General features: G+C 47.2%; 2 protein-coding genes across 2 annotated transcripts; one reads left to right on the forward strand and one right to left on the reverse strand.

The window, feature by feature from the left end:
• The first annotated feature begins 2,235 nt into the window (after positions 1-2,235).
• TOR3A (torsin family 3 member A) lies at positions 2,236-10,052 on the forward strand. The gene is made up of 6 exons (XM_071564967.1): positions 2,236-2,605; positions 3,597-3,710; positions 4,346-4,611; positions 5,223-5,398; positions 7,397-7,521; positions 7,969-10,052. Exons 1-6 carry the CDS (start codon positions 2,287-2,289, stop codon positions 8,217-8,219), a joined length of 1,251 nt encoding a protein of 416 aa, XP_071421068.1. The 5' UTR covers positions 2,236-2,286; the 3' UTR covers positions 8,220-10,052.
• A 137-nt stretch (positions 10,053-10,189) lies between these two features.
• ABL2 (ABL proto-oncogene 2, non-receptor tyrosine kinase) lies at positions 10,190-59,125 on the reverse strand. Its single transcript, XM_071564892.1, has 11 exons — positions 58,851-59,125; positions 26,188-26,358; positions 25,088-25,383; positions 24,217-24,489; positions 23,401-23,485; positions 21,356-21,533; positions 20,599-20,783; positions 20,163-20,315; positions 18,627-18,716; positions 17,269-17,442; positions 10,190-16,719 (listed from the first exon to the last, which is right to left on the reverse strand). The coding sequence occupies exons 1-11, from the start codon at positions 59,026-59,028 to the stop codon at positions 15,020-15,022; spliced, it is 3,483 nt and encodes a 1,160-aa protein (XP_071420993.1). The 5' UTR covers positions 59,029-59,125; the 3' UTR covers positions 10,190-15,019.
• Between the last annotated feature and the right edge of the window lie 11,567 nt (positions 59,126-70,692).

The following is a 70,692-nucleotide window of genomic DNA, read 5'->3' on the forward strand; positions in this document are numbered from 1 at the left end:
CTGAAGATTAGGAGATACCACAGTGAGGGTTTCAGCAGAGGAATCAAAAATCCCAGGTTCCTCCAAACCCCTCCTTCCCAAGGCAGGTATGAGCGAGTTCTCCTCAGCATAGCACACCAGGATCTCTTCCAGACTCCTGCACCATCCCTTCTAATCATTGGGATAATTTCTTGCCTGAGGCCCCACAAAGGGAATTGAATTATTCAAGGAGTGTAATTCCTGCCCCCATAACACTTCAGCACCTTGTTAACCTGCAGGGCCAGGTCAAACAGGGAATGGTTAGGATCATGCAGGAATGGTTTAAAGATCATCTTGCCCAACCCCCTACCAAGGGCAGGGACACCTTCCACTATCCCAGGTGGCTCCAAGCCTTGTCCAACCTGGCCTTAGACACTCCCAGGGATGGGGCAGCCACAGCTTCTCTGGGCAGCCTGTGCCAGGGCCTATTAAACAACTGGTTTTATTGTCCCTTCTGGCTCTTATGATGTGCTGGACTTAGGCCACTCTGGCATCCCAGGAATGGGATGGCAGAGTTTGAATGTTACAGCTGTGATTTTTTAATAAATGTACCTAAATCCTTCAGGTGCTTCAGCTAGTTTTCAGGAAGGCTGACAGCAGTTCAATTTGCTGTGGCTGCAGTGAGTTCAATTTTTAATTGTTTTTTTTATGTGGTGCACTGGGTTTAATTCTGTTTAAATTATTGCAGCTGGTGTTCATATTTTAGCCTATTTTGGAAGCTGGAGGGAGCAATTTTGTTGATCCCAGGGTTTTTAATGCTACTGTGTAGTATTTGCAGCCACCTGTAGATGGTGATGCACTCCACTCCATGCCTGGGCTGCATCCTCCTTCCCATCTGCAGACACCAGGGAATTACCAGCCTGGATGAATCGCATTTATCCTTCCTGTTTTTATTTTTCTGAGCATGTGGGATAACTTGAAATCCTTTCCATTGACAAAGCATCTTGGCCATGTCTTGGGTAGTGTAAGTTGTGGGTGGACTTGTCCTGCTGCTCAGTAATTGTGGAGGCCTCAGTTTATTTATGGTAAACTGGCTGTGGGTACAGCTTAAGGTAAAATGTAAGTTATGTGGGAGTTATTCACTTCTTATCTTCCTCCCACAGCCGAGTGTGTTACTGTACACATTTCCAAAATGAAGGCCAGGGATTGCATGGGATTCCAGGATCTCCTGCCAAAGCATGGGCAGCCAGCCCTGAGGACTGGACTTGCTACTGCCATGTACTGGAGAGGCTTTACAACTGGTAGGAGGAAACTGGATGTTGGTGATGAGCTTTAGTGGTGGCCATGAGTTGTATCTGGGTTCTGTGTGATTTTGTCACGGTTCTGTGCTGATCTGGGTGGGTTTGTTTTCCTGGCTGTTTGACTGGAGCCCACCCTGCCTGTGTTTGGACATCCCGTGTGTCGAGATGTACTTCTCAGGGTCAGTGAGGAATGACACCCAGTGTCACACACCAGCCTGTCCCAGAGCTCTGATCTAATTCCTGAACTGAGCTGGGAGCCCAGCAGGAGCATCCCCAGCCTGGATAGCCCAGTGCCGCAGCCTGTGCTGCAGGGCTGACTTGCCCACAGCGTCCTACTCCCTTGGTCTGTGCCCTTTGGAAGTGGCTCTAATGAACAGCTTTGTCTCTTCCCTGTGTGGCAGCAAAACTTCAGGCGAGCTCCTGGGCTACTTACAAAGCAGATTATTTGCCTTCCCCAAACACTTGTTGCTGGTGCTGCAGCCGAGTTGGACCCGATGAGCCTTGTGGGTCCCTCCCAACTCAGAATATTCTGTGAAATGAGGACCAGTTGTTCTGTGAACTCAGGCTGGTGGCAGTGTCTGGCACCCTCCCTCGGCATCTCTCCAGAACCCGTCCCCGGGGCCGGGCGGGTTCGGGATATCCCCCGGGTTCGAGTTATTTCGCGGGCCGGGGGTTCGGCCTGTCCCCCCGGGGCCGGGTTCGGGCTATCCCCAGGCCGGATGTCGCCGGGCGGGTTCGGGCTGTCCCCGGTCCGCTCCGTGCCGGGCTGTGCCCCCGAGCTGGGTGTCCCCGGGCCGGGCTCGGGCTGTCCCCCCGGGCGGGTGTCCCCGGGCCGGTCCGTGCCGGGCTGTCCCCAGGCCGGGTATCCCGGTCCGGCCCATGCCGGGTGTCCCGCCCCGCCCGCAGCGCCGCCCATCCATCCATCCATCCATCGCGGGCGGGCGGAAAGTGAGGTCAGGGCTCGGGGCCGGCCGGAGCCGCGGGCAGAGCCGGGGCAGGGCGCGCTCCCTTCGCTGGTACCCGAGCCATGGGCATGGGCCAGGGCGAACCCCCGGCGCGGCTGGGGCTGGGCTGCTGCCTGCTGGGGCTGCTGGCGCTGCTGGCACTGCGGGGCGGCTCGGGCAGCCCGGGCTCGCCGCCCCCGCCGCGGGCAGTGCGGCACCGACCCACGGGGCAGGGGCAGGGGCAGCCGAGCAGCGCCGGGCATGGCGGGTACGAGGCCGTGAAGAAGCACCTGGGGGCTGTAGGCGCTCTCTCCAAGCAGTACTGGCAGTACCTGGCATGCAAGGTGTGGCAGGAGGGTTGCGAGGAGAAGGAGGAACAAAGAGAGCCCGGTCCCAGCCCAGGTAAGCGCCTTCCTCTGTTCTCTCCTTCTCGCATGCCCCGGAACGAGCACCAGCTCCAAACGCCCTGGTGCCTCCAGAACAGCTCCCGGGGTGCAGTCCTGCCCTTCCCGAGGGGCCCTGCCCTGGGTGTCCCCCCTTTGCATGGCCAGTGGGATCCTGTCCTGGATCCAAAATAGCGTGGCCAGCAGGCCCAGGGCAGTGACCCTTCCCCTGGACTCTGCCTTGGGGAGGCCACACCTTGAGTGTTGTGTTCAGTTCTGGGCCCCTCAGTTCAGGCAAGAGATTGAGGGGCTGGAGCGGGGCCAGAGAAGAGCAACGAGGCTGGAGAAGGGACTGGAGCACAAGTGCTGTGGGGAGAGGCTGAGGGAGCTGGGGGTGTTTAGCCTGGAGAAGAGGAGGCTCAGAGGTGACCTCAGCACTGTCTGGAACTGCCTGAAGGGAAGTTCTGGCCAGGTGGGGGTTGGTCTCTTCTCCCAGGCACTCAGCAATAGGACAAGGGGGCACGATGGGCTCAAGCTCTGCCAGGGGAAATTGAAGTTGGAGAGCAGAAAAAACTTCTTTCCAGAGAGTGCTCAGGCATTGGAATGGGCTGCCCAGAGAGGGGGTGGATTCCCCATCCCTAGAGGGTTTTCAACTGAGCTTGGCCGTGGCCCTGAGTGCCATGATCTGGTAAAGGGACTGGAGCTGGACCAAGGGTTGGACTTGATGATCTCAGAGGCCTTTTCCAGCCCAATCCATTCTATGATTCTATGTCCCGGGGTGCCACAGTCATGTCTGTCAAGGAGGGCACTGTGCCAGTACCTGTTTGGCTCTCATTGCCAGCTTGAACCAGGTCCTGCCTGTTCTGAGCTGATTGTCCCTCCCCAAGCCAGGGATGAGTCCCTGCACCTGGGAGAGGATGCCTTTAATGAGGCTCAGCTGAGTGTCTACTCAAAATGCGAAAAAGGCACGTGCTGGAACATCTCTGCTCAGCCTCTGCTGCCTTTTCCAGGTTGGAGCTTACCTCTGGTGGGCCAGGATTATCTGGAGATCCTCTCTGCCTGGTACTGCAGCTTTGGCAAGTGCTGCGAGACAGGAGACTGCAGGATAGTTAACAACATCACAGGTAGGGGCTGTGCTGGTTTTATTGTTTCTTTGTTTTGTTCCTTTTTTGAAAAATAAGTGTATTTTAGCAAGTGATGTGAGAAAGGGCATTTCTGAGCAGGGTGCTGAGCTTTGGGAGGGTGAGGAGCTCAGCTGAGTCCTGTGTCCCATTATTAATTTGTAGTTCTGAGACCAGAGAGAGTTTTTCCCTTACTCTGCAGTGTTTATCTGCTCCAGTTTGCCATAACTCTGAGGCACGTGCAGTGGCATCCAAACTGGCCTGGGGCCCTGCCCCAGGGGTGACACCCAGACCTGTGTGTAAACCATGAGTGAGTGTCATGGCGTTTTGCTGTCCCTGAGACTCCTGCTATTCAAATCCTCTGCTGGGAGCTTGGAAGGGCCTTTGGGCATCAGTGCTCTCTGCAGCTGCCAAACACCTCTGCCTCTTCCTGAAGGAAAAAAGGAGTCAGTGGAAGATTTGTGTCTTTTTGGGGCCAGAGGCTGATGCAGGCAGGGCACAGGCAGCCTGTGGCTTTAGTGCCCCTTCAGACTCCTCTTGGCCAGGCAGCCCTGCCACGTTTTGTCCCTTTAATTCCACCTGCAGCAGCAGCAGCTGTGCTGGCAATTTAAGGCTGAGCTCCTGCTCTCTCTCTGCAGGGCTAGAGACAAACCTCAGGGAGCAGCTCCACGGGCAACACTTGGCCAGAGAAGTGGTTTTTCGGGCAGTGCAAGGCTTCCTGCAGAGCCCACAGCCCGAGAAGGCTCTGGTCCTCTCCTTCCATGGCTGGTCTGGCACAGGGAAGAACTTTGTGGCTCGGATGGTGGCCAGTCACCTGTTCCGGGATGGGCTGAAGAGCGACTGCGTCAGGGTGTTCATCTCCCTCCTGCACTTCCCTCACCACAAGTACCTGGACTCCTACAAGGTGAGAGCCAACAACACAGTGTGCCCGTGGGGATGGTCTGATGTGCTGGGCTGGACTGGGATGGGGTTCATTTCCTTCAGAGCAGCCTGTACAGTGCTGTGAAGCTTGGGGTTGTGAGTGGAAGTGTTGATACACACTGGTGTTCTGGGTACTGCTGAGCAGTGTTTGCACAGCCTTCAGGGCTTTCCCCTTCTCCCACCCTGCCCCTGAACTCGGTAGGCTGGGGGTGCACAAGAAGTTGGGAAGGGGCACAGCAGACAGGTGACCAAAGGGATATTCCATGTGATTTACTGTTGTGCTTAGCAACAAAAACTGGAGACTGGGGAAGTTTGAGGCAGGAAGCCATTGCTCAGAGATGGGCTGGTCATCAGCCTGTCTGTGGCAGGCAGGGGTGGCTGCCTTTGCACTACTTCAGTTCTTTCTTGCCTCTTTCCTTCGCTTACTAAATATCTTGCCTCACTCATTTTCCTGCCTTTGCTCTCCCTGTTCTCTGCCCTGTCCCTGGTGGGAGAGAACCAGTGAGCAGCTGTTTTTTAGCTGCCAGCCAGGGTTATCCCACAGCACCCAGGCCCAGTCCCAGGGCTTCTGACAGCCCTCCCACTGCCCCACAGGCCCAGCTGCAGAGGCAGATCAGCGAGACCCAGCAGCTCTGCAGGCAGTCCCTGTTCATCTTCGATGAGGCGGAGAAGCTGCATTCCAGCCTCCTGGATGCCATCAGGCCCTTCATGGCTCACCACGGCAAGAAGGGCCAGGCAGATGACCAGAGATCCATCTTCCTCTTCCTCAGGTGATTTCTGGGCTCCTGAAGGGGTGGGGAGTAACCAAGTGATGGAATGTGTCCACTGTGAGGGGCTCAGGCTGCAGGGGAGGGGACAGATGTCTTGTTCCCCCAAGTGGTGGCTGCCTCTATGGCCAGTTTTACCTGTTCATGCTGGGCAATCGCCCCTGGGAGAAGGGAGTTTGTAGGAGGAGCTGGGACCCAGCTGAGCTGGGACACCTTAGCCAGTGTCTGGGCTTTGAGACAAGGAGGCAGAGGCAGAGTTAACATGGTGTCACCCTGCCCAGCTGAGCAGGAGATGTCACACTCCAGGGAGCAGGGCTGGGGCTGCAGGTCTTGGTGGGAAGTTCCTGTGCTCTCCTGGGAGGTGAGGAGTTCCCACTGTCTGGCTATGGCTGCAGGTTGAGGTGCTGTGAGGGCTGATCCTGGCATCAGCACATCCAGAGGGAGAAAGGACTCAGGCACGTGCATACCCCAGTGCTGTCCCTTACCCAAGAATAGGTGGGATGCAGCTGGAGGGAGAGGTGGGACATCCCAAAGCCAAGATGTGAGGTAGGCAAAAGTAGCCCATTGAGTAATGCCATGGAGAGACTGGCATCTTGGGCCCTCTTCAATTTAGGCATTGCAACCCCTGGCAGGAGCTGTTCCCACTGGCTGGAGGTGGGCAGAGCATTTCGTTCTCCACCTGCCACCATGAAGGCAAGTGTTGTAACTCCCGAGCTTGGTGGTTCCCTGGGGAGGATTCCCTGCCTATGGAGGACCTGTCTGTGTGTCCAGTGCCCGTGGAACTGACCACATTCCAGTCCCACCTGTGCGGGCCTCTGGCAGGAGCCGTGATGGAGGGGGCAGGTTCTCCCTGTTGCTCAGCACAGGGTGAATGTGCTGTTGGTGCTGGGCTGACCTTGTGTCCTGCCTGGCAAAGCCATGAAGGTCAGGAATGGACAAATGTCACACCCCTCGTACCACCAAGCAGAGGGAGCAGGGTGCCTTGAACTGCAGCAGTGTGTAATCCTGGGGTTTCATCATCCCTGGTGGCCCTGTGATACTGACCTGTTGTAGAAGCGCTGGCTCTGCTCCAGGGCTCCTGTGGACACTGGCACAATCCTGCAGCTTTGGCCAGGTGTGGGAGTTGGGGATGGGGTGAGACTGGCTGCCTGTCCTCAGTCAAAAGGGCCTGTTTCTCCCACGATCTGGCTGTTCTGCTCCTCACAAGGCAGCAGGGGGTGGGGAACAGTGTTAGGTTTTCAATTTGCCTCCCCTCCATTTGGGATCCAGAGCCTGTCACATGAGAGGAAGGATGGGTGCCAGGTCTGTGTCTCTCGCAAGCTCTGCAGCCACCTGCTGTTTCCTCCATATACTTACTGGTGGTTCCAGTGTGCTGGGGCACTCAGGGCTGGGAGCAAACCCCTCACCAGCACTTGACGGGGACTGCCTGACCTGGACCTGCTTTCCAGGGTGAGGGGCTGCCCTGGAACCCTCAACAGCTGTCAGGACCTCTTGTCCCTCAGGGCAGAACTGCCCCCACAGTGGGTGTCCAGAGGAGTCCTTATGTGGGCACTTTGCTGCTGCCTTGTCCTGTGGCAGGGGATGATTTTCCAACTCCTGAGCTGCTGGATGAATCCCTGCCCTGGACCTTTACTTCCAGTGGGGCTCGTGCCAAGTGCTCTGCCCTTCAACTTGGACTTTCATTGGTGGTCTGTTCAGAGTTTGGTGCAGAGCAAAGTGCAACCTCTGAGGTCGATGGTTTCCCAAGCCAGGACAGGGGGCTGAGGGAGATGGATTCCTGCTGCCCCTGGGTCTGAGCTGCCAGGATGGCAGACAGCTGTATCAATGCCTGTGGAAAGGGGCTCTTTGGGAAGAAGGCTGAATCCTCCATGTGCTGATCCTACACAGCAAATCCTCTGTTGCTAAAAGCAGTGCTGGGGCCTGGCTGTAGGGGGTCTGCTGGCAGCTCTCAGTGGTTCATATCTGGGGCCACACTTGAGTGACTTCCCTCTGTGTCCACAGCAATCTCGGTGGAAACACCATCAATGAGGTTGCCCTGGACTTCTGGCGTGCCGGCCGGGCACGGGAGGAGATCTCCATGGAGCTCCTGGATCAGCGGCTGCGGCTGGAGCTGCAGGAGCCTGCAGGTAAAACCTTGTTCTGCCTGCAAACCTGCCCCTCTACCTCCCAGCCACCATGTGCCACACAGGGCTGTGCTCTGGGAACAAGCCTTTGCTGCATCCCCAGAAGGGGTTTTTGGGAACATAAGCCCCTTGGGCCCCATGAGCACAGCAGTGCTGGGGCAGGGAAGTGCATGAGGAGGGCACTTGAGAGCCCTTCTGGGCCCCCCTTCAGCCCCAGAAATGGCCAGGGAGTGAGAGGCAGCCCAGTGCCCAAGGCTTCTCTGGGCCTTCAGGTGTGTCTTGGCATGGGCTGTAGGGACACTCTGTGCTCAGGCCCAGTGCTGACCAGCTCTGTACAAGTGGGTGTCTCTCCCACCATGATGAGCCCCTCGGAGCCAAGCCCTGCCTCTCAGAGAGATGTTGCTCTCAGGGGAAGCTTCTAAGTATGTTTTCTGTTGTGTTTTGCTCCAGAGAACAGTTATGCCCACAGCCACCTCCTCAGAGAGAACCTCATTGATTTCCTGGTGCCGTTCCTGCCCCTGGAGTTCCACCATGTCAAGCTCTGTGCCCGGGACGCTTTCCTGGCCCGGGGGCTGCCCTACACTGAGGCCACCCTGGACGAGGTGGCCAGGATGATGGTGTTTGTCCCCAAAGAGGAGAAGCTCTTCTCTGCACAGGGCTGCAAATCTGTACCCCAGCGCATCAATTACTTCCTTCCTTGAACACCAGGTGGGACCACAGGTGTGGTGAAGGTGGTTCTGCACTCTGGGAGCTGCTCCCCTTGCCCAGGGTCAGGCAAACAGGTGACTCAGCCAGGCACTTACACAGAGACAGATTCAATGCCTCATTACTCCAAAGGCTGTTGCAGAGAAGGAGGTGCATCCCACCTGGCTTTATTCCTGGGACATGGGACAGCCTGTGCTTGTCTGTGTGTGGAGTCTGTCTGGTATTTTAAGTCCCTTCTTTCAGCTGGCAGTGGCCTGAAGGGATAATTTGGTTGTGCTGACAGAGGATACAGCTTCGTGTGAGTGGGACCTGGGAATGTCCAAGTCCTTGGTTTGTTGTGTGGTGAAGTCAGGCCTTGGACAGGCTGGTCCTGTTGTGACAGGGTGGCAGAAGCAACATCCTCGTCCCTGACCCCAGTTCTCTCTGTCCCTGTCCAAGATCACACAGAACTGTTTTGCTAGAGTTAAGTTTTTCCCTCTGCTCTCCTGCCTTCCCAAGGTGTTTGGTGCTCAGGGACACATGGGCCATGATCATGTTTGTACTGGGAGAAAATGACTGAGTGATCTCCTCTGGAGATGCCAAATCTGTAGCCTCTCACTTTGGAGTGTCCTTCCTCATTGGAGTCTTCTGTTGTATGGAAGCAGTGCAGGATGAGGGGAACTGCTGCTGCAGTTACTTTTCTAAGCAGTTTGGTGAAGGGCCTCTTTGTTTCCCTGCAAAATGGAAAAGGGGAGAGAATTCCTTTGCCGGGGCAAAGGGTGGGTGAGGAGGATGGTGGCTGCATGTGAATCCAGGTTTTCATGGATGTAGAAAGTTCATTTTTAGCTTTTTTGCATTTTTCTCTTCATTACATTTCATGCTGTGGCATTTTGGCTGGTAACAGCATTGTTACTACAAGGGCCTGTTTGCTGTCTGGGTACTTGCCAGGTGATAAGTGTGTTACAGCAGCCCCAAAAAGTTTCAACAGTGATACGGGAATCACTTTGTGACCTCTGGGTCAAAACTCCCTTCCAACAGAGCTGTGCTGGCAATGAGTGAAACAGCACATGCCAGGGACAGGGCTGGGGTTCCCGGCCACCCCCCAGGGACCTTTGATCTATTTTAAGCTTTGACCTGCTTCATGGTGCCAGTGAATGAACAGCACGACCTCTGGGAAAAGATTGACCAGACACACTCACCAGTCCTGCAGACTTTGAGTCTGTGCTTCCCTCCGGGCACGCTGGCTCTGTTATCTAACGAGGCTTCATAGTCCAAGGCAGCTGCTTTCCAGCGTGGCTTAAACTCAGCTGTTGTGTGGAGTGGACTTGAGGGCTGTGCCAGTGTGTGTGTGATCAGGCATTTCTGAGACTTGGTTTATGGTTAATCTCTTAGTCGCAGGTGTCAAAATCCTGGGAAACATCAGAGGGAGATGGATCCAGGAATGGCCACTTGGGAAGGGAAGATGCTGTCCCACAGGACACAACTTGGGTTGTTGTTTAGCAAGTTGTTAGTTGGAGGTTAGTTTCTTAGAAGGTTGAGTAAGACAGGACAACCTGGGATTTTTTTCGAATACCAAAGAATCTCCAGCTGTCCGGGTTGGGCTGAGGCTGCCGGACATCGGTGTCAGCTCCTCACTGGTCTGAGGTTGGCACTTGGAGCAGCTCTTGCTGTGATGGTGAGGGGCGTGCTGGTGTCACTGAGGAGGGTGATGCAAGACCTGCCTCTGGTGGGTCAGGCGTGTGTCTCAGTTGACAGAGCTTTGATTACACAACCCCAACAGCAAGAGCCGCTCTCTGACCATGCCGTGGCAACACTGTTTGGTTTCAATAAATAAAGATACTGCTTTTTTTTTGCAATCTGGTAGAATTAAGTCCTTTTTTTAAAACAGGTTTATAACAATCTTCTCTCTCCTACCCTACAATCTTCAGGTTAGGACTGAGCAGCTTCAAATATTCCTTAACGAAAAAAAAAGCAGCATCTACCCAAGTGGTTTTTGCCAATAAAATATTGCAACCTTTATTTAAAATAAAATGCAAATTGGCAAAACTTTGTGGAACGACAGGCAAAGAGGCCCTTCCAAGGGCCTTATTTACATCAAGTTTAACACTGTTCGCAGTTCACAGTCAGACAATAGTGAGAGAATTAAATTAGAAAACCAACCAAAATATATTACAATAACAATTAAAAAACAAGACCAGTTGACAACACTGGTAGAGTGATTGGTGATTAACGTGTTTAATTTTAATTCATTCCTGCCCTCAACGAGTTCACTACCAATACAAACAACGTGCTGTGCCGAGCCGAGCCCTCGGCTTCACCTGCCGTGTACAACAGACACGTGGGGAGGAAGGACCTCCTTTGGTACAGACATTGTCAGGGTGTAGGTGTGGGAATCACTCAGGTGTCCCAGAACCTCTTGTCACCTGCCTCCAGGGAACGGGCTGAGGGGTTTGTTCTGCCCACCAGGGGACTCAGCGCCCACCGGTGCCGGATGGTGCCATGGGAGGTGTCCACATGTGCTGCAGTCACTGCCCTTGTGTCTAGCCAGCCCCATGGAAGCTGCCAGGCTGTGCTGAGTGTGTTACAAGAGAAGACAGCAGCCTGTAGGCTTTGCAACCACCATCTTCTGGAGCTGTTGGTGCTTGTCACAAGCCTGCCTCAGGTAAGTGATAGGACACCGGGGTTGGGATTGCTCTGTAGCTGCACAGTGTCACCCATCCCACCCCTTTCTCCCCCTGCCTGGTAGGGAGGGGCTGTTCTGTCTCCCCTCTCCTTGCTGTGGTGTTTAGTTCCTGCTACCCAAAGAGCACAGTCTGCCCCAAAACTCCTGCACGAGCCCCCCTGGTGGATGTCAACATGCACGTGTTGGGCTGTGTGTCCCTGACAGGAGGCCAGTGGTGCTCTGGAGAAACGTCCTGTGTGAGGAGGACGAGGACAACCCTCCCTCCCTGTTCTGTTCTGCATCAGCAGGCGCTGCTCCCTTCAATTCCCCTTTCCCTGTGGCTCAGTTTGGTGCAGTCCCAAGACCAGACTCTTCACGCAGCCTCAGCCCTGTCCACACTAATGAAGAACATGATTAAATCAAGTGCACTGCTTGGGGATTGAAAAGGGTGTACAGTGCAGGAGGAAGAGAGAATTGCACCTGTGAGTGAACCAGTTCCCACAGTGGTAGGAAGAGAAAGTGCCCCACTGAGCTCACTGTGTGAGCACATGCTTTGTTCTTGGCATTACTGGGCCTAATGTGGTGCCACCCCTGTTGTAAAGACAGCTTTAAATTCCAGCCCATACTAGTGCAAGGGAGAGCCTGGCTGTGAGGGCATCTGTACCCCCATGGCTGCCTGACAGTCCTGGGGAGAAGAAACAGCAGGATTTATGCCTTGTCCCCTGCCCCAAACACTGGAGCAAGAAGTGCTCTCCACTGAGACAATGTCACTACCAATACACTCCTTTGTACATTTGGTGCAAGGCTGAAAGCAGAGAATTGGCCCCAGTGGAGACCTTTAAGGCTGAACAGAAAGCCAGGCCTAGCTGAAGGGAGAAGGAACAGTAACAATTTTGGAGTAGCTGTGGAAAGAAGAACAACTGGACGGTGAAGCAGAACCAGCTCTCCCAGCCAGCATCCTTTTGCTATCCTGCCAGAGGGCAGTTTGGGAATAAAACCCTGTGGGGCAGCAGAAGCAGCAGCAATTCTGCAGCCTCCTGTTTAGGGGGAAAACCTACTGTCAAGTCAGCACTACCTCTGCCACCACCTACCTACCTGGTGTACCATGAGAGGCAAGAGCAGAGAAAATGCTCTCCAACAGGCAAACCCCCATGTTTTTCCACCACAGGAGGGATCAGTACTGACTGGGCTGCTGTGCTGGGCACAGAGGTTGTGGAGCCTCCATGCTGGGAGATACTCACAAGCTGCCTGGACATGGGTCTGGGTGGCCCTGCTTGGACAGGGGGTTTGGACCAGGTGATCAAAGTTCCCTCCAACCTCAGCCATTCTGTGACTCTGGAAAAGCAGTCATGATGCTGCCCCATCTCTTCTGTGGGGGGAAGGAGAAACCAGGTGGCATCTGAAAGGAAGAGGGGATGGCCAGTAGAAGGGAAACAGTGCTTTGTTGGGACACAGTTGGATTTTCAGAAAGGGCTGCACAAGAGGAGTTCCAGTAGTTAGAAATTCTATATTGCTATTCTATACCTTTTGCTGGAGCTTTTCTGGAACACTGGCATTCAAGAAAAGAAAAAGCTTCTTCAAAATACTCATCAGAACTGGACTGAGCCTTAAAATGTGGCTAAAGCACCTTTCCCCCAGGAATTCCTTCAGTTTGAGCCTCTCTGTCCGTGGCTGAGCAGCAGTACAGTGATGACACCATTGTCTGCCAGGGCAAGCAAGACCTGCCTTTCTGCCCCAAGGAAAGCTCCCCTACCTTCTAAATCCTTCTGATTGTTTGACAGACCATGTGAAGCAATGCCACAGGCACCTCTCCCTTTGCAGGTCACCTTTCCAAAGGCAGTTAGTTTGGATGCACACCTTCCATAAAGATGACTGAAAGAGATAAGGTAAACCACAAAAGCCTTCAGTAAAGTCTACAAGATAAAGGGTTTGGTGCCCAGCTGGGTGTGGCTGTGGAAGAGCCCCCAGGGGATCCTGGGCACACTTGGTCCTGTTGCAGACGTGGACAGACCCTGAGATTAGCTCAGTTGGTTAAAACTTGCTTGTAATAATGCCAAGGTCATGGGTTCAATCCCCTGTGTGAGCCATTGACTTTAAGAGTTGGACTCGATGATCTTTGTGGGTCCCTTCCAACTCAGAATAGTCTGGGATTCAGCAGAAGGGATTGCTTGGCTGTTTTTGTCCTACCTTTATTTCACTTGGCCAGTGAAGCTCACATGGTCCATTGCTGCTCCTCTGCTGTGCTTCCACACACTATGACACAACCTTGTTTACCACAGGCCAGCAATAAAATGAGGATTCTCAGACACCAGCCCATTTCTAAAGATTGTTCAAGGCCCCTGTCTCGCTATGCAATGTGGAAAAAACAGGGCCCCTCAGTGAGACAGCCCAGCACCAACAGGTTGATGCTTCCAGACAGAAATGGAAGTGTCCATCTTCTAAAATCAGACCTGTGCCCCAGCTCCACTCCAACTCTAAAGGCAGCATAGTCACGCTTTAAAAACAAGTTGAAAGAGCATTTTAGCCAAAAATAAGAGATGTAAGGTGCAAAGCGAGCGAGATCCTCTATCACCCAGTGTGAAGTGAGCCACAGTGTGCAGGTAATGTTTATTTGGAGCAGCTATCGGGCCTGTTTCCTTCCTCTCACAAACCAACAGCTGAGTTCTCCCTACTTGCCAGCACATCTACACCTCAGGGAGTTGTGCACAGACACAGAAGATCAGCTTTTTGAGACCACAACTGTCTACAATCAGCACCAGGACCAAGGAAGACAATGTCAGCCCCTCAGCTGCCCTCACTCTGGCACTGTTGGAAGGCATCAGAGACCCAGTGGGAGCCCTTCAAGGCAGAGCCGTAACTTTAGTTGGCACATCCCAGGCAGAGAAGCGCAGTTTATGTGCATGTTCCCTACAGCACAGGACTCTGGTCTGGCCTCTAAAATACAGGAATAATTAAGAAGAGATGCCTGTGGTTCCCCTGTGTGCTGCCACACTTTGTCGTCACCTTTGGACAGAGGGAAGCTGGAAGCCTGTGAGACTGGTAAGGGCTAGAACAAATCCCAGGGATCTGGGAGTGTGAAGGGTAGGGACAGCTTCAGGGAATCCCTGTGGTGGGCAGGCCAGGCTGTACGTCCTGGCTCTCCAGCTGGTCCTGCAGTGCTGTGACTGCTGAAGGAATGTGGAAACAGCTGGGGTGGCGGAGGCTCAGCATGACCTACAGTGGGTCCTCAGGGTGATCAAACTGAAATGGGGAGTCAACCTGGTAACAAGTTAAAAAACAATCTAGAGCTTAAAAAAGAAAGAACCCACCCACCCCAACAACATTGGCAAGTTGTGCAAGAGCCCCAAACTACTCAAAAACGACCATCAAGCAGCACCCGTGCTAGACCACTAGAAATGGGTATCAGTGAGTGAAGGCTGTGTCGGGGGAAGGGGGTGTTCCAGTGGTAAGTCTGTCCAGCATCCCTGACGCTTCTGACACAGTAATGATGAGAACAGGTGGTGGATGAGGTGGACAGGAGGGAAAAGGGATAGTTTCATATATTAACTAACTTTGCAGTTCTCATTACAGCAGCAACAGTGCTGTGGAAGTTAAGCCATCCAGGCTAGTGCATCCACCTCCAGCAGCTCTGAACACTGTCAGTGCATTAGACCTTTAACTGCACATGACCCCCCCTCAGAGCCCCTCTGGCTCTGACTGCTTGGCCATCGGTACCAGTGGAGCTCCAGTGCTTTCCCTTTGCCTTGTTGGGAGAGCAAAGCACATGTAAGTGCAGACAGGGCAGGATCTGTACAGCAGAGCAGCCTGCAGCCACCCCAGTACTCTGCTATCACACATCAACCATCTTTCCCAAAGCGAGAACCTGCCATCGGTTCTCCTGCCTCTCCAAGGAAGGAGCAAGGAACTGCCTTCCCTTGCCATACCAAGCAGATCAGCCTGACTAGGCAGGGACAGATACTTGATGTTCTGCCCCTTACAGCTTTGATCTACCCTCTCCATCCCCATTCTTTGAGATGAACCTGTAAACGTGAGGAGAACTCAGTGATCTGAGGTACTTCACATACTCAAGTATCAGTCTTTCCTTTTGAAAGCATCAGTACAGAAAAAAAGTCCCCCCCTCCCCGTGTGTGTTTCTCTTACCCAGATTGACAGTAGCTACCTTTGCACCACGTCGCTGATTTCTTGGACACATGACAATAAGTTATTAAGGACGGGGTTTGCCCCAGGGACACCAGCAGCTGTCGAGGACACCTGCAGCTCCTGCAGGCTGAGTTCCAGTTTGCTCACAGCCTCCCGGAAGGCGAATTTGTTGCGCGTGTGCGGGATGCAGTCCACGTAGCCTGAGCAGTAATCCAGCAGCTGGTGCCCTGTGTCCACCAGCTGGCTGTTGGGGGTGGGCTCGGCGATGGCACTCGAGAGCAGGTCCGCGCACTCCAGCAGCGCTTCCTTGCTGATCTTGTCCGCCGGGATTTTCTCAGCCGCCTGTTTGGTCTTTCTCAGCGCCACCTTTGTGCCGGCCGTGCCGTTGGCCATTTTCACCGGGGAGGTGGAAGACGATGACGGAGGCACTTGAGGTGGAGGCATCACAGGCCTCCCAGATTTTCCACCAACAGGTGCTGCTGCTGCTGCCACCTTCTTGCTCCCTTCACTCGATTCCAGTCCATGCTGTGCCCCCGCCACGGCGCTCAGCTCTTCTGCTGCGTCGGAGCAGGGAGCTGGCTGCTGGAGGAGCCTCATCACTGGTGGTGGAGGTGGAGCACACTTTGGTTTTACCCGTCTGGGCCGGTCCCTGTCGCCAGAAGAAGTGACCTGATGCTCAGATAAGAGCTTAAATTTATTACCCTGAGAGTCTGTGCCAATGAGCTGCACGTCTGCTGGAGTGTGTTTTAGAGTGGGTGAGATTAGGACTGGCACTTTGTGGTTATGAGTGGTTGGAAGTATTGCTGCAGCCTTTCCTGGAGATGACCACCCCTGCCTCTCGCCATCCTCAAGGGCCCCCTGTCGTGGGCCACTGTTTTTTTCTTTTCCCTTAGGAGCTGCTGCTAGCCCTGGACCCTCCTTTTCTTCCAACGTGGAGGGAGTTCGGAAAGGGAGTGCTGTGGCACCCCTTGGCAAGAGTTTTGCTTTTGGTCTCTCTCTGGTCAAAGCAGGGCCTTCTTCAAACCTTTTGGGAAGCAGGTCATTACCCCTCCCTGTACTTTCATCGGGCTGAGAGGAGGTGGACACAGTCCGTTCCAGCTGAATTTTTGACCTCTGGGAATTTCTGGGAAGGGTCATTGCCATCCTATCCTGCTCTGGAAGCCCTGAGGACATGGAAGATGTGGAGTTTGACCTTGGGAAAGGCTTTGAAGCGTCTTCGCTGCCGGTGGGTTTTCCTGCTCGTAAACCCAGAGTCTTTTTAATCAAGCGCGGTGTAAAGAAACCAGTGATGCCCGACCACCCTCCGCTGGTGCCCACGCCCCCACTGCTGCTGGGCCCTGTGCCATCATCACTGTAGAAGGTCCTCTGCACAAAGCCCCCCCCTCCATAGCACTTGGGGGGTGCCAGGCTCGTGTCCTGCTGCGTGGGAGCAAAGGAGAACCCGTCCATGTGCTGCAAGGAAGCGACAGAGGAAAAGTTACCCGTCAGCTCATACTTCTTGTGGGGCTGGTTCTCCATCTCCCGGAAGGAGCTGCTGCGCTTGGGAGGCGTGGGAGCGTTCCTCTTCTTCATGAAGGAGCTGAAGAAGCCTCCTTTTCTGTCCCTGGTGAACGTGGTCTCTTTGGCATCCTCCAACAGGCTGCTGGGTGACTTGTCCCTCTGCTTGCGGGGCAGTGCCGGCGACCCGGATGCTGGCTGTGTGCTCCTGATGAACCCTGGGCAGAAGGAACAGGTGTGAGTCTGCAAAATCCACCTCCCTGTCCTGCAGTGGGCTTTGTGGGCCTGGCCTATTTACCTGCCCAGGTGCTGCAGAGATAGAGTGAGAGAGGAAGGGAGCACTTTTACTTAATTTTTTCCATTTTTCTGCAGGTAACTTGTCTGAGGAGGCCACTTTGGAGAGAGAGGTCAGAAAAAAGTTGCTCTGTCATTCCAGTTTCTTACTCCCTTCCTGTACTTTTTAACTCCTTCCTAAGTACCATAAGTATTAAAAGAAAATCCCTTGTTGCATTAAAGCTGTCATTTAAAAAAAGCAGCTAAGCAAAATATGAAATTAAAAGATACAATGGGATTTACTGAAAGAGCACTGAAAAAGCTGCAGTGTTTTCTATTTGCTGGTAAATAACTGGGCTGCTGAGGTGGCCAACAGCCCTCATGACACAGCAGCACAAAGCACCTTCCCATTCATGTTGCTCTGTTTTCTTCTGTTTCTCTGGGAATTTACCCCCAGCACTGTGGCCTCAGGGCCCCTGTCCCAGTGCCCATACCTGGGGCTGAGCTGGAGGCCGAGTGCTCCACAGCATCCTGCGTTCCTTCAATGTTCTCCTTGTTCTCTGCCTGTTTCTTCAGTGTTCTCGTCTTGGAGGGCAGCATGGGTAAGCGGGGCAAGTAAGGAACTATGGAGGAGGAGGAAGCTGTTCTTCCAAGCTCCTCTGCCACCTCTGTAAGGAAAACAAAAAGGGAATGGTTGGAACACAGACCAGCAGAGGAAGAGGGGGAAAAAAGAGATCTATGTCTTTACTGCAAACCCAGACTGACAGGAAGAGATCCATGACTGAGAAATACATAATTCATGGATTTAGTTTTTGTTCAAGTCTAGAGCTGTTCAGGGTCAGATGTTTTTCATAACGATTTCCAACTCATTTACATGCTTATAAATTCAGCCAAAAAAAACAAGTGGTAGGATCTGTACAAGAGGTCTAATACACATCTAGCTCTGAATGCATTTGCCTCTGTTTTTAACCAAGGTGCCTCCTATTGATGCTCCTGGGATCCCTCCAAAACTGTATCCTCCCTGGATCTGGATCTAAGCTACTTTGCACTGCACCTCCCTGTTGGAAATGAAGAGTACATGTTTCCTTCCCAACATGAGCAAAAGGTATGTGAGTGGAAAAAGAAAGAAAGAGAACAAACCCACAGCTCCTGGCCACACCCAGGCTGACATTTGTGTGGCCACTGGATGTCCCACTTACAGATCCTCCCCAGCAAAATTCCATCTGGTGTGTTTTTTCTATAGTAGGGAAGTGGATGGATCAGTTTCATATTTGATTTTAAAATTTAGCAGATACTCAGGCATTTCTGCCTGTCTGCTGAATAATATGACATCCCTCGCCAGCATTTACCTCCTGGTTGACTATACTTGAGAGTTGAGTTGCACAGATTTGCTCCTAAAAGTAGCTAAGTAGAAAATCCAGAGATTAAGGCACAGTTTTCAAAAATGAAGGCTGGTAGAATAGTGTGACCTAATTGCTGCAGTCAGCAGGGGACTGTGCTATGTATACATCTCTCTGTCTCTCTCCATCACTCATTATTCCTCACTCTTCAGCCTGGGAAATAAGAGATCCTCTAAAAGAGGAGACAATATTCTTTGAATCAGCTCTTTAGCATCTTAGTGCTCAAATGAAACAACACTGCCCCCTGCACTGGTGTGTGTCTGCAGTTCATTCAGCATTTGTGCAGCAAGTAAGGGAACATATTTACCCCACTTATGGTTAAAAATTAAGTAAAGGATGGAGCTGCATCACAACCCCCACTGCCAGCAGATGAGCCTTGGGGGCCCATCCATGACACAGCACTCTGGGGATAACCAGCAATGCTGTTTCAGGAATAAAACAGCAGCTCTCACCCTCTGAGATGCTCGAGTCATGGAACATCGTCTCAAAGGCCTGGTGGGTCTCAGCAAAGGAAGGTCGGTCTGGTGGGTTCCACTTCCAGCCTGCAATGTCAGAAAGCAGAATAAGTCTCAGTGCCTACAGTGGGTAGGAGATGATTTTTTACTCTGTCCAAGGAGACAGAAAGTCAGACTCTGACCTACTGATAAGCAGGCTTTAGAATCGTTCACAGGTATTAATTCATAGCAGTCACTCACCCTACAGTACCCTAACAAACAAACCTTGAAAAGAAAGAACCAGTTCTAAAAAATCCCAGCTCTCTGCACCCTCCATAGGTTCTTCTGATCTCCCCATCTCTCTTTCTGATTTTTTCTGGGCCAAGGAGAATTCCACATTTGCTACCCTGGTTGCCTGGACTGAACACATCTAGCCCAGTCACAGATAAGTGTGTGTGAAAAGCTCCAGGCAACATCCTGCTCACATGCTCTTAATGTTGAAATTCAGGCAGACCCATCCAAAAGAAGGATGTGTGTGCACCCTGTGAGGCAAAGAGGAGCAGAGTGCCTTGATCCCAGGTGGAGCTTGGAAAGTTATAGAAGGGTATTGATAAGCAAAAACACAGTAAAAAAAGAACTGCTAAGAGAAAGTTTTGTATTCTAATAGTAGCAAGGTATTTATTGACAACGTCGGAGGCGCAGCCAGTTCATACTGGGCAAAAACTTGCCTAACTTGTTCGTGTAAAATAAGCTATTTATAGTCTTAAGTTCATAGTTAACACCTTCTAATTTCCATATTAATGACTGGGCAAAATCTGGGGCAGAGCTTTCCTTTTAGCTTTGAATTTGGGTAGTGGCCTCTTGACTTCATCCCTCGGGGTGGTCTTGAAGCATCTTCATCACTGTTGGTCTTCTGCCTTTTCTTTGTTCAGTGACATGACCTGTCAAACTTGTAAAACCTTGGCTCTAATGCTACAAAATCTTGGATCTTTACCATTTCATCCTATTGAAATGTCTCGCTTAGTTTAATGTATGACTTCTAACCCATGGTACACTAGTTTCTATAATAGACAATTTGTACCAGAACAAAGTGCCTTTAGCACTTCATGCTGTTCAGCAGCTGTGCTGTGCAAACAACATTTTGAAAAGCAGAATTAGAAATTTCACAAAATTAGGGATTTTTGGTCTCTTTTCTCTTTCAGGTATCATGATGAAAAGCGTAATTTGTGTAGTTAGAACCCCACACTAGAGGAATGCACTATGAAAGGCACTATCTGTTGGTATTGCCATAGGGCCTGGAAAGTGACTGGCATTCTACTCACTGGCATGCATTAATATCACATGAATTCCCAGCTTCTGGGCTTTTGTCAGCTTCCTGAAGATTTTTTTTAAGCAGAAATATCCTTCATCACTCCCCAGCTTTGTTTCCTAACTGAAGCCCCCCTGACTTTCTCTGACATGCTGAGGATCAGGTGTTGCTGGAGACAGGCTGGTAACTACAGACCCCTCCCAGCCTCCCAGGCTTTGTCCCCCACAGAGGAGGAAGATACTCACATGCCCTCATCAGTTCATACACCTTGGGAGGGCACCCCTCGGGCTGCTCCATCCGATAGCCCTTCTCCAGCAGATCATACACCTGAGAGAGGTCGATGCCTGGGTACGGTGACATCCCATAGGTCGCAATTTCCCATAACAGCACTCCAAAGGCTGCAAAAGGAGCAAAACAGAATTCCTGGTAATAAGTCTGCCTTCCTCTTGTGTTGCTCACTGTGCTGTGGCCTTCACTGCCTCATTTCCTCACAGATACCTCAGGCCAGTCTAGGTGAAGACATCACATGCTGAAAATGCTATTGATCATGATGCTGTGGCCTGGCATGTGACCATCTCCTCCCCACAGGTTTCTGCCCAGGCCAGAAAGCAAGTTACCCTCTAGGCTGGCAGAGCAAACCAAAATGAACAAGAAAAGAACACTCAAGGTGAGTTTTCTTACCCCACACATCTGATTTGATTGAAAAGGTGTTATAGGCCAGGCTCTCAGGAGCTGTCCACTTGATGGGGAACTTGGCTCCAGCATGGGCTGTGTAGGTATCACCAGTCATGAGTCGACTCAAGCCAAAGTCAGCCACCTTCACCACGTGATTCTCCCCAACCAAGCAGTTCCGTGCTGCCAGGTCCCTGCAAAAGGAAGCAGGGACAGTGCTGCAGTGACAGCAGGGCTTCTGGACACAGTCTGGGGTCCCCCCTCCTGGATTGGGAAGCACTCTCTGAACACAGCAGGGAAAGACAAGGTGAGCTTTGCCCTGAACAGTGTCAGAAACTGAGTGGAATTACTCTTAGCAACGTAAGTCTGGATTAGGGTTAATTCTTTAAATTCTATCAATTTCCAGTAATGTTAGCTGTTAGGAAGAGAAGTTTATGTTTTCTGAGGATAGAATGAGATCAGCAGCTCATCACACATTGGTAAGTCATTTATGGCTTGGCTTTATCTGGATTAAAACAGGACTTGAGGTGGGCACTGGCACACAGTGGGTACAGGACAAAGCCAACTCTCAGGCAGTCAGGCACAAGGTTTTAGGTCTGCTAAGAAAGTCCTGGAGAGAAGGTACTGCAGGACAGTACTGAAACCAAACAGCCAGTGGACAGGTGTGAAATCTATCTCTGGAAGAAACCTCCCAACAAGCAGGAATTCCTGGGTCTGCTCGTGACTGCAATCTGAAACTGTACCAGCTCCAGGTGACTTTACCCACCTGTGGATGAAGTTCTTCTTCTCCAGGTACTCCATGGCAGAGGAGATCTGGGTGGCCATGTAGAGCAGCACAACAGCACTCACTTCCTCGCGGTTGCAATCCCGGAGATAGTCCAGCAGGTTCCCATAGGGCATGTACTCTGTGACAATGTAGAAAGGTGGCTCCAGGGTACACACACCTGCAGTGAGGATGGGGAAGCATGTGAAAAAACCTTCCCTTTCTTACCACTGTTCCTGATTTAATATCCATTTACTGCATTCTGTAACAATGAGGGTTTCTCTGAAAAGTGAAGACTTCCATCAACAGGACCCAAGTCAATGCAGCCCAACTTAAATCTCACTGCTTCTATTTATCTGTGCATCCACTTTATGGATAGAGAGGAATGTGTCTATTAAAGCACTACTTTTCCTATATAACATACATGAAGGAGTAGTTCTGTTCTTTGGAAGGTTATGGGATGAAGTAGGAGATACTCTGAATATGTAGTTTGCTTTTCTTCCCCTCCCTGCCTTCATAAAGCTCAAGAGTGGCCAACTAGAAGCAGGTACCTGTAAACAAGCAGTCAGCAATAGGACAAGGGGGCACAATGGGCTCAAGCTCTGCCAGGGGAAATTGAAGTTGGAGATGAGAAAAAACTTCTTTCCAGAAAGAGTGCTCAGGCATTGGAATGGGCTGCCCAGAGAGGGGGTGGATTCCCCATCCCTGGAGGTTTTTAAACTGAGCTTGGCCATGGCACTGAGTGCCATGATCTGGTAAAGGGACTGGAGTTAGACCAAGGGTTGGACTTGATGATCTTGGAGGTCTTTTCCAACCCAATTGATTCTATGATTCTGTGATTGAACTGGCAAGATTTCCAGACTGAAATGTCCCTACAGAGTAATGTGTGCTGGGTAAGGTATCAGCACGGTGGGAGCTGCTCCTGAAGCAGCATTCTCACACATTCCTGGGATGGCTACTTGCTGCAGTCACTGTTCAAAGTGGGACGGGGGCAACAGGATACTCTTGTCATCCCTTTGTGAACAGCCCCTGCAGCACTGCTGAGGGCCTGCTCCTACCCTTAGGCACGTGCAGGAGTAAAACACAACTATGCTGTGCCCCACAAAGGGCAAAGATGCAGCTCTCTGATGGCAAATCCCTAAGTCTCTGCTCCTGGAACCAGACAGGGCTGGGCAGCCACTTCATCTGTGCCCGTTTTTTAAATGGGTACAGAATAGTTGCCATTAGTAAAACCCTTCACATGCTTCACATTTCTCCTTTCATCCTGGGCTTGGCTTGACAGCTCTGCTCCCGAAAGCAGCAAAAGTCCAGAGGCAATTAAACACTAGTAGAGGTTTAGGGTGGCTCCTTAAGAATCTTTGTACATGTAGAATTAACAGCATCTGCCGCTGAGACAACAGGGCACAGCCAGGCTGTAAAGCCTGTGGATTTCTTCCAGTCATGTGCTGTTTGAGCTCATGTACTTATTTGGTGATACACAGAGTCCCTCACAGCAGCAGTGATCTGCTGTCTTCTGCTTAATTAGGGACTAATTTGTTCTCTTCAGTGCAGCCTATTCTATAAATGTCTGACTTGAGAAGTATAAAGAACAGCATTTGTTGTGCTTCCAGTATAATTTTGCCTTTCACTTTGAATTTTCTTACAGTTTTGTTCTGTTCTCTCACAAAAATAAGCCATGGAAAATAATTTCATTAATTTGATTCAACACAGCAGAGAAGGAATCCGAGCCTGATAACTGAACCCTGGAGCACATCTAAGGTCAAGGACACAAACTAACAGGAGAATGATATTGCAAATTTTTATGTAACACAGAGTCGTGTCTCAACAGCAAAGTTGTCTACTAATGTAAGTGACTGTATTTGATGTTTTATTTAAAATTAGTGTCTCTTAGCACAAATATTACATAAAGATGTCAAAAATACCACCCCATAACCTGACCTGATTCAAAAAGTTATATAAATACAGCAAAGCTGCCTCTGCATTTAAACAAGGCGAGTTTTTGCCAAAAGGAAGACTTAAGAACAGAAAGAGCAAGGTACGTCACTGACCTAACAACTGCACTAGATTTGGGTGCTTGATCTCCTTCATCACAGCAGCTTCTTTCAAGAACTCTTCCACCTCCATGGTATCTTCCTAGAAAAAAGGAGAGGCAAAAGAAGGCAACGTTTATCTTCATGACCAAGGTCTGGGTAACACCACACACTGAGGCTGAATGTAAATGATGGCATCCTTGTCTCCTTTCTGGTGTTTTGGCTTTTGCCAAAGCAAACTGTAACAGCCCTACAAAGCTGCCTGATGGCCTGGAGCATGGCAGTGTGAGCTACTGCAGTGCCAGGCTTGCCTGTTGCATAGATCTTGTGCCTGCTGAGAGAAAGACTCTCAGGATCACTGACTTAGCTACAAAAATTAAGTTTGAAAGCTCCCTTACTTAGAGGATACATAGATTTGCAGTTGTTAATGTTGAAAGAAACAGAAGGTTTGGAAAAAAAGAGAGAAGCTGAATTTTTCCAGAAGTGGAGGAGATGTTGCAGTAGGTATTTCCAACTCTTTTGATTTCTTAAAGGTTCCACAGCTCCTCTGGAGGAAGGGAAGTTGACTTGGTAACCATTTCTACAGATCTGAGTTGGAGATGCAGTTCCTGCTGGGCCAAAACTCCAGCTTGTTTAAGCCACATGCAGTGGTGCAGGTTTGATGAGGTAACTTTGATCTGCAAAGCTGCTCTCAGGAATGGGGTTTATGCAGATCAGCACACTCCATTTTCTGATCCTCACACCGTTAGGTGGTGTGATTTAAAACATTACTATTTCCTTCCTCTTATCATAAACAGTGACCAACTGAGCAGTGCTGACAATCTGCAAACTCACCTTTAAAGTTTTCACAGCGACAGTGAGATTGTATTTCTTCCAGACGCCCACGTACACCTCACCGTACTGCCCTCCCCCGAGCTTGTGCTTCATGGTGATGTCAGTCCTCTCCATCTCCCACTTGTCGTGGATGGGGGACACTCCATAGACAGTGGGCTTATTGCACTTGGGTGCTGGGTAGTGCAGAGTTGTCACCAGGCCATCTGCCACCGTGGAGTGATGGTGCACGAGCTCGGCCAGCGTGCTGAAACGGCTTTCTGCTGTCACATAGACCTGGGAGGGAACAACCAGGAATCTGCTTAAATGAGAGGAGCTGGAAGCTTTCAGTTACACTGGAAAACAGGTACAGCAAACACATTCTAATGGGTTCTTTTTAAAAAATTGGAGAACCAGACTTTAGAATATTTGTTCTCATCTTGTTGGGCAAATGACTGTCAGTCTGTGGGATTTCTACCTGCAGAAGGCAGCGAGATATAAGCTATGACTTGAGGGCTGTGCTGTCTCCTGCCTTGTGCTTTACAGGACTAGAAATTAGAATTCTTGTAGCCAAGCACAAGGCCTGGTTTTGCATCTCTCAACACAACATATTACTATTTGATCTAGAGTAAAAATGTTAACTTACCACAGCTTTGCTTGTTCTAAGTGGACAACCGCAAATGCCTTGCCTTTCAGCCAGGACAAATACTGCCTGCACTTCCTCCAAAGTGCTGTTTGGTGAGTTACCACCAAACTCTTGGCACACTTGTTCTTCTATTATATTAATAAACCAGTGAACCTGTTTTCTCTCACACCCCCTCCCTTAACAACCTGAGATCTGCACCACCTCTCGACACCCTCATCTCTCCCCACAGCGCTGCCCAGAGATGCTCACCTTCCCATCCGAGGTGGTGTTGATCCTGTAGTGGTACACACGCCCCTCGTACCTGAGGGAGATGGACAGCTGGCCCGGGCTGCTCTCGCTCTCGCGCACCAGGAAGCTGCCGTTGATGAGGCTGCTCAGCAGGTACTCAGCGGCGCTGCGGGACACCGGCCCGTGGTACCACGAGTGCTTCTCCAGGCTGTTCACTGGTGTGATGTAATTGCTTGGTACCCAGCCCTGCCCGTTCTTAGAACGTACCTCACTCCACTCGCCATTCTGGTTGTAACCCAGGACTCGCAACTTCTCACCTTGGACCAGAAAGACAAAAGCAAAATGAGTTAAAACTTGGTTATAATAATGCCAAGGTCATGGGTTCAATCCCCTGTGTGGGCCAGTGACTTGAGAGTTGGACTTCGATGATCCTTGTGAGTCCCTTCCAACTCAGAATAGTCTGTGATTCTGAGTACAGTGCGAGCAATGGGATCTCACTGAGGGAGAAACATCAGCTGAGCCCAGGTCTGTGGCTTAACAATAGAAATCAGAACTACACTATATATCAAGTATTTATGAAGCAAAGTTTCAGTCACACTACGATACTGTTCCCTGATTTACCACAGAGAGAACGGTGAACTCAAAAAGCTTCTTGTCCTCCAGCATTTTAGAGTGGAAAGACTTCATTTTCTTGAAGGGATGAGGTTTGTCTCCTTGAAGCCTTAAATGGCACCTGACTTAAAGCAGTTCTGTAGCAGGTCATGTTCTGACCAGAATGTCCCTATGCAATGCTTAACTCCTGATTTTGCCCCAGGTGAAAGTGCTGAGTTCCGTATCATCCATAATGTAACCACTTCCCTCTGGCCCTCCCTACAAAAGGCACCTTGCATAGCAGTGATGTGGGGAGCCTGGAGCAGGAGTGGGCTGGACTGGGTTTGTCCCAGGAAAACTGTCCGGCAGGTGTCCCTCCAGCACCACTGAGGGACAGATCATCTGCTCACCATCAGCTTAGGGAATAAACTTCCCTCCCTGCACTATTCCCACTCCTGTCCAAGAAAGGATCCCAGTTGGTGTTTGCTCAGTTTTCAAGCTGTCAGCTGCTGTGGGATGCCCAGCCTTACCTTTGGTGATGCTGAGTGTGTTGTCACCGCTTGCTACGAAATCATAAAGTGCAACAAAGAGATTGGGATCGCTCTCGGTGGCTCCAAGCAGGTTCTCCTTGGAGCTCCATCTGATGGCTTCGTTCAGTGCCTGGGGCTCCACATCGCAGCCGTAGGGGCGGTGCAGGGCCTCTGGAAAGAGCAGAGCAGGCAATTATTGTGGGTACAATTCTGAATTACAGAATCAGGGAATATCCCAAGATGGAAGGGACCCACAAGGATCGCCAAGTCCATCTCCTGGTCCTGCAGAGGACACTCCAGCGATCCCACCAAGTCCCTGAGAGCTTTGTCCAAATGCTCCTTGAACTCTTCCAGGCTGGGGGCTGTGGCCACTTTCCTGGGGAGCCTGTTCCAGTGTCCAGCACCCTCTGGGTGAATAGATCAAGTTTATCAAATACATTTAAATAGATCAAAACCCCCTGATGTGCAGCAGAGTGAAGCTCCTACTGCACACTGTGCCCTTGGGGAAAGCAAACAGCACATCTGGACTCCTAAATCAGTGGTTTTCAACCCCACAGTGCCCACTCTTCATTCTATAGATTCCTTCTAGGAGGGGCTGGAGAAGCTGGTGAACTACCTCTATACCAAGTAGCAAGCTACATATATAAAATTTCAATTTAATATTATATTGTATATACTTCTATTTACACACATATCTATGTGAAATTTTTAAAGCATTCATATATATAAAAATAGGTTAAAAATTACAAGTGCTTTTTAAAATTACATGAAGTAGTGAAGGAAACCTTTCAATGACAAAATGTGATGTTTTACATCTTTATGGTTCCTATGGTGAACACAGACAGCCTGGATCTGAAACCAACATTACAAATACAGGTAAGACTGAATTATGACACAAGTGAGATGTATAAGCAACTGAATCAGTACTGACAGGAGTGATAGTGACTTGTAACATATTAAAGAAGACATGGAAGACTGACAGGGACAGAAGGTGGTGCAGGTGATGGTGGGTATTTGGCAGCAGCCTCTCTGAATACCCAGGCAGTTCTGATTTGCTGTTTCAAAGGACAGCTGATGAAAACTTCTTAGTACAAGGGAGCAGGGAGAGGAATCAGATGTGTTTATGAACAAAAGAAAAAGTCCCTACAGTTTTTTGTGTAATTAAAACCAGTCGAAATCCACAGGGTTTTAGAAAGAAGTGTCGTAAGAAGCCACATTATCTGAACACTTTATGGTAGTGCTGTATCAAGACTCTCCTTGGCTTTCTAAGCCATAGAGAGGTTTTCCAGGAACGTGAAGCAGAATAAATTCCAATATTAAGATGCAAGAAAGAGCAATGGTGGGATTTCATACACATGGGCTGCTCAAGAGAGCAAAAAAAAAGTTGTATATTTTTTTCTCTGATGGCACAACTGCTGTAGGTTCCTGTTCCAATATCTATTTCCAACTTCTCTTGTTGAACTTACTTAGGGACATGTACACTCTAAAGAGACTTCATTAAATGTACTGAACATAAAAAGTTCTCTTTAAAAAAAGTCTGAGGCTTCCTCTGCCATACAGTCCTTGCTTTGGCCATTTCTGAGGGCTGAGAAGCCAAACTAGCCAGAGAACACGTGCTGAGGTTTTACCTGCCCCCTCCTCCCAGGCCCCTGAGACTCACACCAGCAAGAGCTGGTCTATAAGGCACTTGAAAAGAGAACAAGAGCCCAAACCCAACACAGGACAGGAAAACTGGGAAGTCAGTGAGACACAAAACAGGAAGGGGCCTGTGCCAAGAAACAGGCACAGTAATGTGCCAAATCTGTGTCATAGGACAGAGCTCAAGCCTGGAAAATGAAGATCTGGGGGTTCCAGCCTCTAATGCAATCTTTCAACTGTATTCTAGGTACATGAGAAAGTAAGTGACTAAGGTTTGTTCTGGTTTTGTTTTAAACATAGCTAAGTGGCTTTTGACTGCATTTCTGGTAATTATTTAGAGTTCTACTGCTTGCGCAACCTGTTCATCCTTCAATTACTTAATCACATACCTCCCAAACCTCACCAAAATAGTCTCTATCAAGGTTCTTCTGGCAGGAACAAAAGTGTCTAGAGATTAAGCCACCAAAATGTCAGTTCTTTGACTGCACTGCCTGCAGATGCAATATTTACATAAACTTTTTATTCCTATCAACTGCAATTAGTTTTACAATATATTAACCCATCAGACTGGGTGCTGTCATGGAAAATAAGAAATCCCAATGCCCAGCCACCTACACTACAGCATGGCTGCCAACATCCCACTCTATTTTTTTAAGGGCTGGGTATGTGCATATGTATGTCCAGTTGTTAAGCTCGAGGAAAGAACACCAGTTCCTAAAACCAGCTCTCTTTATGGATACAAATACATATTTAATTAAATAATACATTCTTTATACTCCTACAGTGGCTTATGTTAGTGTTCCAGTGCCTTAAGCAAAATCAAATGTGCTATATGAAATCTCTGACTTTAAGGAGCAAACACAAACGTAGGGAGTTCCCAAAAAATACCCAGCCTTTCAGCTCTGAAATACCTTGATGGTGTTTAAATATCTTCTTACTTTTAATTATGTATCTGTCAATATATGAAAGGCTTTGAACAAAAATATAAGCATTTATTCTAAACCAAAGCATCCTTTAAGTTTCTTTCTCCAGCCAGAAAAGCACTGAGCACTCAAGCCCTGCTGCCCAGACAGCACAGGGTGTTTATCCAGGTATCCATGGATAGCCTGGAGCAGCCCAGTGCCAGCTCAGCTCCAGAGCTGCTGCAGGAAGCCCCTGCCCATGCTGAGCCCACTGTGGCCAAGGCAAAGCCGGCAGCAATTCCACTTGAGCAGCTCTGCCCACACAGACCCACGGCTGGGGCTGTGCTGGAGTGGTGGGGGCAGCCAAAGCAGACAGGGGACTTCGAGCACTTCCTAGGAATGCCTGGGAGGCTGGCACATGTTCTTAACACCCACTTGATGTACAGAAAAAGCCAGCAGAAGTTAATGTTTGATGAGAAGCTTCAATCACTTAGCTACAGTGCTTACCTAAAAAATCACATTACCTAAAAATCAAATGCTTTTAAGAGCTCATGTCTCACTAACTTCCTTCACTTTCATGTTAGAGTGACTTGAATGCTTAAGTAACTGTAAAGGTTACCCAACATCTGCTAAAGGGGAATTCACCAGGATATAAAGAACCTCTTACTATTTCATAATAACCCACGGTGCTCCACACAGTGTGGGACCTGCACCAGCCAGTACATGAGGCTACAAAAGGTCAGTGGAACATCATAATTGTATAGAAGTCATTAAGGAAACTGAGGTAACCAAAGCATATCACAAATTATGCCCCTCCAGCTGAACAGTCTGCAAGCTCTGTCTGCACCAAAAGTGAGGAAATGAGCTGGGAAGTTCTGTTTTATATCAGCTCCTTTTCAAGGCTGACCATAAATCATATATTATCATCACCTTCATTTCCTATACAATGGAAGACTTACATCATCACTTACTGTACAAGTCACACACGGTCACACAAGGAGGTGACGTTTCACCCCTCGCCTTCCTTTCCTTTATTTCCACTGCACCATTTGCCTCTCCGGATATGAATGCTTTTCCTACTCAGTCAACATCTAAGGAGTGTTTTGTCCCCCTCCCCTTGCTGCCAACACTTCAGTTATCAATCTCTTCAGTCCTGGAGCAGATGAATATGCTAAATTTTAAATTTTAGAGTCACATCAAGTGCCGAAGTGGCCTCTATTTCTAAAACACTGTGTAACTGCTCACAGAAAGAAGCATTTCAACAATCCTAAAATCCCAGTAAAAGCTGGCAACCCCAGACCTGCCTGTGGTTGGTCTCATACAACAAGGCAAAGATAGACTTGAAAGGAGCCAAACACTCCTTGAAGCACTTGGAGGACCACAGGAAAGGGACAGGATGGGATTACACCCCTGAGCATCCTACCTGAGAGGCTCATGCCAGGCTCGGGTGCTCCCTCGCCGAGGCAGCGCAGCAGCTTCCCCTCCTTGCCATAACTGCTGGACTGGAAGAGGACTGTCCCCACGCTCATGCTGTGCCTCCCAGCTGGCAAACAGGCTGCCTGGCACCACAAATCCTGGGCTGCCACTGCCAGCACAAAGGCCCCCACCAGCAGCCGATCCCCGCTCGCAGCACTGGGGCCAGTGGGAAGGGAAGTGCTCCCGGGAGGGCCAAGGAGAGACTGGGAAAATCGAGCTGTGGGTTAACATGGTTATTAGCTGGGAGTGAGGGTGGAGCTTTCCAGGGAATGCTGAACAAACAGAGGATGTGGGGACCGGTCTGCAAGTTGAAACGATTTTGAGATGAGCTACAGAGACAGAGTTTTGTTCCACTAGGAGTTAGGCAACAGTGTTTGGGAAGAAAGCAAACAGTTTCCTTGGAGAAATTCCTTTGCACAAATTACAAAACAGATCACCCCTTAAGGGGACCGCCCAGATTGATTCACTTTTCCACTCCACATACCATTCCTGGAGCACTATTTACATGAATCAACAAGAAAGGATCTTAGCGAAAATACACATCTCAGAGAGGTACAAGCACTGAAAGAGTGAATGCTCTTGGATGTGTCAGGATTTTCTGTCTTTTGGAACAACACAGAAAGCAAGGCCAGTACAGTGCACCCAGTCTGAGCTGTGTATTTGCTGATCTAGTAACACTCAGGACAGCTCTCCAAAAGGGCCCCACCAGGTTTCCTCTCAGAAACCTAAGATTTGTTGGATGAGTTCTTTAAAAGCCCTGGTTTTACAGCAGAGTTGGGTTGTAGCAGCCCAGGCTCCCCGTAACAGGTGGACATGGGAGGGTTAATGAACACTCACCATGGCAGTCTCTCACCTGGGAGGGTGGTGGGCTTGCAGAGGGGTATAAAAGGGAGCAGAGCGAGGGCAGTCATGGTTTGACTCTAGCAGGGAGAGAGGAGCTGTTACAGCCCACCAAGGAAACAAAGCAGCACTTCCATAATCCATGAACTCCACCGTTCTGTGAGAAGGGCAGCAGCACCACGTGATGAGGGCTCCAATCACCCTGAAGGTAAGGAACCTGGCTGCTTCCAAATGTTTGTGTTGTGTAAGGCTGTGGATGTGGAAAAAGAGCATATGGAACTGTGGATATGCTGTGACAATGAGGAGTTGCTTTCCCCACATGGCTTCTGACAGCAGTTATTTCCCTGGCACCCATCTCCTAATGCGTGTGGCAAATTAACTAGACAAAGCCAGTGCCTTAGGACATGCTGTTCTTCCTGAAGTTCTGACAAGTGAGGGACTTCTCTTCCTCTTCCAAAACCAAGCTCAGTGAATCCTTCTGCATGACTACCCAGCAGTCTTTACTTAAGAGCTCCTGGGCTTTCTCTTTCCCTCTTGCAGTTCGCTGTTTTCTCCCCTCTTACTTGCTCTAAGCATTCTGAATTGGTACTTGTACTAAGCTCAGCATATCTGTTAATACACAGAGAATCCTCAAATCTGATTTGACAGCACAGCCTCACATGGATGAGCTTTGTGACAAAAATTGGTACCAGAAAAGGGCAAGTTACATATGGATTTGTGGCTAGACGAGTCTCAGCTGTAATAGTTACTAACCTTAGCTAAAATATCACATTTAGTGCTTAGTTAAAATACAACAGATGAGTAATCAGTATACGGAATAAAGAAGGATTAGCAGGAAATTAGGCTGGATTAATGTAACTTGCAAATATCCCTATCAATTTTAGCCTCTGTCAGAGGAAGCTGTAGCCAAAGCCCAATGGTTGGCTGGTGTGTTAACAAGCTCCAGGTAGGAATCACAGAGCTGCAAGCACTGGCATTATGGGGGAGAAAGGTTTTGGCTGTACAGGGCAATTCTGTGCCCTTCTGAAGGTGTTCCCCACTGGAAAGGACAGGGAGTGCATAGCAGTGCATAAGGTCCTGTCAAATGCACCCAGGCAGAAGAAAATCAAGCTTCTTTCTGGCATTGTTTCCTTTACAGCTGATTTTCCTAGATAGCTATTTTATGCTGCAGGCCATCACTGTGACACTGCACCCACCACATCTGCATCCTGTTCCTATTCCCTTCACAGTCAGTGCACAATATAAAGTCTTAATTCTGGTACACTCAACTTCCTCAGTGGCAGCAATCACCTCTCAGGCACAGCAGCTCTTCCCAGCAATTTTCACTGTCTCCTGGGGTGCCCTTCAAAGCTGTTTCCTGAGAGTGGTTACCCTTCCTGTACAACTTAAGTCATCCATTTAGAACCATTTTTCTAGTTCTTCCAGCAGTGGGAAAAAGTTGAATAAAAGGAACTCTTGCTGACTATGCCACTTTGAAATGTATAGTTCAGGTTGCTCCTAAAAAACTTGCTATATTCTGAGTTTCAGAACCAACTGTCAGTGTCTCTTCATCAAAGGCAAGAATGTGTAAATGAAAATACAGCTCTGAAAAGGATTTGGCTGGTTTGTCAGTGGAAGGGAGAAAGACAAAGACAGGTTTATAGAGTCAATACTGGTTATTGCATCCAGTCTCAATCTGATACATTAGTGTTTTACATCAAACCACCACAGGGTGTATAAGTTTGTGTATATACACACACAGAGTGATCTCTGCCTCCTCACAGGGCCCTTTTTCACACAGGAACCCTTGAACACAAGGCCACCAAGACCCTGCATATTCCATATATTGCACTTTAATTTCACTGCTTAGTCTTTAAACTAAATTCCAGTATAAATATCCATCATTCTACTTTGCAGACAGACTCATTTTATTTGCCTGTTTTTAAGGCTACCAAGGCACAGGCTGTGGTCATCTCAAGGCATGGAAAGCTGACCATCAGGTACCTCACAACTGCTGGTATAATTGGTATTTTCCATTTCACATTCAAAACACACACCATGTTACATCACACCACTTTCAGATCTTTAACTGGCTCCTTAGTGGGAGGATTTCTGCCTTAATGAATACGAGGAAACAAAACTGATAACACAGCAGCGAGTGGGTTTCCTATTTTGCTGACACGATTGGAACAGCACCAAGTTCTACAGCAGCTCTGCTTCTGAAGCCAAGTCTCAGCACTTCCTACTAACCAAAAATACTCAAGACAAACTGCATTCTGAAAAGCAAACCAGTGCTGAACAGGCCAAGTTTCTGCTGTCTAATAATGTGGTAGCAGAGAACTGACCCATGAACTTCCTTTACCCTGGAACAGACTTCACCCTTTACCCAAAAGGACCACCTGGTCTTTTTGCTGACATCTCTGTGGCCATGAAAAACACCAGTTTAAAGGGGTCAGACAGCTCACATATGGCTCTGGTAAAATGCAGGCTCTAACTAAATGCCATTCCCAGGTGTTCCTCTCCTGCAAGCAACCAGACTCTTAATAACGTGGTTTGCTTGAGCAAATCCATAGTTAGTCCTTGGGCCTCCCACAGAGTGGGGCAAGGCTTAAGTGTTGTAAACAACCCACTGAGTAAAGCCAAGAAACACAGCTCCAAGCCAAGAACCTGGGATGGGCAAGGAATAGGCTTCTATTTATGGCACCAGTCTGGGAGAGACAGAAAGGGAGGAGACTTCAGAGTCAGTGACAAAATTGCATCATGAACAGCTCATATCATATAAAAGGAAATATTTTGAGCCAATCTGGTAGCACTGTCTTGCCTCAATTATCTAAATATATCTGACATAGAAAAGGTTTGTAAAAGTGACCTTTGGTATCAGAGTGAGAAATGTACAGAAAAACCTAAAGGCTCTCCATACACCTCACCTCTTAGGAACAGATTTATTTTGAAATATGATAAAGGGCTGATATGATATAATGGCTAACGTGGTGGGTCTTTACCTAGAAGATGTGTTTCTTAGCTAGCTTGATATAAAAATCCAAGGCCAGGCAAGGTTTGGGGGTTTGTTGTTGTTGAATTTTAGTTGGTACAAGGAGAGAGACCAGTTGATCTCAACTGATTTACTTACACCAGTGTATGAAGAATTCAAGACATTGTCTGTCTACCTGCACTTTACAAGTGGTTAGTTGAGATTTTAAAGACTACCAAACTAATGTTGATAGAAAGAACCCTGGCTTCTGTTTCCCTGGTATAAGTGCCCCCTCCATTTGTTATTAATGTCACCACAGAGAGGTGTCTCTCAGCCCATTCCTTTGCTCGGACGTCAGGGACACACAACCATTTCTCCCATTATCAACCTAATGCAGCACTTCCCTATTTCTCCCTCAACTAATTTCTGGTAAAGAAGTAGCTTTTGGGTGCAGAAGACATATGAAATAAATCAAGCTTAAGCCCCTAAGTCTTCATTTGGAAATCTCCATTCCTTGAGTGCAAGATGCATAAATATCTCTATAGATCAATGTACAGGCTGTGACTGAACCATCTGCTGAGGCATTTGGTAGCTTTTCTGTTTTAAGAGAGAATTTCCAAGTAGATGAACGATTGATCATGGTCAGTACAATGCTGTTAACTCAGCTGTCTGGCTCCCATTACCTCTCAGATCCTGTATCCTCACAGAACTCTTGTCAGGAAGGCAATCCTGGGATAAATGGAGCCAGCAAAGCAATGCAGAGGTTCAGATGCATTTAAAAACCACTTTAGGGTGAGGAACTCATGTGAGCTAGACCTGACAGTTGTTAAAAGGTACAACAGATATATCTTGTGACAGACACCAGGGATAGTCAGAAGCACCAGAATCCACCCACAGTACCAGTCTGACTTCCTCAAATGTGCCTCTGGGTGAGGAACCAAAGCCCAACAGCACAATAAGAAAAAAAAACCACTTTCCTGAACAAAAAGAGATTTCAATGTAGTTAAGTACAAAAAGGGGGTTAGAAGAAAAAGCTACAGATGTAACCTCTTTGCAAATCCTGAACACTGCCTCAAAAAGCTTGTTCCCTCAATTACCAAGGGATTTGCTCAGCTCCCATAAAGCTTTACAACTGTGAGGACCTGGAAACAGCAGAGAGCAGCAGCTGTGGATGCTCTGTATCACATACCTCTTTCCATTGAGTACTGAAGTTCCAGTCTCTTCCTCTACAGTGGACAGCAACTAATCCCACAGTGATGGCTTTAGGGAAAGGAGTGCAGGGAAGGGACACACAGATTTCAGAGGTAACTGGGAAACTGCAGCTGAAAAGTCTGTTTGACATTCTTTCTCTGTCCTGGCAAGTTCCAGTAAACCTCTCCAGTGCAAAGGGTGAGGAGGATTAGGTCACCCAGTCCTGCTCCAGGAAAGGTGGGATGGCCAAACATTATGACAACTTACAGCAAGTCACTGAGCACTTTTTTTTTTAATCAGTACTTTGGGAGAGAAGTTGCTTAATGTGGATTACACTTCACTCCAACAGAATTCCTGAGGAGTTGCTACTATTGGCCACATCAAAGCCGAGATATTATCTACTTCTAAGCAAAGCAAAGAGAAGCTATTTACTCCCAGTGTTAACACAAACATTTGAAGTAAGAGCTCTTCTGCAAAAGGCTACTTGAAAACCCGGCTCAGCAGATCCCTAAGGCAGCAAGAAATATCCACACTCATGAAGTCAGGCTGGGGAGATGTTTATTTTGAAATGTAAAGCACTAACTGATCAGACCTTTGAGCTAACATGACATAAACATCCAAGCTGCCTTCCCAGTGACATAATGACACCTTATTAGAAGTCTTACAGTATTAGACTCAGCACCTGGAACAATGACCACATTAAACTGTTTCTCAGCTGCCTTTTTGAAATTTATTTTTAGCCTTTCTAGTTAGAGGGAAAACTTGGAAGGAGAGGGTAGAGACTAACTGAGTGACTTGCCAGCTCAGGAGAGAAAGAAAATGTCAATCTAACAGCCCAAAGCTGAGCTGATGTCATCTTGAGGCCCAAGTTAAGTATTTTTCCAAGAGCCTTGGCCAGGCAGCACTGCTTACCTTTTGGAGGGTGTTCAGAGGGCAGAGCTCCCCAGGTGAGCTGATACAGCTTCAGTTTCCAGTACATGAGTTTAACTTTTTAATGGAATCCCAAAAAGCTTGTTAGCACAGATGCAATTTCTCAGTTCCATCCACCCGCACCGAACATGCAGCAACTGCCAAGGCTGCACAGAACTTCTGTTTGAAAAAAAAATCTCCAGCTAAAAATAAATCATGAAACTGTCAACCTCATTTGTCAGCAGCTGATGTGCTGTTCAAACCATCATCCACAGCCATTTTCTTCTCTTGAACAATGAAGAGGGTTCCTTTTTTTAAAAATATTTACTTCATTTGACTAAAACACCTCTGTGATCTTGCCTCCTTTGAAATATATTTGTCTCAGAAAATAAACCAGCGTTTCCTTTCCTCCAAGAAAAGCTGAACTTTAGCAAGAATACTTGCCCAAAAATTGCATGCTGTGGTGTTAACTTCAGAACCAGGAAAACTCCTAATGTGGATGCCTGGCAGGAGAGCCCCAGAGTCTGGCTGAGGGAGGTTTAGTTGTCTTGCTCCTTCTCAGCCCTGTGGGCTGGTTCCCTTTGTGGGGGCAGCACATGAAGTCAGAGAAACAAATCCCTGGCACTAAACTTAGCTCGGGGCTGCTGGGCCACTTCCCGATGGGAAGCCCAGACACTTGTCACTGGCTCCAGCGGCCAGACAAGGGGCTCCATTCACCAGCCCGGCCCCAACAGCTGCTGGATAACCAGGGAAACACGAGCCCAGCCCTGGCACAGGCGGAATTCCGAGCCCAGCACCGACAGCGTTGCACTTTCAGGCTGTGTCACTGCATTTGCTCCTCCAAATCTCACAGCCCTCACGTGTCTGAGTGTGGTATTAAGGCAAGAATGTGCTCACTGGAATGATGTCTTTGGAAAACCCTGTCTGGGTTATGGCACAATTAATGCAGCTTCTAAGGAAAAGGAACTACAGTAGGACTGAGCAGGTTCATTAACTCCTAAAAGTAATCAAAGCTACAAAAAGGTCAGGGTTTGACTTGCTGGTGTAGAAATGAAATCAGCTTTGTTAGAGAGAAAGATAACTGTAAATGAACAGGGTTGGTCTATTCTCCCAGGCACTCAGCAATAGGACAAGGGGGCACGAGGGGCTCAAGCTCTGCCAGGGGAAATTGAAGTTGGAGAGCAGAAAAAACTTCTTTGCAGAGAGAGTGCTCAGGCATTGGAATGGGCTGCCCAGAGAGGGGGTGGATTCCCCATCCCTGGAGGTTTTTCATCTGAGATTGGCCGTGGCCCTGAGTGCCATGATCTGGTAAAGGGACTGGAGTTGGACCAAGGGTTGGACTTGATGATCTCAGAGGTCTTTTCCAACCCAATCCATTCTATGATTCTATGACAAAGATTATGAATTAGGAGGAGCTGGATTGAGAATGTTTACATAATGTAGTAGGTTTGGGACAGATATTATTCAGTAGATGTGATATTTTAGGACAGAATAATAGAAGAAAAATGCTACCTCTAAAAAAATTACCTGAAGAGAGGTAAGACTGGCCAATATACTAAACTTGAAGGAATTTCATGCAGCTGAGAGACAAAGATACAAACATGCATTTTATCTGCCTACCACTAATGATGCTTCACATCTACTGTAAAGTCAGGCATTGATTGGCATTATCTTTTAGGAAATAAAGTACTTTTTGACTGTTAACATCAAAATTATAGCACATTTAAAGGAAGTATGACAGGAAAAGCAAGTCCTGCCCCTCAGATTTAGCAGAGTACTTAAGAATGTCAGAAGCAAGTCAGGCAGCCAACAACTGGGACTCCTCAGGCACAGAGTGCTGGGTCACACACAGCCCAGCATCCTGCTCTTCCCCTGCCTGAGGAAAGGGGAGGGATGTTATTCCGGAACACTTTCCAAACCTCCAACATGCTGCAGCTCAAGGTCTTTCTGAGGCAGAGCTGGTGGTGGTGTAGTTAAACTTCCTGACAGGCTTCTTCCCTTATTTTGTCCAGTTGCTGTCTGAAGTGCTGCAAACTAAACTAACCCCATAACCAATATCCTGCTGCCGTGTTACCAGTAACTCCACTGAGTGTTGGAGAACTCAGAACAGGCTCTGACAGCACATCTGGGGTGATCCTCAGTCTCTACAGGGCAAATTCTGAATGATCACTACCTGTTGGTGCTGTTTCTGCTATTTGTGATTTTTATAAGCCTTTATCTTCTGCCTTAGCCCCCTCTGCTCCAGGCTGAAGCTTCTCCTGGGCAGTCTGATGTTCTTGCCTTTAGGCACCTTTAAAAATCAGCCCTCCTTTGGGTTTTTCCAGCTCTCCCATCCACCCCTCCAGAAAACCAGACTAGAATTACATACCAGACTCAAACCACAGCTCTGTACAGTAGCACAACTATCTATTTTTCTATTCCTAATGCTTTGCTCTTTGGGCTGTAATTCTAAATGTTGTCATGACTGTTACAGCTCAAAGACTGATTCCTGCTGTTGCAGTGGGCAGCTCAGAGCTGAACACCCCACAGGCAGAGCCAGAACCATTTTCACAGAATCCCAGACTATTCTGAGTTGGAAGGGACCTACAGGGATCATCGAGTCCAACTCTTAAGTCAGTGGCCCACACAGGGGATTGAACCCATGACCTTGACTTTATTACAACCAAGTTTTAACCAGCTGATGTTCTACACGTTCACACTGAATCCTGGGCCACTTCCTCAAACTGCAACCTCCTGCAATTGTGCCTTTAATAACTTAATTATAAGCAAGTTCACCATCCTGCCATTGGCTCTCTTCCTCTTCACATCATTTGTCACAGCCTGGTAGCAGCTTTTAATTAAAAAACAGTTGAATGGAAGAAAGGTTAGAAAGCTGAGTAAAAGACTTTATTCCTGTTTGAAAGTCACTTCATTTCAAACATCCATTCACTAAACAAAACCATTGATGTCTTCCAACAAGTCCTACAGTACAGTGTGTGGTGTGGTTAGGGCAGCAGGCACTGCTATCCTAAGGCGAGGAGCACTTAAAAAAAACAAACAAAACCCAAACAAAAATGACTTTGCAAAGGAAACTGCTGAACTAGAAGACTGGTTAAAGAAAGTATCATTTGGCTCTAAGGAGAAACAACCCAAGAGATGGGAAACTTGACTGTGCCTGGATGCCAACAGAGCAAAAACATCCCATAGATGATGTTTTTTTTCTACTAATGTGTTTTCAGAGCAGTAAAGAAAAGCAAACAAAGTACAACAGTGTGGAAAGGAGCAACTTAATTCCCCAGAAACATTAGAGGCCACATCTTTTGACTGGATTAATGATGTCCACTTCAAAAAGCAGAAACTGCATGGAAAATACTTAGAATAAACCTGAAATTAGGGTAGCAGGAAGACCAGGCTAGCAAGGATAGAATCTGATCTATAGACATATAAACATCATAAAGGAGGTAGCTGCAATTTCAGATTTATCTAATAATTTGTCAAAAGACAAAGAGCTGAGGTCTGTTGCCAATTTACAGTGCTAACCTGAACACTAATGGCTTGTTTTTCTGTACCACTGCCAACATTCCTTCCTTGTGCTGGGGAAATATGAAAGAGGAAGAGAGTTGTATGGATTTATCTGGGATCATAATGGGCTGTGAGGCAATCCTAACTAAATTAAATCCTATTTTATGGAATTGGCACCACAATACCTTTTATTCATCTGGAATAAGAAGAGGCAGAGAGTGTAAGGTATATTGCAAAAATTAGTCAGGCTTTTCAAGACTGGATTATGCACAGTAACTTAACCACGTGCAAAGATTAACAATGAGACGGGAAGGGACCAGCACTGCCTTAACCCCCTCAAAATCTGAATACTCCCAAACACAGACAAGTATTCTTTAGGAGTAATGAGGTTCAAGAGAGTGATACTCCCCTGATTTTAGCCAAATCTATTCCTCTTTTGTTCTGGTTTTCATCTGTTGCTTGGAGGTTTATGACTAGAAATGCAAAATGGCAAGGAAAGTATCTGCTGTGTGATAAAACAGATGCAGCAACTAGAAAAACCAGAAAACATTACTTCATTTTTGTCACTTTCTTGCCACACAATTACTTGACTAATTTTTCCTGCTCAGAGGGTGAAACAACAACTCCATGTTGACACACTCAGGGAATAGGAGCCACTGGTAGTTATTTAAAGAGCCTTCCTCCCACTGCATAGCAGCGTAGCTGTCTGGGCCATCCCCCTGCTGCCGGTGTGGGGTGATGGGGATGCTCAGAGGATTGGCCAGGGCATTGTCAGCTGCTTCCAGCTGGGGCCACTCAGGCTCTGCAACCACATCTGCCTGGGGTGCCACCTCCCCCAGTGCTTCATTTAGGCTATTTACTATATATATATATATCTTCTGAGGGAGGAAGGAAGAGGGAACAGGCTGGAAATGCCCAGTGGGAGGTGTAACACTGTGGCTCACTCAGTGGTTCGTTTCCTCTGGCTCTGTAAAGCACAGGTTAGTTCCTTAATTGCATCCGTCCACAACATCAGCTCATGAGGATTTTACTGTGGACAGCAAGATCATAGAATCGATTGGGTTGGAAGAGACCTCCCAGATCATCAAGTCCAACCCTTGGTCCAACTCCAGTCCCTTTACCAGATCATGGCACTCAGTGCCACGGCCAAGCTCAGTTGAAAAACCTCCAGGGATGGGGAATCCACCCCCTCTCTGGGCAGCCCATTCCAATGCCTGAGCACTCTCTCTGGAAAGAATTTGTTTCTGATCTCCAACTTCAATTTCCCCTGCTTTCCCAAGGAGGAGAGCACATCACAAACTGGGAGGATGCATCAATATTACCCTGCCTTTTGTGGCACTGATAAGGGATTTTACATCTGCAGCAGACATGTAGAAATGCACAGGAACTGCAAGTCCAGTTGACAGATAGAGGATTTGTGTGGACAAGACAAAAATACAAATCAGAAATCCTGCCATTCACACAGCTCACCATAGTACCTGCAGCCCACAGAGGGGAAAGTATCTGTGCTCTGTTATCACCATCATCAAAGAATGGGGAAATAAATGAAGTGGAAGGTGACTTACCCTAAGCTAGAAAAGATCTCTGACAAAAGAAATCACTGCCTTTAGTCCCATGGCAAGACTTTTGCCAGTTGTTCCATACAGCTGGCTTAAGGGAGGTATGTCAAACTGCCTAATTTAGGAGTGTTGTTTTATGAAATGTAAATTTTGAACTGAAACTGAGACCAAAGTCTGACTGTGCCAACTTGCTTGCAGCATCTCCACTTCTGGTTTAAAAGGCCAAGAAAGGTCCCTTTATCTTGTACAAGATGGTTTGGGGTTTTTATTTCTAATTTGACAGAGTTCCACCTCATTCCTTCTTCCTCCCGCTGCACACAAAAACATTCCCAGTTGTTGCTGGCCTGCATAGGCTGTCAGGACAGCTGACTGCTTGGATTACACAGGGCATATTGTATCCCTTCAGGAATCAGCCACACCAAGTGCTTCCTTTGGGACCAGGGCTCACTACGGGGCTGCACCAGCACACCAGGTGCTGTCTTGAAGTTGGAAATCCCACAACAACAGGAATCCTGCACATGCCCCTCTCAAAACATTTTCTCTTGAGCCTCTCAGAGTACAAACCTACTCCAAATCAGCCACCTGAGCAACCAAAATGATGGTGAACTTGTACTCAGTTCTGACTTTGCCTTCTACAGCAAAGGGACAGGATTCTGTCTTCCACCTTTTGTACTTCCAGGTACTGGAAACTAAACCTGCTCCCAAGTTTTGGGAGATTGTTTATTTGTATTTCTACTATTTATAGCAGTCACCTATGGCAATCCTGTATTCTGAACACTTAAATACCCATAGCTCTCCTCAGTGCAGTAGTGAGAAAGCAGAACATTCCCCATCCTGTGTAGATCCTGTTTCCAGCCAAGGGCTCCCCATCCTTATGGACAGCTCTTCCATGGCACTACTGCAAGACAGTCACTCCCAGCTCCTGGGGATGCCACCAAGCCCTGCCTTTTAGGGCATTTCTTGCTTGGAATTCCATCCTGCTGTGACATGTTACTTAACTCATTTCTTTGGAAGAAGTGCCCTTGAGGCAAACCACAACCTCAGCCCAAGAGCTGTGCTTTGGGAAGCCATGGAGCATCCAGGGGCAGGTCCCATTAACTCCTGATTGAAAGCTGCTGTGCCATGGAGGTTTAAAATGGGTATTTCAGCTTAGATGGGCTGTACAGAACCAGGAGCTAATTAATATCTGAAAGTTATTTGAAGGTCTTTAGAATTAATGACATGTTTCCTGCTCATCACTGCCAGAAACAGTCTTGCCAGTGCTTTTAAGCTGCTTTAAGCACTTAAAGTCAATATAACTGAGCTGCATGGGCTGTTCAGAAGTAACAGCCTCCTCCTGGGTAGGTTACAGAACTGAGCAGGTGCCAAAACTGTCAAAAACAGTGAGGGAAGTGAGGCAAGGAAACATGGACCTATTATTGCTCTGAGATCCAAGCCTCTTAAAATCTGAAACACACAAGCATGACAAAGTTAAATTTTCATAAAGCCCTGAAAAACTGAAATTTAGGAAACTGGAAGCACCCAGCAAGTCTAAGCTCCTCCAGGAGGATGCTGGAGCTCCTGCATGATGCGTCAGCAGAGATTGTGGGGGCAACACCCATTAAGGTCATGCTTTCATCATGAACAGTGCCCCAAAAAAGGGAAAACCACTGACCAGCAGTGACTGATGTACCAAAAATGAGAGCGTGGAGAACATTGGGCAGACACCTGAATAGAGCAAAGGGGGTTTATATTTTCACTAGAACAAAAATGACTAAATGAAACACGCAGGGTCACACCTCAGAATCTGACGCCAGAGCCTGAGTAATGGCAAACATCGAACTGTCGTGATCAAATGCAGCGAGTGAAATCAGCCCTCAGAAGGTCTGACTAATCTGAGATGGCATGTTCTCCTCTTAGTAATGTCAAACGTGACTGTTTAGTGAAACATCAGTATTTGAACAGGGTCTAAAATAAATGCAGTGGAAGATCACCAGGGTGAGAACTCCATTCCTGATCACTGGAGAAACTGGACTAGCAGATTCATGGACAGAACTTGACTGCCAGGCACTCAGCAATAGGACAAGGGGGCACGATGGGCTCAAGCTCTGCCAAGGGAAATTGAAGTTGGAGAGCAGAAAAAACTTCTTTGCAGAGAGAGTGCTCAGGCATTGGAATGGGCTGCCCAGAGAGGGGCTGGATTCCCCATCCCTGGAGGTTTTTCAACTGAGCTTGGCCATGGCACTGAGTGCCATGATCTGGTAAAGGGACTGGAGTTGGACCAAGGGTTGGACTTGATGATCTCAGAGGTCTTTTTCAACCCAATCCATTCTATGATTCTCTTGGCAGGAACATTGGTGGAATAACCCATTGGGCCATCCCACTTTCAGTTGCTACCTAGTTCAGCCAGGAGCACTTTCCCTTTAGCTGTCAGTGTCACCAGCTCAGCCAGCAATGCAGAGCTGCTGCTCATGGGCACTGGGTTACCATCAGCTCTTCACTCCAGGTACATGAGGAACAGAGCACAAAGCCACTAAGGCCAAGAACTGAAGTAAAATATAGGTTAAAAACCCACCCTTAAACCAGATAAGACAAGTGTGGTGGGAACAAGCTCCTTTTTGACAAGGTTTCATCCATTCAGCCTTATAATATTGTCATTCAGGAGAACAGGATACAAGCAGGTTCCATCCTGTAAAAGTTTACTTCAAGAACAGGTTTTTCCTAAATCAACTTGTAACTCCCTTTCATCACACAAAAAAAAATTAATGCAAGTATTCTTACTTTGAAAATTCCTGGTGAATCTTTTGGAAATTTTGTATAGTGAGTATTATCAGCAGATTATTTATAACAGACTTCATGCTACTGGTACTGCTGCTGTTGGCCCCACTAGGGGGAAATTACATTAGACACAGTAAGGTGGATGTTGCAGCAACAGAACTGGAACTAAATGACTCACTCCAATAAAATATATGGAATCTAATGATTTTACTTCTAAAAGCAAGGGCAGGGCTTCCTCCACAGTGACAGATAAAACAAAATAATGGGGAAACCAACAGTCCTGGCTTTGTTCTTAATACACGAAGGTGGCTGCTGTAATCTAAGACAAATACATAAAATGCAGGTGGCTCCTTTAAACTGGTGAGGAAAAATGTTCAGGTCTGGGTGTGGAGGTCTCACACCAGCTTTGGTGGGCCCTTTGCCAATGTTGTGAGAGCAGCATATCATGTAAGGGTGGTGCTCTACTCCCAGGGAAGAAATACAACTGGAAAAATCAGTGATTGCAAAGAGAGGTGAAACCTGGGCAGGGGAAAAGAGAAAGGAGAACTGAGAACAGGCTGGTAGAGCACAGAAAAACATTAAGGTCTGTATTAGCATTATTTATATTCAGAGGGTTCAGGCTCAGACCACCAGAACTCCACCTCTATGAAGACATTGGCATTACCCTGACAACCTGAATGGGGGCACGTGGCCCTTACAAAAATCATAGGGAGAGGCTGAGGGAGCTGAGGGTGTTTAGCCTGGAGAAGAGGAGGCTCAGAGGTGACCTCAGCACTGTCTAGAACTGCCTGAAGGGAAGTTCTGGCCAGGTGGGGGTTGGTCTCTTCTCCCAGGCACTCAGCAATAGGACAAGGGGGCACGATGGGCTCAAGCTCTGCCAGGGGAAATTGAAGTTGGAGAGCAGAAAAAACTTCTTTGCAGAGAGAGTGCTCAGGCATTGGAATGGGCTGCCCAGAGAGGGGGTGGATTCCCCATCCCTGGAGGTTTTTCAGCTGAGATTGGCTGTGGCACTGAGTGCCATGATCTGGTAATCAAAGTGGGGTTGGATTAAGGGTTGGACCTGATGATCTCAGAGGTCTCTTCCAACCCAACTGACTCTATGATTCTGTTCTATGTGCCTGTTCTTTTAGTCAAGAGGAAGTCAGGAAATAGCAGCATGAGCATCTCATCCCAAACAGTGAGGTTTTGCTAAATTTAGATCATTGTTCTCCACATTTGTGAGAAGATGCAGTGATGTTTTTACAATGAGGATATGAATTCTAGTAAGATTTATTTCCTGACCCTCCCATAGGTAACCGTCTTGCCTGCTCAGGTGTCTGCAACTAAACAGTAAGACCCACACCTTTTACTGAAACATTTTAATTTAAGGATAGAAGCACAAGACAATGCATTAAATCCCAAGATTCTGCTGAGGCTGTACCTGTTCTGGGGGTGACTCTCCTCATCAGTGCCAGCCAGGCTGTATCCAGGAGGAAATGCCTATTCTCAGACACATTAAATTCACAGCCCACAGAACATTCTCAGGCAGGGCATGCTAATATTATGAGTTGATACTACATGGGATATTTTTGTAGCACTTGATATATTGAGTGGCTCACAGTTTTGATATATTATTCTCTTGACAGTTCTACAGAGTAGTAGGGTAAAATTTGTGCTATGCAGAGGCCTAGAGCAAAGAAAATGTCATTTGCTACGGCTGAGCAGGGCTCAGACTGGTGTTGAACAGCCATCCTTCCTCAAGTGAAATACTTAGAGCTCTCATTACAAAATCCATGCAGTATTTAATAAATAACACTTTCAATCAAGGACATACAAGACTCTGAAAACAGCTACCGTCTCAGCTACTGATGTGTCTAAACAAAAATTCCTACTCCTGACAGTGATGAAGTTTGAGTACAATAAATAGCTTTAAGCTCAAGCATCAAAAAGGGAAGAAAACCTGTCATAAGGCAAAGCATCATAGAAATCCTCTACAGCCCAACTTGGAAAAGTGAGTGTGGGCCTGTGGAAAGGGTGCTGCATCCACAGCTGTGCTGAAGACCTGCTGTGCCCACGCCTCACTTACCTGTCCAGTAAAACAGTCTTCCTTTTATAAACCTGCTATTCTGTCAGTGGGGGAAAAAATAGACTAAATAGAAAACTACTACAGAAAAGAGCTTTCTTAGCTGCAGGGATTTTTTACTCATGCCAATACCTTTATGTATATTTAAACAAAGAAGGTTCTTTCACAGGGAGAAAGCATTTTTTCCAATTCCTGCATGTTTGTATTCCTAGTTCTAGAGCTGACATCTTTTGTTTCTCAGCAAAGGCAGAGAATTTGGGAACAAACTGTTCTCCAAAGGGCAGACAGTCAGACAGAAAGACACTTGCATCATCACCTGTCTCATTTTCAGAACAGATATGGCCCCAAAGACACCAGCAGCTGAGTAACAATGGGAAATGCCTGTAGGAAAGGGAATTGTCCAATTGTCCTTCCGAGTTAGCCACCAGCACCATGTCCTGGACAATTCTGTTTCCCTTCTGAGCTCCAGACACCCCCATTTCACACAGTATTCTCCAGGGAATGACACTTGTTCTCGACACACAGGACCACACACAGTCCCTGGAGGGGTAACCTTCACTTTTCTGTACCAGGGCAGTTTATTCCCTACGCTGATGTCTGATTCTCTACTAACAAACCAAAATGCTGTATCTGTGTTAGAGTTTATGGTTCAAAAATCACAAGCCCACCTCCCTTCAGGCTCAGGGGTAACCCAGTGATGAAGGGTGTCAATCCTTCTGTAAGAGGCAGTAGCAGATGGGTGTAACAAAGCCACATGCCAAGGCCTGAATTGCACCCAAGATCTCAACCTTGTATCGACTTAGGCAAGTTTGGGGGAGAAAAAAAGGGCAACTACAGCACCCCAGAAGCCATGCCTTTGGTTTTGCATGATAGTATGTATGACAGGAAGTCTGCCTTGGTTCTATTTTAAATAGGTTTTCATACCTCTTTCTAGTAGTCTGGTTTAGGGCTGATTAACGTGTTTATTGCAACATGGCCTTTCACTGACTCATATTAAGGGAATGTTAAGTGATTTCCAGTAAAACTCAAACGTATCCCAGCTGAGTGTAACAACAACCTCACAGCTGAGCAGGCAGGGACTAAGGACAGCAGCGCCAGCAGATCTTATTTTTTTGCTAATTACATGCCCTCAGCCCCAGCTTTGGGATGTCTTTGCAGAGATCCCATGTCCCAGCCAACAACCCAAGTGCATGAATGCTCACTGCAATTCACTTCGTTTCTATTGCTCTACTGCTAAACAAAGACATTATTCTGAAATTCTCTCTCTGTTGTTCATTCACTGTAGCTTCAGTCTCTTGATGGGTGTCTGAGAGATAACATCCAACAAAGCACAGCGCTCTGAGCTTCCTTTTCAAGTCCAACAATTAACACAAACACCAACCATCCCTCGGACCTATTACCATGCCACAAGTGTGTTGAAATACAGGGTAGAGCCACAACAAACACGTTTTTGTAACAGCTTACAGGACGAGACAAGAGTGCACGCTGAATATTTAATTATTTAATTTAGCCCAGCTTTCCTGTGCTTGTTTATGCCAAAGTTAAGCCACAACAGCTCCATAAACCAAGTGAGCATTATTGCCATTTTACAGATGAGAAGGGCACAGAAGCAATGAGAAGAGACTCTTAATCTGAGGGCTCAGATTACCCAGCTAAAGTATCAGATTTAATGTCTTTTCATGCACAAAAGGCTGTCTGCATACTTGCACATAAACAAGTTGGGAAACTTCTCTTGCTGGCAGCTGAAGTTATCTCGGATAAAGCCCAACAGAAACAAAACAACTTAAACGGAAGCAGTCCAGCTCTTCCAGGCAAAAGCAAAACAAACACGTATTCTGATACATCTTAATACAGCCACATCTGCCTTTTGCTGTGCGGATCCCGCCTGCTTCCATCAACAACAGCTACTTAGACAGCTCTCCCCTGCAACACAGTAATGTTGAATAACACACCCCACTTTTCCTAGCAGAAAATCGTTTTAGCACTGGATAAATTAAGGCGTTGGAGCACCCTCTCGTGGCAGGCTGGACATTGCTGGAAATCAGCTGCAATTGATGCTTTTACCTTCTTAGTTTAACATTGAAAATAGTTCAGAACTCTGCAGCCCTATTAGACTACGTATTATGACTTAGAGGTGACCTCAGCACTGTCTAGAACTCCCTGAAGGGAAGTTCTGGCCAGGTGGGGGTTGGTCTCTTCTCCCAGGCACTCAGCAATAGGACAAGGGGGCACGATGGGCTCAAGCTCTGCCAGGGGAAATTGAAGATGGAGAGCAGAAAAAAAGTCTTTGCAGAGAGAGTGCTCAGGCATTGGAATGGGCTGCCCAGAGAGGGGGTGGATTCCCCATCCCTGGAGGTTTTTCAGCTGAGATTGGCCGTGGCACTGAGTGCCATGATCTGGTAAAGGGACTGGAGTTGGACCAAGGGTTGGACTTGCTGATCTCAGAGGTCTTTTCCAACTCAATCCATTCTATGATTCTAAAGCCCGTGTGCGCCACTCACCTGCTGTGCCTGCTGTGCCCTGAGCCTGCTCTGCTCCAGCAGAACAAGGTGAGCTTTGTGTGCACAGAGGAAGGTGCACAAAGTGCCAAGGCTGTCCCAGGCACTCCTCGTACTCCAGTGCTGTTTTGTCCAGGAACAAAACCCCTCCTGGCATCCCTCAGGTGTCTCAGCCACAGTGTGGGTGTGTTACAGCTGACGGACAGCAGAAAGCAGCCTCATAACCCTAATAAGGAACACCTGGGGACAGCAATCCCCCAGGTGTGACAGAGCAGAATCAGTACAGCTCATCTGAGTCCAACCAGGCTGTAATTCCACTGCCTCGAGGCATTCCAGGGTCCACAGCATGTGAGTCCAACCCCAGGGCTGAGCCCCCCACCTGTGGCAGAGCAGGCACTGAGAGCCCAGACGAGCATCATTCCAGAGCCAGGCCTACCCAGGAGCAGTTCTAGGCTTTGCCACCCACAACTAAAACCAGGGAAAAGCATTTTATGTAGCAGAAATGGCACACAAAGTCACTGCCCCTCTGCCATCACAGTGCAATGTGTGTGGATGGGAAGACCCAAACCAAGTGCCATTCTGATTTAGCTTAACCATTTAACAACAAAATAGGTGGAAGCTATACAGACTTAGACCAAAATAAGAATTAGAATTCCTGCACAAGACTACAGACAACCTCACTCTTGCCAGACTTAAACCCTGTTCAGCTTCTCAAAGCACACCTGTACTTGTAACCAGGTGCAGGAATCACCACACAATTCATCCCTGATTTAGTGACCCCTTCAAACATTTTACTCCTGAGGGAATTAAAAATATTTATTTATGATGACCTAAAAATTAAAACATTTTCTGACAAAACAGTGGTAACAAGGCTTAAACCTTCTGGACTTGAACCCTGAGATTAGCTCAGTTGGTTAAAACTTGGCTGTAATAATGCCAAGGTCATGGGTTCAATCCCCTGTGTGGGCCATTGACTTAAGAGTTGGACTCAATGATCCTTGTGGGTCCCTTCCAAACCAGAACAGTCTGTGATTCTGTGACTTCTTCTCACAGGACACCTATGGCAGCCTCCCAGAACATCTTTAGAGCACCTACTGACTCTGCACATCAATCCTATGGCATCTAACACAGCTCTGGAATTAAAAAGTTATGGAAAGTGGCTAGGTGTTCTTCTGGAGATTATATCAGACTCAAATTTACTAAATTACTCAAAAAAATAGATCCCAGTTTCCCTAACATGAAAGATCAGCTCACAGCTGTGTTGCAAACCTTAATATCCACAGAGGGTTTTAAGATCCTGAATTTTAAAAAACAATATTAAATATAGCTTGAAACACTAGCACTGCAAGACATTATACACCATTTTTCTATTTAGGCTAAGGATCTTCTGTGGACAAAGCCTTTTTAATCTCAAAGTACCTCTGCTTTCTCTGTTTACTCTTGGGATTAAAAACCAAACAACCACCAACACAAATGAACATTATGTAAAAGCAACGAATATAATCCCAAATAACAGGCACACAATTGATGACTGGGGGAAGAGTATTTTGCTGTGCTTCACTGGGTAATTAGGCCAGAGCACAGGTTTCACTGGTATTGATTACACAAGCTCTGTTCATCCCTCCCCAAGCTGTTCACATTTCCCTGCCTCAGGAAGAGATGACCAAACCCACCAAAACCCCACTGAGGACAAAGCACAGGAACCTTTGGGGCCTGCAGAGAGCTCAGTCTCACTGGTTGTGTTACTGCCACAAATTATAAAGCCCATTGTGGCTTACTCAATGCCAGTTCAAGCCAGGGAAAAAGGTTTGAAAATAAACCAGGACTGAGTGGTGACACCCAAAGAAAGCCCTTTCTGTTCCAGGTCTCACCTATTCCCCAGCCTTTATGCTTTGATCAAGTTGCCACTCTAAGACCAGCTTTTGAAATACAGGCTCAATATCACACCTGACTTATTAATATCAACAATATTCCAAACAGCATGAGTAGGACACTCAGCAATTTACAGTTCAGGCTTTAAGAACTTGCTATTTTTACTTCATTATCTTAAATCTGCACCTAAGAACTGCCAACTATTAGACTGAGTATTCTCATTTGCCAGTTTAAACATGAAAAAACTTAATTTACAGGAGAAAAGGTACCACAAATCAGCTCTCAGTAAAAGGATTCTATTTCTCTCTCAGTTGTACTGAAGGGAATAGAAAAAGTATTAATACTCAAACCTGACTTTTAAGAAAAAACTACATTAAACACAAGCAATGAGTAAATCCATGTTTATGCAAACCAGCTCAGGTCAATATAACCTTGAGTTCTGCTGCACTCAGTGACCTAATGGAGGAAGGAAGCTGTGTCACTATTTAAAACCTCTTCAAGGTTATTCAGATTTCTTAGAACAGTCCATTCCCTTCTTCCTAGATGACATAACTTCTATCAGTTTTTAAAAGTTTGCATAAACAGACTTTATTTCATTGTTAGCCACTCACTAGTTTCATTAATTGGCCAGTTCTGACATACTCAATTGCTGGATGGGAAACAACACTTTAAAATTATTTCCTTTCAAACCCCTTCAAGGGTAATTTAGATAATTTTTCCAGCTCTCTTCTATTATTAAGTAGATTTCAGAAATACTGGTGTAGCTGTCTCTGCTCCCTGTTTCTGCTCTTGGCTTTCCTCAGCAGCAGCAGCAGCAGCACAAAATTGATATTCTCATCAGCCGTGCAGCCTCCCACGGGTTTCTGAATAGCAGCAGCAAAACTGAACAGTCTTCTTAACTCCCTGACACTGCTGGTTAGCAAAACCAACCCTGAGCAGCAAAGGCTTGGAAATAATCTTGGGAAACTGAGCTGACCCTGGAAGCTAAGGAAGGCCTCACTATAGTAATTTACACTCCAGCTTGGGGTTGAAGGGTCATCTTCACAATCCGGGGCTACAAAATTAGAGTGTACAAATATTTTTGGGGCTTTGTCTAAAAAACAGATCTGTGCTCTGCAAACACCTTTGAGAGCCCTGATGTTTAGGGTTAATGTAGGATGTAATACTGATCTACCTGGGTATGACAATATTTAATGAGCTTCTATCCTGGGCCATGCTGGGCTGTACAGAGATCTGTGATGGGGAAATGTCTCTTCACTTTGCCATTCCTGCATGTTTGGGTGTGTTTGGGGAGGCCTGCTGTGCTCTGTTGCCAACTCCTCCAAAATTTGAGTCTAATTGAACACAGAATGTGCAAAACAGGAACACTCCACGATCTCTGCCCCATGCTCCAATATGTGTAACATTCCTATCATTCAGCCAATGCTCACATGATTTCTTTCAACCACAAGCAAGCCTGACACCTGCTTCAAAATTGGCCATGGTGCTGATCCTGGCTGAGATGAGGACAAATAGAACAGCCAAGACATGCTTTGTAGTTGGGATTGTTGTAGGAGAAAGGAAGGAGAAACAGACTGGGAGGTGCACAGGGTCACAGATCCAGAGTGTTCTTATCCTCCTGAACTCTAATTTGATCCAAAAGCAGCAGGAGATGGTTCCTAGGCCTTTGCCATATATAGCTTGTAATAAGAAGAAACTATTTCAGTTTCACTTCAGTATTAAATAATAACAAAACCAAAATCCAAGCCAGCAGCATTATCAAATTAAAGGAGGAGGGATGAAGAACTGTCCTATGGAAAAATGGGTGTTCCTTTTCTTACATAATTGTAGTCCCAATTGTCACATCCCTATTATCTTAGGAAGCTTTCAAATTAACATAAGTGAAGCTCCAAGTTTATTAATACACATAGTGATTTTTAATGGAAATAGAAGTAATATTGAGATCCTAAGGACAATGTTTGGGTGGGAATGACAGGAGAATTTATTGAAGAGCTCAGTCTTAAAAGAAGTACATTTAACTGGCCTTTAAAGAGCAACAAAAGGTTGAAATAAAACCAGTTTGATTTATGAAGTATTTCTGCACATCTTTGTTCCTCCCCCCAAAAGGGCAGTAATTTTGGGGCTGTTTTACAGAATTCCTATGCTCATTTAGCTGACACTGAAGGCCACCTACTGAAAAGTTAATTTATACCCAGCTGCAGACAAGCAATTGCTTTGGGAGATGCACATGTCTTTATGGAGAGCCCACAAAGCACATGCAACTTCCTAAGCAGATATGGGTAATACAACTAAGCTTTGTTGTTGTGGTTTACAGTGTTACCAACAGGAAGCCTCAATGGTTTTGTAAGTGTCACTTATTCTAGAGAGAATAATCTGTATGGGTAATACCAAGATCAGCCTTTAAAATAAAATATTTCACAACCACAAAACCAGAGAATTGTGAGGGATGATGCAGTAATGGTGAGAGAACTTTATACTTGACTTCAGACCCAGCAAAACAACAGTGTTACCCCACTCAGCACAAGCTTTTTGCTCTTTTCCTGCTGTGCTGAAGAGGCTGCTGGGGGTACAAACAACTATGAGAAATATTTCTTTACCAGTCAATACTCTTCTGAATGTTCTTAAGGAGGGAACTCTAAGCCTACATTGCAGATTCACCTGCAAAGCCAGACCGGGGCCGTTCCCAGGGCAAGCTTTGCATCACTCATAATTGCACACTGTTGGAAGCACTGCTAACGGTTTGGCAAGCAGGGATTTGGGATAGCAGGCTCTGAAACAGTTAAATGGAGGTGAGGCTTTGGTCTGTGGTCACCCACCCTTGGCTTTCTGAAATACACCCAAGTAAAAAGAGCTCAGCAAGTCACCAGACACAACCCGACTGCCTTATTGCAATAACTTCCACGCACAGCCCCACTGGAGTGAGTACAAACTGCTGCCTCTTGGTTTATATTAGTTGGATTTTGACATAGTTTCTTATGGGTGTGAATTAGTCAGCTGTCAGCAGTATTTACAAGACAGTTTATGAATAGTGAGTATATTGGAAACATTAAGCTGTGGCAACTAAGAGAAACAGGCTACAATAAATCACACAATGAATTATCGGCTCCAGCTGTAAAACAAAGACCTGCAAAGTGGGGTTTGACTTCAGCAAGGACTCGTCTGCTTTAAGCAACAAACATGACATATGGTGAAGTGGGTCACAGAACAGGTCACTTCTCCCAAACACAGGAGAAAACATGATTTCAGGCTTGCTGTCCCAGAATCTGTAATGAGTACCAGCCATGAGATATTCCTGAAGCCACTCCTGCTACAGCATCTCCAGGACATGGTCCAAATGCCTCCCAACTCTAACTATGTGAGCTGTTGGTCCTTCTAGATTAAAAAAACATGATTTAAGCCACTTGTAACAATTTGCTTGTGTGTCCAAGAGCTTAAATGTTCACTTCCCATTGATTTGTTCACTTGGCCGTGTCCCTATTTCCAAAAAAAATCCCACGATTTTTTTTTTTGCAAAACATTTCACTTGCAAGCAATAGCAAGTTTGTGAAATATTGCTAGAACAACTTGTACCACACCATCTGCTGTATGGGGAGAACTGAGAAGCTGAAGATCTGTCTGGGCTTTGAAATTTAAGTTGGTTCTGACTAAAACCTTTTGAAGTAACTTCGTTTCAGTCTTACCTTCTTCAGACTGTGTTCCGTGTCTATGTGAGAAGTACATGAGGAGTAAATATACACCAAGATTAGAAGTCTGTATTGTCCCTTCTGTCAGGTTGGTAGAGTGGTTGGTAATTTACAAAATACAGTATGTGAAAATCCCAGCTTAACACAAGGTATGAAAACCAATATTGAATGCAACTGAATCTGCAGGAATAATTTAGATATCATGGAGAATGATGCAATAGAGAACACGCCTATAATTTCATGTTCTACAAGAGATCTTCCTCTAGACACTCAGCTGAACTATCTTTTATTCCCCAAATAATTAGTTAAAAGTTATTTATACATTATGGTCCCACAAGAGTTCTGATTTACAGTACAAAACATCAGGCACTGAATACAGTGATTATATTCCATCTGCACAGGGCATTTACTGACAGGAAAGTCTGCGGGCAAGTAGTTCTGGCCTGAGCTTGCTGCATTTCACTGGGATGAAAAATAAAGAAGAACATTTTAGGCAGCCCACAAAGTGCAGTTGTTAAACTGACCCTATTTTCTCTCCTTCTTTCCATTTTCCTGCATCCAGCCCTTCAGTTTCACTGAATTTCAAAGGGACAGTGTTATTCATGTTTCTTCCTGTTTTAGAATGTTTTTATCATGTGGCATAGCACTCTGACTGCCTTAGGGGAGCTTTAGTGATAATTTTATTTTTAAAAGTATAGGCTTATCTTGCCTGACCTTGATGCACATAGTAAAAGGTTGCTAAACTCCTCCTCTAGAAAACAAAACAGGGAACAAATGTCCTGCGCCTGCTGGATCAAAAGCTCAAGTGTGGCAGAGCCCTCCACTACCCCAAAATATATCACCAAGGCAACTGTAGCAGTACTGCAAACAGGTATTGGAAAGGCTTCCCTGCCAAGATTTAAATAATCTGATTTTCCTGCAGTATGTGCTCTACAACACTCAGCAAGTCTTTTCAGAGATGAAAAGCATGCTAACACCATTCCTAGGAGTATCGTGGTACAGAAGGCTGTTATCAGTGCTCCTCTGAAAGAAAATTAAGAGTGTGTCACTCTTCAAAGGTCGTATGAGGAGCCAAGTAGAGCCTGTGCAACTTGGAAGTTGTTGGTGGTTGTTGCTTGTAGCCCTTTTCTCAAACAAGCTCCTGAAAGGACAAGGAGATAACCCACTTCCCCCTTCTCTTCCCTGTTCCTTCTCTAGAAGGGAAAGAAAGCTCATCCTGTACTGGCACCAAGTCCTTCTTGTCTTTTCTGGTTGCACTGACCTGTAAGAATTTGATCCCAACTAGTGTTTGCTGCAGCTTTCCCCTCTGGTGTTGTTGTCCCTGTAGTACAACTGAACTCTGATGGAGAGTGTGTGGGAACACTGGTGGTGAATAATCCTTCTGTTTACTCCCCTCCTTTCTGCTGCATTAATAGCAACCAACGTGCTTGATGATCCATTGCCTGCTCCTGTAAGTCACAGACTGACATGCCAGGAAAGCTTGCAAAGGGGTGTTTTGAAGGGCTAATTGCAGAAGACTGAAAAATCCATGGTTATGTTTTTGCATCCTGGAGAACTCTGCTCCAAAACTAATGGATGACACAAATACATCATCCCTGCTCAGCTTCATAGTAGTGCTCACAGAATTCAATACCATGCTGAGCTGAAAGCTCCAGCAGTGGAGGTATCTGTTCTCATGATGGAATAGTGGGTTGCCAAAATACATTCCTTTATTCTTTTCATAAAAGATCTTCAAATCCCTTGCTTCTTCCAAAGATACATCCTGAAGTAGGTACTGCTTGTAGGGTTTCTCCTACCCAGCTGTAGCAGAGCAAACACTCTCAGGACAAACTGGTTCAACTCAATCTCTTAAATTTTTCAAGGACATCTGTGCTTCAAATGAGTTGGATAAAAATGCTTGTCTCAGGTTTCTGGTAGCTTAACTTAAGGGGTTTTACACTTTATTTATTTGACACAAGGTATTCTTCAAAATCCTGTAGCAAGATGGGACTGAGGCTGAAAACCTTGTTTATTTCCATCCTTTTCATAAACAACCCTGAAGAAGCAACCCTTCAAAATGAACTCTGGCAAGAGTACTTAGCACAGGTTTGTTCCTGGCAAGGTGCAGACTGAAACCTGCCAACATGAGCTGAGACAGGGATTACCTGCAAGGGTCTTACAGCCAACAGGTTGTCCACCTCACATCCATGACATGGAAAGCCAAGGAAGGGAGATAATTCAGGCTCATGTTGTGACTGGCTGGTTCAGTCACTGGTCAAGAGTGCTAACCCAGAACCCTGTGCTTTTGCCACCACTCTTCACAGACTGTGAATACATGCCCTAGAGACAGGATGGAAGTTTGGGCTCAGAAAGAAAAGACTAGAAAGGTAGTATCACCAACAACCACAGCACCTCAGCAGCAGAAATGTGTAACACACACAAGGAGAGCCAAGTTAAATAAAACAGGACAGCGAGGTCATTAAATGAAAAATAAGAATCCAAGTTGAGAGAAAAAGATTCCCTTGCACAAAGAGAGTCAAGATCACAGGAGACAGTTTCTGTGATAAAGGAAGTGAACTCCAGATTCAGGAACACTACATATATCTTTAGTTATTGCCCAAGACAAGCACTTCAATAGGTATTCACCTTTGCTTAGCATTTGGTACAGATTATTAATACTGAGCTGTTCACTCATCCCTAGCAAAAGGTACATGGAATCCAGGAACAATTTACCACAGCTGAGACATTCACCAAGACAGAATAGGAGTTTGAAGCCTTCCCTGAAAGTCTCAGAATTTGGATTGCCAAAAAACCCAACCCTGATTACATACTGTAACAGAATAAAATACTGTGTATTAATTTTGACACACCTTTCTCTACAGTCTACATAGAAAATAAGACATGCAAGAAAAACCTCAATTGTATCCATTATCTTACCACTGAAGCAGATAACCTAAGCAATATAAATTCAGAAATTATTTTGAAAGATACCATCGCTGTTACCACAGAGCAATGTTCTTGTTATATGGCACTGAACAGTTTTATTCAGAGTGGTGTGTTGGCTTTCCAGGCTCTCTCTTGTTTCTAGTTCTATGGAAGACAGAGCAGAAGGGCTGGCAGGGCAGATACTTTGCCTTTTTGGCCTGCATGCATGCTTAAGAAACCTTTTCCTTTCCATTTCCCTGCCACTGCATGTCAGTAATGTTCTCTACCTTCTAACTTTAACATTTAGTAGGGCGGAGTGAGGAGCTAGAAGGATTTGTTCAGGATGTTGAACTAAATCACTACCAAAACATTCAGCAAGAAATGAAAAGAAGTGATTGAGTCAGTGTCAACTGTGTTATCCTGAAGTCACTACACATCCCCACATGCTGTGCTGTACTTCCCACAAACGTCCTTTCTGTCCTTGCCTTGTGAGAGCAGGAACCAAAGAGTCATCTTGGTACAAAAACACGAAAAGACAGTTTGACATTAGGAGGATGGCACTGAGCAGCCTCTACTGCAGTTCTGCTCTGCTACCAAAGACAGGCTTACCCCACTGGAACGAGTGGGGTGTGTGCATAACTTTCTGAGATCTCCTAACACTGTGATTGTGCAGGATTAGTCTATGATAGGAATGTATTTGCCAAAGTGCCTTTTAATGTACAAAAATACAAAGATAACAAAGTAAAATGTGAAGCTGGTGACACTAAAGTTGAAGGATGTAATAACACAACTCTTAGTTTTAATTGTAGTAATAGTAGGTCAGACATTCAGCAAACATGTCCTGTTTTGGTTTCAAAGCTGATAGTGCTCCCTGAACTCAAAAGCTGTGATAACACTGAGATTTTTCAGAACCAGCTTCAGTGCTGTGCTCTTGTTGTGGTAGATACTTACACGTCAGCAGTCGCAGCAGATGATATTTACTTTTAGACTGCTGGTTGCACGTTCCTTAATCTTTTTGCCTGTGCTCATTGTATTGAGCGAAAGAAAACACGTATTGTCAGGAGCAGCCTTTCTTTGTAAACACTGACATCCCTCTGCAGCTAAAGCCAAGCCAGCCGAGCTCTCCAGAGCTGATTCAGGTCTTTAGGATTAGAGATGCATCCACACGTCTACTCTGAACGTGCTTGTCAAGGCAGACAGGGTTCAGTTGTTCATACCTTCCAAAATTTGACAACACCTTAAGGTAATGCACAAATAGGTATAATAAAAACCCCATGGTTGCAAAGGGGGATTTGAGGTTGCAGGATCCTCCTAAGAGGTTACAGAAACGAACCGTGTTACATTAAACATTTCCGGTAGGGGTTTACGGCAGTAACAACAGAAGTGGACAGGCAAAGACTTCAGCTGAGAATCAGATGGCAGCTCTAACACCCCACTCAAAACGGAATTGTTTGCTCTGCCAGGAGCTATGTAGAGACTCGCAAATCTAGAAGGGCAAGTCAGAAACGCCTCAGCAAACAGACAAGACAAAGCACATGTTACCTTTACCTTTGTAAACAAAACCAGAGCTCGGAACCGCCGCGGTGACAGAGACCGGGCACCGCAAGTCCTGGTCCCCGGCGGGGCCACCTCGCTCCCGTTCTGACCGGCGGGCAGCCCCGGGCCGGAGCTCCGGGGGGAGAAACCTACCCCGGGGGGCGAGCATCCCCCCGGGACGTGCCTCCCGCGGGGGCGAGCAACCCCCCCGGAGGGCGAGCATCCCACGGGAGACGAGCCTCCCCCCGGGGCTGAGCCTCCCCCCGGGACGCGCCCGCCCCGCTCCCCCCGCCCGCCTCTCCCCTCCCCCAGTAAACCCACCGCAACAAAAGAGGGAGGGGAGGAAGGCCGATGGCGCTCCTGTCCCCCCGCCCCGGCCGCTCACCGTGCTGGGCGAAGACATTGAATCCCGCCTCTGCGGAGCGCCCCGCCGCCTCCCTCCGGCGCCCCGCCGGCCTGGCCGTGCCGCTGCCCCGCAGTGCCCGCGGCTGTTGCTGCTGCGGCGGCGGCTGGTGCTGGAGCCCCGCGCCGGGCTCCCCGACGCGGCCCACCTGCTGCCCCATGGCGGCCGCGCTCACATCCCGCCGCCCCCGGCCCGGCAGAGCGTCCCGCGGCCGCTCCCGCGGAGCTCCGCGCTGCGCTCACGGGCTCGCCCCCGCAGCCCCCGCCGCCATCTTAAACCACAGAGCGCGGCGGAGCGCGGGCGGAGCGGCTCCCGCAGCCGCCTCCGGTCCGCCCAGGGAGGGAGGGAGGGAGGGAGCGGGGGAAGGAAGGAGGGAGCGGGGGAAGGAGGGAGGGAAGGAGAGAGGCGGCCGCCCCCGCAGCCCAGCCCGCCCCGCCGGGGCACACGGAATCCGGAATTGGTAGGGTTGGAAGGGACCTCTGCAGACCATCCAGTCCAACCCCCCTGCCGAGGCAGGGCCACCTGGAGCAGGTGACACAGGGGTGCCTCCAGGTGGGTTTGGAAAGTCTCCGGACAGGGAGACTCCACGCCCTCCCTGGGTTGCCTGTGCCACCCTCAGTGGAAAGAAGTTCTTCCTCGTGTTCTTCTCTTCTGTTTCAGTTGGTGGCCATTGCTCCTCGTCGTGAACAGAGCCTGGCACCGTCCCCTTGGCACATGGCAGGGATGGGCACATGATGGAACAGGCTCAGACACGGCCGGGGGTGAGAACCCACAGGGGTGACCCTTCAGGTCGCACCCCGGGAGGGGCCTCCCAGCTCGCCCATGATGTGTGGCCGGGCACGGTGGCTCGAGGGAATTACTGAATCACAGGAAACTCTGGGCTGAAAGGGACCTACAAGGATCATCGAGCCATAGAATCACAGAATATCCAGGGTTGGAAGGGACCCATCAGGATCACTGAACCCAACTCTTGCCCCTAAACAGGCCATCCCCAAGAATCCCACCATGTGCCTGACAGCATTGTCCATGTGCTTCTGGAACTCTGTCAGGCTGTGGCTGTGCCACAAGGCTGCCCCAGCCCGAGGAACATGCCCTCCCTGTGGGCTACAGACAGGCAGGTTCACCTACAAACCTCAGCAAGTGTGAGGGGCAAAGCCAGGGCCGTGCATAAGGAGGTGGTTGCAGCCAAGCAGGGATTGGCCTCTTCTCCCAGGCAAAAGCAAAGGGCCAAGGCGACATAGTCTTAAGCTGTGCCAGGCAAGGTTTAGGTTGGACATTGGAGGAATTTCTTCACAGAAAGGGTGATTAGACCTTGGAATGGATTGCCCAGGGAGGTGGTAGAGCCCCTGTTCGTGGAGATGTTTAAGGAAAGACTGGACGTGGCACTTCGTGTCATGGTCTAGTTGACAAGGTGGTGGTGGGTTGTAGGTGAGACTCGATGATCTCAGAGGTCTTTTCCAATCCAAGTGATTCTGTGATCTCCGTGGGTTACCAGGCCCCATGTTGTCTCCTCAGGCTCCCACTGGGACTTGCTGTCCTGGCCAAGGGGATGGAGGAGGAGGAAGGCACTGCTGTGTGAATAACACCAGGTGTGTTGGTGGCCAGGTGTGGCTGGCCAGCAGCATGTTATCATTGGGTGGTTGAGCATACACTTGATTCTGTAACTGATTAGTAAACTGTCTACTTCAACTTCTGTAGTATCAGCATGAGGCACTCCAATTCAAAGCAGAAGGGAGGAGGTTTCATCCCAAAAGGTAATGGTGCTTACCACAGTTTAGAGGATCTGGGCACTTGGAAGTATTTTGCTCTCCATGCTAGCAACAACTTCAGCAATGCCTTGGCAATGTCACTTCATCCTGGGTAAGCCACAGTGCGCCCCTCAGATGCCTTCACTGCTGAGAATTGATGTGACAGCAACATATTGGCTTGGCAATACTTGAAGCCAGCCAGCTTCCAACCTCTGTGTGGCTGTCCTGGGGTGGGAAGGTGTGGAGACATTCCTTTCAGAGTTCTGTGAAAGTTAGTTTCCAGTGACAGGAATTCTAAGATCATGTGTTACCTCCCCTGGATCATGAGGTGCTATCCATACTGTTGCATGTACTCAAACTGCTCTCTGCTGCAATAATTGTGCCTAGAATAGGGGTGGCTTATCCCACTGAGCTGGTGTGTCCTCTGACAGAGGCTGGAGTAAGTGGGAGTGAGGAGCACATGGAGCCAGGAATGCCTTAACTCACTGCATTAATGGACCAAGAAAGTTGGGGAGATCAGGAATTACAGAGAGACTTGCTAATAGCACACAACAAAACAGTTCTTAAAATAGTGCTGGGAACATCTGGGTTGTTGCCAAGTCCAGGACCTTGTACGGGCACGGTTTGTGGATTTGAGCAGAGGGTGTTCCTGCAGGATGGACAGTCAGGCAGAACCGGCCCATGGGTAAACTCTGCAGTGGAGATATTTCCTGGTGTCGTTCCAGCTAGAATTTGCAGGGTTTGGCATTTATAAATGGTTTGCCTTGTAAACAAAATATATGTTCTCTGGAGACTGTAGAGACAACAAACACAGAACTGCCTCATGCCATTTGCAGTTGCCACGTAGGATAGAACCACTCTTTAAAAACCAACAGAAATACTATTTTTCTTTCCTACTGCCTCTTACTTACTTGTGAAGAACTATCCAGAGGAAGGCCATTAGCATTTTAAAAGAAGATGCCAGTGTCAAGAGACTGTTATATGTAAGTGCACCAAGGAGAATTGGCTTTAAACACTGTTCTTATTCCTCAGATCTCATAAAATCCCTCATTCTCTCTCCCGGCAGACTGTGCACATAGAGCAGCTCGCTGAGGGTTATGTAAATGCCCCACTGCAGGGAACTTGTCTGACACACAGAACCAGCTTTCCTGGGGATGGGGTCAGGCAGGGGCTTTCTGAGAAGGCCCATTGCAGGGAGAAGAAGGCTGCAGAGTGGGGTTTTTTACTGTTTATAATAGTATTTAAAGACCATGCTGTACCCTATAAAAAAAGCTTCAAACCAAGTGCCCCAGCGACTGCTGGTTGTGTGCTAAACAAGCCAGACCCTCAGATGGACCCCACTCGGTCCCCTCAGCAACATCATTTATCTGGTGTCATATAAACAGGGGATGCCCTGGTTGGTGACTGCTCTCAGAGAGTCCCTGCTAGAACAGCAGTGGGGATATAAACAAGAAACTCCCTAGTCTGGAAATGTCTCTGTGCTGCTGAGTCACTGATGACACTGAGGCACACAGTTCCTTATTGTTATACAGAAGATACTAAGTATTTACTTCACAATGTCATGATTATTACCCATGCAAAGACAAGAGGTAAAATCTGCACCAGTGCTGTCTGTTATTATAGCTGTATGTTATCAGCCTCAGGAAGCATCAGGAATAGGTTGTTTTTCAAAGGTAATTTCTTCTGAAGAGGTGAGTTAATGAGGCATCAGTAACTGCCCTGGCGATTTTAGGCTTCCAGTCAATCTGCCATCCGTGAGCCATTCAAGTAAGGGGTAAAAAGGGCCAAGGAACAAAGGCAGCACTGAGGTTACAGTCATGTGCCTGACAAGAAATGTGATATTTCTAGAAACAGCTCTGAACTGACTTTAAATATTAATGGTATATCCATTTCTTGAAGCTTGTTACAAGCACTGACAATGCATTTGCTCCCCATCCACAGTGAGCTTCAAAAATCACAGTCAAAAAATTGCTGGCTGAGCAGACTTATGTGCTCAGCACTCCATGTCATGAGAGTGCTGCTGTCATCTGCCTGCAGTATGGCTTCTGTGCCAAAAGGAGCCTGTGGACAAACTGGAGACTCCAGAGCCTGAGCATTGAGTCAGCTGGGCAGTTCCTGTTTGTAACTTAGGGAAAATTAGCTAGCAGTGTGCTGGTGGTGGCTTGAAAATTAATCCTGGGAATAATCATTGCTGTTCTTCCAGCTCATATACCCTCTGTGTGTCAAAGCTCCACAGAGAAACAGATTTGTGTTAAACCTTTGGCTGGTATTTAGAACATGGATGTATGAGTTAAGATATTTGTTAAGAAACCTTTGGATTGAAGCATTTGGAGGGTTCTCAAAAGTCAGGGATACCTGTGCATAGCATGTCAGGATTTTGATGCTTTAACTGTAGTGCCAGAGCAAGTTTTCACAGAATCACAGACTATTCTGAGTTGGAAGGGACCCACAAGGATCATCAAGTCCAACTCTTTAGTCAATGGCCCACACAGGTGATTGAACCCCTGACCTTGGCATTATTACAACCAAGTTTTAACCAACTGAGCTAAGTTGTGGAGTTCAGGACAGCTGCAGCTCCCCTGAGATGTCTGCAAAGGCAAAGGGCACTGTCCAATACATGGCCCAGGGCACTGCTGCTCTGCGTCCCTCTAACACAGCGGGCTGCACCTGCTTGCCCACCAGGCAGCCACCTGGTTTCTGGGGTTCAGCCACCTAGGGCTTCTGGGGAAAGGCTTTAAAACAAAAAAGAAAGATTTAAAAATCTGATAAAACCTTTGTGAAACAAGGTTAGTTGCTCTGCAACAAATGCTGAAAGCTTGTAAGTGCTGAGCTGTATCAAAGGAGGATGTCATTTCTTGGTGTAACACGTACAAGAGCTCACTCTTTCATCTCTGATTGACAGCTCTTAAAATGTCCCGTCTGCACAGATCTGTCATGGCACAATAGGCAGTGTTTCAGTGCTGTCTTAAAAGTTATTTCAAATCATTACCATGATTTAAATTAGGATTTATGTACAGTGCATGCAGGATAGCTTGGGGTACTCTCACGCCTGTTCAAGGAGAGTCTGTGAAGATAAAAGCTTTCTGGGGAAGTAACAGATTTTGCCCAACAGCACAGGAGGCTTCACGTGCAGCCTTGACAGATGAAGTTTCCTCTGTCAATAACTGTTCTTTCTTCCATCCTAGATAAAATAAAAAGTCTACACACACACACTCTCTCACAAATGTTGCATCCCACCACCCAACTCATCCCTCTCCCCTGTACACCCAACCTTTTGTTCTCTTGGCTGCTGCTTCAGCATTGTCCTCATTCAATCAACTCTTCTGACACTGCCCTAGTCTAAACATTGATGCCAACCCCAAAGGGCTCTGTGTGGAGGGAGGAAAGAACCTGGGCACACAGTGTTGTAGTGGAAAAGGTGAGTTTGTCTGTGTGTAGAGTCAGCCAGCTCGCTACAGCATCTCAGCCACCCCCATTCTCCTTTTATTTGGGCCTGTGTTTTGGGTTAGCTGTGCTGTGTAACTGAGCACCCTCACAGATCACAGCTGTGAGGCTGGTCCTGTGTACGTGTCCATCACCTGCCCAAAGCAGCACGTTGACTGTGCTGAGGTTTTGCAGGAACTGTCCCCATCACGGTATAACCCATCACCTTTCACAGCCTCCATCACAGGAAAGCCAGAGATGGAATAAGGACATTCTTCGGGAATTTTTTTCCTGTCCAGTACATTTTTCTAAGTACTACAGCTGCACAATCCTTCCCAAGCATCTGTTCCAGACACCAAAGGCTGTAGAAGGGTATGCTAATAAGAACATTAAGAGTGTTGTTTGTTTGCCTTTTTCTGTGGAAAATGTTGCCTCTACCAAACAAAAATGATGACAAGTCTCTGCATCTGCTGGGAATTGCAAATTAGTACTAAGCTTGCACAATGATCACTGATAAAGTACATTTGCTGAGGAAATATGAGGTCCCTCAGCAGCACTGGTGATGATTCAGGCTTTTAGGCATTCAGTTGCAGGTGGGTCAATAGGACTGTTTTGCCACCAGAGTTTCAGAGTTGCCTTAATTTATCTTTAGGAGCTAAATTTTTTGATTCCTAATTTGAAATCTTACTAGCTCATTGGACAGTGAGAGGGGTCTCTCAGTTTGCAGATGGAAGCTTTTCTTCCTGTACTCTCTGTTTCCTCTCCCTGAGGGGTTTGTATCCAGAGAGCTGACATTTAGTTAAGTGAGAGCAAATGCCTCAGAGCACAAAACTGCACTGCAGTGTCTCCATCAGTGCCTCTGAGAGCAGTCTGGTCCCATCTTAGATTTCTCAAATGACTGTGCTGTGTTTGAATTAACATAACTACCATGATAGTCTGAAACTAAACAAAGGTTACATTAGCCAGAAAAAAAAATCCTTCTCTTGTTTTTCTAAGATGTGCAGCTAAAATAAGATGGAATTAGAATCATAGAGTCATTTAAGTGGGAAAAGACCATTAAGACTCCAGAATCAGCAGTGCTTCCTCTCCATGCTCTTTGCTTCATGTGCTGGTCTCCCCTTATACCTCCTTCCCCTCTATCTTGCCCACCTATTTCACTTCCCCTTTCTAAATCATGCTGAAAAACACATCTTCCAAAGTTGCCCTTGTTACACTGATGAATCCCTCTGTGATTGTACTCCTGGTATTGTTTTCAGTTGTACAAACTTCTGGTCATGGTCTTTGATCTTGTAAGGAACCCTGAGGATACAACTTCTTGCAGGATTGGTGCTGTGTTGTAAGTTGAGGATGGCAGGGATCCAGCCTTGCTCTGGACCACTTGTGCCCTGGTCATGAATGGTGTCATGCTCTGTGTAATATTCCTAAATAATTAAATCACATCAAGAGTCAGAGTTTGGTCTAAAATATTGCTATTGTTTCATTCCACAATATCAAGACAGATTCTTCCTTGGCAGGCTTTTTTATTTGATTTTGCAAGAATTGTAAGTGCTTACTTTCTCTTTCAAATAACACTGTGTTCCTTCCTCACAAAGTTATTAAATAGCCATGCTTTTCAGCTTCCAGCTGTAATGTTATTTCATTAAAAAATGCTCAGAAGTGTGAATCTCCTCTAAAGAAAAATGTAATTGTACAACTGAAGCAGGAGAAAGCACCAGGGTTTTGTGAGATGTTTCTGTGAACGCAAATGTGTCTGTGCACAGAGTAAACTGGTACCCAAGAGAGCAGCATATACATTTGTAATCAAATCTCACTTATATTTAAAACTTGTTCCTTCTGTTAAACAGGCAAATATTTCCGTTCTCTTTGCAAATTCTGCCTCTCTGCTCATTACCAAACCTTTCAGAAAAGGCATAAGCCCAAATCTTCCTCTGATCAGGCTCTTAATGTGTTCTGTGTGGTCTTTATTTAGACTGTAAACTTGCTGAAATAGGAAATGTCTTATGAAAAAAAAGCAGCTACACTGTCTCATTTCACATCCAAATTCTTCTCCCATACCAGCTGTGTGTGTTTGCCTAGCAGCAAGTCTCCTGTTAATGAATGACTTGTTCTCATTAGCTTGTCAGGCTGGATGTGTAGCTTGTAGTTCCCACTCATACAGAGCAGCGCTCCTTCCCTTGTAGCTTCTGGTAAATCAAACAATGGGATACACAAAGCCTTGTGTCTCTGAGTCTGACCTTTGTTCTTGGAATCATTAACTGCCACAGAATGCCAAAATAAAGTAACTAGCTGCTGGTTAAATGTATTTAACATAAGCAGAGCCCTATGGACTGCCTGGTGTGGGGATTGTTGCAGGCTTTACCATCAACTGCCACTTCTAAACCTTCTTTAAAAGAGGGGAAAATTAATTCCCTGATTGGCAGAGCCAAAGGAGTTTGTGAAGCTGCAATCCAGAGTGGATTCTGACAACTTGGAGGTTTCAAATTGAGGCCCTGAGCAGCTTCATCTGACTTTGAAGCTGGCTGTGCTCTGAGCAGGAGACTGGACTAGATGAGCTCCAGCAATCTCTGCCAACTTGAATTCTTATTCCAATAAAAGTTGAGTTCCTCTGCAGATATCTTCCACTCAGGGCATTAATTAAGACTCTGTCCTCTAACTAGGCTGAATTTTTCACAAAACCCATCAGAATTCAGTATTTCTTGAACCTTTGTCTCCATCTGATTTGCATAAAATTGGCCAACAGGTTCAAAAGTTACTGGGAGGTAAAAGACAGCTGGGGCAGTCAGACAGGCATTCCCTTACACACACACACAGAACAACTGTGTAAGCCTTGTTTTGATAAGAAAACCATTCTTTCCTTTATGTTTGTGTGGAAAACTTGTCAAGTGTGCATCTAATGAGGCCTGAAGTCATGCCACACACTCCCAGCTGCAGCCAACCTGAAACAATTCCTCCCCAGAGCCACCAGCACATCTCACACAGCCGAGGCATGTACTCTGCTATCCAAGCTATGCAGAGAAGTTGAGACATTTAGGAGTGAAACCCGGGCATCAGGTTGCTGATAGCAGAGATGACACGAGCTCACACGAGCGTGTGTTTGTCTGCCTGGTGCCTCGTCCATCTCTGCCGGAGACACGGCAGTGTCTGGTACCTCTCCGTCAGCCTCGACTTTCCTGTGGCTGGGAGTGACAGAAAGGGGAATTTGACCTCAGCGTGCGAGAGACCGCCTGGCTGTCTGCCTTTCCCTTTTTGTCTGCTCTTTCTGAGGATGCAGTCACACTACCAAATTACCTTGAGTCATCTGTCCTGCAAGGCTTTCCCATGGGTTGCTTGTGATAAAGGGCAGACACACAAGGAGGGTTATTAATCTGTGCTGTGAGGGGAGACACTGATATGGTGTGAATCCACTGTGGATTGTACAGGCTTCTGAGATTTCCATCTGCTGAGCTATGGCTTCCCCAGCATCTCTTCTGGAAGGGACCAGATCCATAGTTTCAGTCCACACAGCTTGCTGATCAGCCATGAGCCTCCTTTAGCAGCCATGGCAGCAGATTATTCTGCTTCCCTTTCTCCCAGATTGCGGAGAACACACCTATCTTCCTCTGCCTGTGAGGGCCCTGGAAAATGTTACTTCTGTGTTCCTGGGAAAGAGCTTCAGAGCACTTCTATTTTCTGCCTCACAGGGAAGCAGAAACTGTGAAATTATCAGCATCCTCTGGCTGTGTGTTCCCTGAAGCTGTTATACTGTGCAGTCTGAAATAGAGATCTGGCCTCAGGGATTTGCTAATGATGCATTCAGTCTCAGCATGGCACATGCTCATTCCTGGGGAGTTACTGAGTTAGCATTTATAGTTCTACACTTTTTCTCTGAGTAGATGAAACCCTCTGGTTTTCCCTCAGCACTGAGGTCTTGGGTGTTGGATTCTCTTCTCATGACAGCTTACTTGGAATGCCACCAGGAAGCTTTCAGCCTGAATCCTTCCTCTGAAAATCATAGACTACAGTAGCATCATGCCAGAGATTCTCCCCTAACTTGGTGTCTGATCTGCAGGCAACAGGAAAGTGAGGCCTTGTTAGATGCAGTTGCAAAATAATAAACTCAAGACTCCTGTGCTGAAGGTGGGTGATTGGTGCTGCAGGCACTGGAAACCTTTTGCATCTGGGGGAATAAGCTGACAATCAGGAAGCAAGGAGTCAGCAGCCACTGAGGAAAGCACAAGTGGAAAAACTGTGGGGAGTGAGCACTGCTGGATGTTTTGATGGTGGTCCCTAGTGTGGGTCACTATCATAAAGAAATGGCAGTGCTAAAGGATGAAGTGAATTCACTCAAGGTTTACCTTGTTCTCTGGTTGCTTTGTCAATTTATGTTTCTCCAGCCACTTTATGCAATGAGGGATTTTTTTGTGTGGGCAAGGGTTGAACTAACAGGAACACTTTTACTATATTTCATATTAACTTGCTGGTGAAGACAAGACCTCTCTTGCATGACCTACATGCCTGAACTCAGAATCCCTCTCTTGGGCCTGCCATCTTCAGATTTAAATTCTTTAAACAAGCTCAAGTTTTCATCTCCTCATCCATATTTCCAAAGCATGTAAGCCTCAAGGCACTAGGCCAACAACGGAATAGTGCTGAGCACAAAGATGTTTTTGTAACCACATCAACTCAGCCCAAGGCAGATCAACTGCAGCAAACCCTGCAGATTGCTTCACCTCACAGTGCAGTTCCATTAGAACCTCCCTTTTCTGCTAGTCCTCAGCTGATAGCAAAAATGCCTCTCTGAGCTTTGTAGCTCTGTCTTCTATTTTTATTCCTCTTTCAGTGAAATACTGTTGAGAGCTGACAGAGACTCAGCTGTGACATGGACCTATCTGAATTCAGGGTTGGGAAGTGTTCCTTCATGCTTGTCATCCACCTCCTTCAAAGAGCACTGCATTGTACCAAGTCCGTACATTCTTTACTGCTCTACTTGTTGCTATGGCCAGCGCTGCCAAGTTCCAGTCTGATTCTTTTGGAAGGCAAGATGAAACTGGATTTTCTTTCCTTCTGCTTTGTTTATGCTCCTGGCCCCTACAGTGTTCTCCCTTGCCATCACCCCAAACTTCTTTCCAAGGCAGGAAGGCACTGCCCTCTACAGTCCCTCCACTTGTGCAACCAGCAGCAACTCCTCCTTGGCCTGAAACATTGAGGGAGAGAAGCAAACACGTGGATGGATTCCCTCTCCTGCCAGGTGCTTCCAAAATCAGGGAGAAGCAGGAAGGAACAGATGGGAATGTCCTTGAGCAGAGCAGATAGAAGTGTTTGGCAGGGTAGCTCCACAGGCACGGCGTTGTCAGTCTGTGTGAAGCTTGGGAAAGGCACTGAAGAAGGGAGAGCAACGGGACACGCTGTCTCATTCCCATGGAAACAGCCAAAGAGCTGGCTGGGCAAATTCAGAAATGTTCTCCTGCTTGGGATGACTTTTGGTACGTGTCATCTGTCTTTGCAGTGATTGAAACAAGGTGGAAATGAGGAAATTTCTGACACTGAAAGTAAAAACCTGTTTTCTGTCTTAGTTTATAGTGGAGAGTCAATCTCCCATGGTTTCATGAAGATACTTGTTCTCCTCTCAGAAATATGTCCTGGTTTTGATGGGGATTATTTTTTCCCTATGTCCTCGTGTTTTTGGGGGTCTTTCATTACAAAGATCAACCCCTTCTGGCATTATGATTTCAGCTGCCATTGAGATGCTCCTGGATGTCTCCATGGTGTTCCCTGTGTGACCTACGTGACATTTCTCTGCAAGATCTCTCCTTGATGACCCTGAGGATCCCATGTTCCCTCAAAGAGGTGTTCTCACCTTAGCACCTCAGTGGTTTTTTTACCACACCTGTCAAGTTTTTCCTACACCTTTCCCACAGGCTCATAATGTTATTTTTAAGACAGTCTAAAAGGTTTACTCTCTCTCTCTCTATATATATATATATTTAGTAAACTGGTGCAGATTTTACCTCTTGTCTTTGCATGGGTAATAGTGATGAAACTGTAAAGTAAATACTTACTATCTCCTGTATAACAATAAGGAACAGTGTCTGTACATATATCTCCCTCAGCTGAGGGAGCTGGGGGTGTTTAGCCTGGAGAAGAGGAGGCTCAGAGGTGACCTCAGCACTGTCTTGGACTCCCTGAAGGGAAGTTCCAGCCAGGTGGGGGTTGGTCTCTTCTCCCAGGCACTCAGCAATAGGACAAGGGGGCACGATGGGCTCAAGCTCTGCCAGGGGAAATTGAAGTTGGAGAGCAGAAAAAACTTTTTTGCAGAGAGAGTGCTCAGGCATTGGAATAGGCTGCCCAGAGAGGGGGTGGATTCCCCATCCCTGGAGGTTTTTCAACTGAGATTGGCCGTGGCCCTGAGTGCCATGATCTGGTAAAGGGACTGGAGTTGGACCAAAGGTTGGAATTGATGATCTCGGAGGTCTTTTCCAACCCAATCCATTCTATGATCTCAGTTGTGTATGAATGCCCTGCCCTAAGAATCTGCTTTGTTTTCCATAACTAGTGGGTGGAGAAAGCTGTGGAAATCTCCCACATGAGAAAAGTGAAAAAGTTAATTACTGCACAGGAAAGGTATCGGTCCCCAGAACATACACTTTGTAAAGTACAAAGTAGGTAGGACTCTG

The sequence above is a fragment of the Pithys albifrons genome, chromosome 10, assembly GCF_047495875.1.
Source record: "Pithys albifrons albifrons isolate INPA30051 chromosome 10, PitAlb_v1, whole genome shotgun sequence".
NCBI classification, from domain to species: Eukaryota; Metazoa; Chordata; class Aves; order Passeriformes; family Thamnophilidae; genus Pithys; species Pithys albifrons.

What these genes read in the sequence shown, in the direction of transcription:
- TOR3A (XM_071564967.1), top strand. Translation starts at nt 2,287, where the DNA reads ATGGGCATGGGCCAGGGCGAACCCCCGGCGCGGCTGGGGCTGGGCTGC. An exon ending in AGAGCCCGGTCCCAGCCCAG is followed by an intron (nt 2,606 to 3,596) that starts GTAAGCGCCTTC and finishes TGCCTTTTCCAG; the next exon opens with GTTGGAGCTTACCTCTGGTG. An exon ending in TCCATCTTCCTCTTCCTCAG is followed by an intron (nt 5,399 to 7,396) that starts GTGATTTCTGGG and finishes CTGTGTCCACAG; the next exon opens with CAATCTCGGTGGAAACACCA.
- ABL2 (XM_071564892.1), bottom strand. Translation starts at nt 59,028, where the DNA reads ATGGGGCAGCAGGTGGGCCGCGTCGGGGAGCCCGGCGCGGGGCTCCAG. An exon ending in TCGCTGTGAAAACTTTAAAG is followed by an intron (nt 23,486 to 24,216) that starts GTGAGTTTGCAG and finishes CCTTTTTTCTAG; the next exon opens with GAAGATACCATGGAGGTGGA. An exon ending in AAATCTAGTGCAGTTGTTAG is followed by an intron (nt 21,534 to 23,400) that starts GTCAGTGACGTA and finishes TCCTCACTGCAG; the next exon opens with GTGTGTGTACCCTGGAGCCA.